This window comes from Phyllostomus discolor, chromosome 8, assembly GCF_004126475.2.
Source record: "Phyllostomus discolor isolate MPI-MPIP mPhyDis1 chromosome 8, mPhyDis1.pri.v3, whole genome shotgun sequence".
Taxonomy (NCBI): Eukaryota; Metazoa; Chordata; class Mammalia; order Chiroptera; family Phyllostomidae; genus Phyllostomus; species Phyllostomus discolor.
In genome coordinates, this window is record NC_040910.2 from 33,738,311 (window position 1) to 33,793,722 (window position 55,412).

Sequence of the window (55,412 nt, forward strand, 5' to 3'; positions counted from 1 at the left end):
ACAGGAAGACGAGGATGATGCAGTACCATGTGACTGGAACAGTGAAAATGTCGATCGGGAAGGGTCTTCGAAGGGGCCCACATTCATGTGAATCAACATCAAGCACCTACTGGGGAGGAAAAGGCACATTGCAAAGTCACACATGCAGGGTTATGCCATTAGGAAAAAACACAAACGGACAAAATGACATGTGTGTGTGTGCTTTATATACTCGTGTATAAAAGTGAAACCACGACTAAGGAAAATACATTCCAAACTCACAGCAGTGATTATTTCTGGGGAGGGGTGAGCGGCAGGGGCTGGTCAGAAGGGATTTAGCCTTACCTGTAATATCTAATCATTTTAAAAGAAGAATCAATTTACCTCGAGTTAATTATACTTTTTAAGACAATGTACAGTATGGGAAAACCTAGAAGCAAATATGCTAAATATTAATAAAAGTTAATTATGGGTGATGAATATGAACAATTGTTCTTTTCGTTTTGAACAGTTTGATTTTTTTCTTATTTTTCAAATGTACCATATCTTCAAAGAAATGGGACCAAAACCGAAGCAGAAGGCACCCAAACCTTTGTCCTGGGACAACGCCAGGGGCGGGGCTCTGTGATGAGCGCACAGGCCGGGGTCTGGCAGCACCAGGTCCAGAGTCAGCAGCGAGAAGACCCAGGCTGCCTTGGCCTTGTGGACCCCCGTTCTCCACTTCTCAGTCCTCCCAAGCGGCCCACCACTATGGCTTTGGCCTCCCAGCACCCTCTCTCTTAGCTCGTGTAATTTCCCACAGACGTGCCCTGCCCTGGCCCCCGCCCTGGCCCCTACTCTAGCCCAAATAGTTTCCCAAGCAGGACTCACGGGAGAGTGTCTGGCCTGTGAAGGGCCCACGGCCAGGGCAGGGGCTAAATTCTCACTGCCTTGCTCAAGCCATCAGGAGGGACCCACCGGCCACAGAAATGAATTCAAGGCTCAGAAATGTCCTGAGACCCACCCTCCACCTTGCTCGGCCCCCACTTGGTGCACAAGCATTCCAGACATCCAGGTGCAAACACCTCAGCTTCCTGGGCCTTGGGGGAAGGCGGGGCAAGTCGTGGAATTTCCCCAAGTGGCATCTAATGAATGGGAAGCATTTTAATGCGCAGCCTCACTCCCCAGCTCAGGGCCAGAGCGGGGAGAGAAGTCCGGACTGGCGGCCAGCTGCGGAGGCACTGGGGGAAGCAACCCTCTCTCACCTCAGCCCCTCCATCTGCAGAAAGGACATGAGGTTTGTCCTTTGCTGAAAAAGAAGATGAAGTGAGTAATCAACTACCCTTTTTGTCACCTTAGAAAAGAGGACCAATCCCACAGGCCTGTTAATAATGGAGAGAGATCCCTTCCTGTCTTTCCGTAAAGTCAGTGTGGGGTGACCAGTGGTGGCTAGATCACACCTGAGGTGAGCTAAGGGAGCCCCATCAAGCTCCTTCCTAGGATGGGAGAGGACCAATGACCCAGCCCTCAAACCTCTGCACCAGCTGCCTATCCAGAACATTCCTGGGATCCTAGGTTCAGCTTGCTCCCCTTCCATTCATTCTTTAGCAGAGGAAACTGAGCACAAGGGTTTGTAAGAAGGTGTGCTCATCCAGCCCTTCATTTGTTCCCTTGTGCATACATAGCTGGGTTAGGGACCCATGCGTCCCAGCCCTGGGTGGTACACTGGGTAGGGGGGCACTGGGAACATTTCCAGGAATGGAGTGAGTGAGATGCCATCCCTGACCTTACAGGCCTTGGAATCTATTAGGACAGACAAACAAGAGATTGGTGACCTCGCGGTGGAGTGGTAGGGTAGCGCTTTGCCCCTGGTGACAGGGAAGCATGGGTGAGGGCACCAACTTCAGTTAGAGGAGTAGATATTGCGGGGAGGGGAGAGGGAAATAGATTCATATACTTAGGGAAAGATTAGAGGATCTATGTGTTCCAGGACCTGCAAATAGGTACACCTGACCAGATGTATTAAACATTTCTCTACTGTCTTCTAACACGTCAGTCAGATCACACAAGAACAATGATCTAGCCCAGAGCCTAGTATTTTGCAGGTGCTGAGTGTATCGTGCAGGCATGCTGAATGTGAATGGGTTTCAAAAATTGATGATTCTCCTGATGGCAAAAAGCCTTTTGTAAAGACACAGTTCAGAAGGACCGTGATGTTTGGGCCTTAACTGTTCTCTGCCTCTGCCTGATTTCCTTTTGCCTCCATCTGATTTCCTTTAGACTCAGATCCCACTGGCCTGAGTTGTTTGCATGGCTGGACTTTAGGGTAAGAAAGGTCAGTTGGGGATGGGGTGAAGCTGAGAGGATTTTATACATTCTAAGGGCTGTTCTCTCCCAAATGCCAACAGGTCATTTTTCTCAACTGGAAAACTCCAAAGATATCCTAACCCTTTCAGTACCATAAACCCTAACTTGTAAGGATGAAGAAGTGCTCACGGCTCAGAAAACTGAGGTGAGGTCCAAGGAGGGGAGAGTGGTTCCTACAGAGAGAAGGTGCAAGGAGGCTGCCCTAAGGTGGGGGTTTGCCACAGGAGTGTTTGGGCTGCAGAGCTCTTAGCCCCGGGCTGACCTGGCTCTTCCTGCAACAGGTGGACTGCCCAGGGCTGCATGGACCAAGGCCTTCATGACCAGGCAGCAGGAAGAGTCAGGCTATTAGTTCTGGTCACTTCCTGTTCACATCAGAGGCTCTGGGCTCCAGGACACTAGGACACCAGAGAATGCCCTGGTCCCACTGGGGCTGCTCTAACCAAACGCTGCAGGCTGGGTGGCTTATACACAGCAGGATCTGATTTCCCACAGTGCTGAAGGCTGGAGATCAAGGCACCAGCAGACTCTGTGTCTGGCTAGAGCCCACTTCCCGGTTCATAGCTGGTGCCTCCTCTCTGCACCCTCACGTGGTGGAAGGAGAGAGGGGGCTGTTGGGGATCTCTTTGTAAGGACAGTAATCCCACTCCGTGAGGGCTTCAGTCTCAACACCTAATCACCTCTCAAAGGCCTCGCCTCCTAAGAGCACCCTGTGGGGGTGAGGATTTCAAGATATGAATTTTGGGGGGAAACATTCAGACCATAGCACCCATTCTGAACATTTTTCTTCCCTTCTCTTTTCTTTCTCTCCTCCTTCTACTCCTCCTCCTTCCCTTCACTTTCTTCCTCCCTCTCTCTTTCCTTCTCATAAGCCTACGGCATCACCCCCAACTACCGTTTTCAAAGAGGGGATGCTGCTTGCTAAACATGTTGACCTGATCAGGAACCATTAACCTGAACGTGATGCATCGGGGGTCCTGCCAACGCGATTTTGCTGTGCATTCATCAGTCTGTTGTCTGTGCCTTGGTTTCTCTCATCACAGAGTACATTCAATAGGTCCATCTGTGTGCCTGCATTTATTTCTCTCTCCCTGTCTGCTGCCAGTTCTGTCTGTAAACCAGAAACAGTCATAGTCATAAGATGTTCGTCAGTAGAATGGCAGCCGACCCTGCTGAGGTGGCTGGCTGCATCCCTGCCGGGACGTGCCCTGAGTCCGTGCCTGAAACCTGTGGCCGGGCCACGGGGCATGTTTGTCTGCTCTGCGCTCCATCCTGTTTTCCTGGTGTCAGATTCCCAGCAGAGCTACCTCGTGTTCAAAGAAGACAAATAAGGAAGCTGAGATATTTGGAAATCCTGCCAGCTTGATTGCTTAATATTTGCTCACGCCATGCATTAGACTAGAATGAGGTACAGGCACGCTCCGTTTCGGGCGGTGCACAATCGAAGACTCAGTTGGCTCACAGACATGATAAGAAACATTTATTGAGTGCCTACTCGGTGCCAAACATTATTTCAGGCGTTGTGTAGGCGTTAATTCTAATCCTCACGACAACTCAGAGTGGTAGGTGTGTGGGTGAGAAGACTGGCACTCAGAAGGGTTAGATATTTGCCCAAATAAGCCTGATAACAAGGGACAGAGCCAGGAACAGACCCAAGCTTCCAGAAGCCTGAACCGTGTAGCGTAAGAACACAGTCAACCTTTGAACAACATGAATTTGAACTTCATGGTGCATTATAGGTGGGTTTTTTCCAATAAATACTGTAAATGTATTTTATCCTCCTTATGATTTTCCTTTCTTTAAGCTTAGTTTATTGTAAGAATACAGTGTATAATACACAAACATACAAAATATGCATTAATCAACTGTTCATTTTCGGTAAGGCTTCCAGTCAACAGCAGGATATTAACATTAAGTTTTGGACACATCAAAAGTCACACTCGGATTTTTGACTGTGAGGAGAACTGATGCCCCTAACCCCCGTGTTGTTCAAGTCAACCGTATTTCCTCTCCGCCTTGATCGCCAATCAGGATGGGATAGGAGGGAAAGTGTGTATCCCATTTGTTTTAACATCGATGGAGAAGTCGGTTTGAGTTGATTTTAGGAAGGCAGCTACGTATAGGGAAGAGTCTGCTTCCAGTGAGGGAGTTGCGTACTTGCAGTAGAACTCCTAGAAAGGGGCTGAATACGAGGATCCGCAGACCAGCTTCCCCTAGAACCGCTTCCCAGTGCTCTGTGTGATGGATGCCAAGCGTTCATTATCTTCTGTGACCTAGTCCTGATCCTGCCCCTAACGCCCATGATTATGGCCTAGGTTTCCTTAGTGAGAGAATGATTAAGTTCAACTTCATTCCTGTTTGTGACAACTTCCCCTCCTGACACCCTAAAGTATCACCCCAGATTGGCTGGTGGAAATGAAAAGAATAAACTTGTTAGCAGCAGCTGTTGGCTCAGCCGCTAGGAGCGCTGTGGAGTTTGTGAAGCAATGGGCTTCTGTGTTAGCTTCCATCACGAGCAGAGTTCTGCTGGAGGCCCTAGACTTCCTCCTCCTGCTTTCAGGTCTAGGCCCACCTCACCTTCCACCCCCACCCACCCACCAAAGTTAAAACAGGGCAGAGAATAAGCAGACCCTCCCCAAGGATAGGGGCTACAGCCTTGTTCTTAGTGTCTCACTTGCAACCTCTCATCCCAGCCTCGGGACAAGCCCACCAGACCCTCTCTGTCCAGCTGGCCTTGACCTCTTGCTACCCCAGAGTTTCAGTATCTGTCAGACTCTCCCACTTTGCAGTTTCCGGTCCTGCCTTCTGCCACTGCCCAGAATGAAAGATTCTATTCAGTGGGTGGGGAGTATCATGGAATCATGAGTGAGAAGATGCCAGAGCTTGACTTCCTCGTGTCAGTGATGAGGAAACCATCCAACAGGGAAAGTGATTTGACAAAGGTCTAATTAGTAACAGAGCCTGGTCCAGAACCTGGATCTCCTGTTTCCTATCCAAGGCTCTTTCCATTGTTCAAAGGAACCTGGCTCCTTGGGTGAGATGGTGCTTAGAACAACCGAGAAGCCTCTCTCTCCCTCACCCACCAGAGCTGCTCCACCGCAGTCATTAGTGGCATCATTCCTGACTCCCTTCAAATACTGTACATGCCCAAGGAGACCTCCTTCCAGTGGCCACTGGGATGTGGTGGGCCTGGACCTGGACATACTTGTCTAGATGATGATTCCCACAGGGATCCACAAGATACAAGAGCAAATTGCAGCAGGTGCTGAGATGCCGCAGAGGAGAGTGACTCCAATGGCAACAGCTCATGTCTGTGTGCAGCACGGAGTGTCTTTGGCCTTTTACAAACCAGCAAGCCAGGCCCAGAATCAGACCCACCCCTAACACTGGACCGGTCCAAAGCAAATGAATACATGGAGGCCCACATGCCACGTGTCTAAATAGTTGAGTGTTGTAAACCAAGCTGACAAACTGTTAGACAATGTTGGTTCTTTCCTCTTGCCTTGACACATATACCTTTATACAACCTCAAAGGCAGGTTATAAATCCGCATCCTTGGACCCTGGATTGTACAGCATCGGGAGTATGAGGCCTCAGCCCTAATCGTGGCCCTCCCTCTTTCTTTCCCGACCTGAGGACCCTTGTGCTGAGGCGGGGGCACCCCAGACCAAGAGTCCAACCTTCACCCACACTCCACAGACCATGAAAGAGGCCAGCACGGGCCTGAACATGGGCTGATACACCACTAACTTCGCAACTAAAACCCATCTGGCAAAAAAATTTCTGAGTCCTGATTGTTGGAGCATGGAGTGGAAGAAAAGGATGTAACTGTGGGTGGGCAGGTCCCCTGACCTCCTGGCCACCCTCCCTTAAGGGAGCCCAGAGCTGGGCTTTCTAAAGCATAGGGTCCAAGGCAGGCCCCCTTACCCATGTACGAGGGGAGGACCCCCCAAAAAGGAATTCAGTTATAAAAAACTGTATTTACTCTTACATGTTTAAACTTCAGTCACCTTCTAAGTACTCTCCATTTGATGCAATACACCTATTGAGACTTCTTTTCCACTGCTCAAAACAGTTTTTGAACTCATCGATTTTGATGCCTTTTGGTGCTTCCGCCATTTTTTGTTTCACCTCTTCCACATCAGCAAAACATTTCCCTTTGAGGACTTTTTTCATCCTGGAAAACAAAAAGAAAGTCACTTAGGGTGAGATTGGGTGAATAGGGAGAGTGGGGCATGGGTATCATGCCATTTTTTGGTCAAAAACTGCTAAACACTCAGTGTGGTATAGCAGATGCATTCATATATCACCCATCATGAAATGGGCAAATGCATTGAAAGAGTCTTGAAAAAAACGTCACTGAAGCTGAACGCAGCCTCTCACAACAACGCCAGCTAGTACACTGATACAGATGGGTTCCTAGAACACTCACATAGTGGGGGAAGCCTGTGCTACAAGAGGCTCACCCTCCAGAAGATAATTCCATTTTTTGAGGGGTTCCCTCTGGTATATGAACAGTATTATTAAAATTATTTCTATTTTATAGATGAAGTCGCTGCAGCTCCCTGCAGCTGTGAGTGACTTCTCACAGGCACACACCAGTAACCAGAAGAGTCAAAACCAGTAACCAGAAGACTCAAACGCAGGTCTGTCTGCCTGTAGATCCCCTGCTGCTCCCCTTCTCAGTGCTGCTTTTCCCATTGACCACCACCAGCTGGGAAGGGCAGTGAGCCATATCTTGCTGTGGGTCCGGAATTCCCTTGCCTCCCACAGCTGGTAAAATGGATACATTCTCTTTATCTGTCTCCCTGCCTACTGTCTTGTCCCTTTATCCCCCCAGCTTCTCTGAGATATAAAAGCCCTGGCAGGCTCCCCTGTTAGCCCTTCGCCTTCAGGGTCATGTCCACAGACCTTACCTTGGCCCACCATACTCTCTCGAACTCTTCTCCTCAGCCACACTGAATCTCTCTCTGTCTTCAACACACCATTGCAAATGCTATTTCCTCTCCTTCCACACTGTACCTCAGGCCTCCCCACCACCTCTCCTAGCCAGCTCCCACTCATCTTCCGAATCTGGGCTCACATGGCAGCTGCCCCCTCCCCAACTCCAGTTCTAAGGTGGCTGCTTTTTGCATTATTTTCCTACTCTAGTAAGCTGCAAGCACAGTGTCCCCATGCCTGGCATCAAGTAGCACAGGGTAAGCCACCCACACTGCTCGTTGAACTAATGGGCTCCCTACATGATGGAAACCTCCTATGATTTAGCTTGATTCAGTGCTTCTCCCTGTCCCTTCCCCCGTGATAATAAGGGTAAAGAAAAGCCATTCCTGACACCAGCATGAATGCCAAATGACAAACATTTCATGGATCCCCTTGAAATGCTGGGTCCCCGGATAGAGAAATCCCTCCCAAAGGCAGAGGGGAGAAGCTAGCGGACTCCAGCCCAGTACTGCAAGCTGTAATTGCTCCCTGGAGCAGGGGAAGGTACCATCTTCATGTCCTCCATACAATGGAGCCAAACAGAAATTTCTTCCTTTCTTCTCTCATTCCATCACATTTGAATCACCATGAAGGATACCCAGGAGCCTTAGACAATGGGGTTTGCCCTTGAGCAACTTAAAGACTCCAGTGGGAATAGGTAAGACTAATTTAGAGAGTGTTTTGTGCTGTGGAAGTGCCAAGAAGGCAGAGACCCCACTCAGCTGTGGTGCCTTCTCTGTCTTCCTTTGGGGGAAAAACGAGTCCTTACAATGGTTTGCTGGGTGCATAGGATGTGCCCTGGCACCCCCACCCAGTCACCTCTCTGGCATCATCTCCCATAGTTCTCCTCGCTGCCCTGCTCACTGCACCCCAGCGTGAGGCCCCTCGCTCTACCCCAATTGCGGCAGGTGTGTTTTGCACTGGCTGCTCCCTCTGCCTGGAACACCCTTGCCCCAGATACCTCATGACCAACTCCCACATCTTCTTCAAATCTTTGCTCAAATGTCACCTTGTTAATCAGGCCATCCCTGGGCCACGGAGCTCCCTCCGTCCATCACTAAACTCCTACCCAGCCTCATATATAAAAGGCAGCTCCATACAAAGCAGGAGACATCAGGTACCCCAAACACGAGGCCATCTTTTCTTTGTAGTAGTGTTTCTTGAAGTTGCTAGTTACAAAAACTATTCATTGTAGAAAGCACAGGAAATTAATGCAAGTCTATGGAAGAACTGTAAAATGCCCTGTTATCCTGTACCACAGAGATAACCACAGCTAATATTCACATATACCCTCCCAGTCTTTTCTTCTGTGCATTTAAAGGAATTAGATATTAGAATTAAAGTTTTCATAATGTCTTATTTAATTAGATATTTGGTATTCCAGCCTTATTTACTTAGCATGAAAACATTAGCATTTTCCTATATCATCAAATATTTGTTTGAAAATATTATTTGTATGACTACATATCATCCTGTGCTAGAACTCTACTGAGAACTCATTCAACCACTGCGTCTGGTTAGACATTAGAGTTGAGACTGTTCCAACAGAGACCCGGCTCTTCCTCTTCCTTCCTTTGCTGACTCTCCTGGTCCTTGTCACCGATCACCCTCCTGTGCAGGCATATGCCAGACAGAATGGGAAGCATGAGGGTAAGACCCATCCCTGCCCCAGATGGGTTATCTGTCTGTGTGAAGAGGGAAGGCTATGTGTCCATGAGAAAGCAGCAGCAGGAGCCCCATGCCTAATGAGGGACTAGGAGGCTGAAGATGGGAGAAAGCACTTCCGATGGGGTGGGATGGCTCCACCAAGAAGATACTGGAGCACTTACCGCATGCTCGAGCCAGAACACACTGGCAAGCACTATTTAGCACATGGCAGTGTGGCAAATGACAGCCAGCTCAGAAGGATGCCCAGTCCCCAAGTCTGGACAGAGAACCTTTAACTTGCAAACATAGTTCCTGCCACCTGGAGCCCACAGCCCCTGGAAGGATATATACTAATCAAGTGACCACACAAATAAAACAACAGCTGGTTCATGAGGGAGAGGTAGGTGAGGCTGTAAGGACATGTAACCTGGGGTCCTCTCAGGAGGCAGAAGTGCAGCCAGCCCTGAGGAGGAGCAGGGCTAAAAGGACCCGGAAGAGTGTCTGTCTGGAAAGCAGAGAGCATCAGCACAAGGCGAGGCCTAAGAGATGGGCAGAGTTGGATCATTCAGTCCTGGTCAACCATACCCGGGATTTAATCCTGGGAAGAATGGGAACTGTTGGAGGGCTTTAGGCACAGACAAGCCAGGATCGGATTTCCATTTTGAAGAGTTTGCTCTGGCTGTGAAGGAGTCATCAGCTCAGGAGGAGACAGGTGGGGAGCCAAGAGTGGGTGCAGGGCATCAACAAAAGGCTGTTACTGGAGGTGGGGCAACCTGATGGTGACTTGGGTCTGGGCAGAGGCAGAGGGGACAGAAGAAGGGGAGGATGAGGTCAATATTTAGGAGCTGGAATCAAAAGGTTGAGTGAATGCTGTGACTCCCCAAAAGACTCCTGTTTAAGTACACTTGCTAGCTAAGAAGTATTAACCTGTTAGCATGAAGAGGTGCCCACATTAGCAGGCTGTCTCTTTACATCAAGTCCATTACCAGAGGTGCTAGTGAAGGGGGCAAGGAAGGAAGTGGGTAAAGGGCCCCACGGGCAGATGAAGTGAAGGACACAGGCACCAGGGGGCAGCACAAGAATCTTGGTGCCCAGTCCCTCAGAAAATAAGACCAGACACTTCCCATTGAATCTGGGGTCCAGTCAATTTGCAGCTTCTTGTTAAATGTGTGCATCTGTCCATGGAGACAAGGACACCTGTCCTGCACCCCCAGTGCTACTGTGAGCATGGCAGATTAGATAACTTCGAGGGACCTGCCAACCCAAAGCATCTAGGAAAGGAACTTGACCATGTCTCAGGCTGCCCTGAGAATGAAGCCAACTTCTAGTAATCTGCCCTGGGACCAGGGGTTCCAGAACCAGGTAGAGCCCAGGGATCTAGACTGGAGACCCCTGTCGGCAGTCAGGATTGATCCTAAAAGCCGAGATGGGGCAGCCCTGGTTACTGTCCTGTGTGTGTCTTAGGTGCCTGGAGCTCTAGGCTCTGGTGGAGCAGCAGCTGGATTTAGACTGGAACCATCTCTGGTGGTTGACAGCGCACATAGTATTATATGCCATGAGGCACCCTTGTGGTTTGTGGGAGAAACACATGCTTTGGGGCAGGTCCCTCCAACTACTCCCAGCTGGTCTGGGAGACAGAGCTGAAGAATGTGTTTTCTGCTTCACTTCTGGTTTCTCCTTAGCCACTCCGAGTCTCAGTTTCCTCATCTGTAACCTGGAGACGCCCCCCCCCGCCGCCAGCTGAGTCGCTCTGACAGTGTGGCACACGTTAGGCACTGGGTAATGGGAGTTGCTGCTGGTAGTTTGAAGTCAAGCCACTTGTGGGTGGAGTGTAAGCTCTGGGTTTGGCGACGCCTGAAGAGGGTTCTTCTGCCCCCTCCACGCAAGCAAATTGCTGACAGTGGCAAAGCCACGTTGCCATGTTTATGGGAAAACTGCTGCTTTGGTTTCGGGTTTAAAAGAAAAAAGATACTTGGGTTTGGTTTCATCTAGGGTTTGGCAAATGCGTGTGGCTGGGCGGCCGCTGGGATGCAGGTCCGGGAACGTGCAACTAGCCGGGCGTTAGGACCCGGAGCGCGTCTCCCGGACCCGGCGAGTCCAGGTCCGGGAGCCGCGGGAGGAGAGGCATGAATGAGAGGCTGGAGGGGTTCGCGGCTGAAAGGGCTGGCGGCGGAATAGCTCTGCCGTCGCCAGGCAACCGTCCTGACGCAACGCAAAAAAAAAAAAAAAAAAAAGTCCCTTAAAAAAAGAATAGTGCTGAGAATTCACGGGAGCACGAGAGAGGAGGCAGGAGCCGGCTTAGCCCCCCGAGGCCGGGGCCAGAGGCTGCTGAACGGGGAGCCCGCGTCTTGAGGAGGAGGCGGGGACCTTGGTGACACCCCGGACGGGGCCTCTAAGCACCCTGAAAGGTGGGTTTATGGCAGCGGTGGGAGGTTCCCTGGGCTGAGAATTGGACTGGTAGTGATGCGGCTGTTGCCGGCAATGCTGGCTGGGGAGGGGGCTCCAGCGTGCAGGTCTCCTAGGCAGCAGTGGCAGGGAGCAGCCTGCCTGGATCTGCGGGAGCTCCCATCTCAGAGCGCCCTGGAGTGGACACCCATTCCTGGGGCTCTTCCCTGGGGTGAGGAGGGGGTGTGGGACACGCGGCTGGACACCATCGCCCATCTCTCAGCTAGCCCCTTCCAGGCTAAGATCTGGGTGGAGAATTGGGGTACCAGGTCTCAGAGGGGGGAGCCCCACTCAGTCTTTCCAGGTCTATTCCCAGACGGGGGGTCATCTCCAATCCATCCTGTCCCTTCTGTCTACTTCAGACTCAGTGACAGGGAAGTTCCTGCCCCAAAGATGGTATTTGTAACTCAGGAGAAGTGACCGAGGGTGTTTGGGCCCAAGGGTGCTTGTAGGGCTGAGGCTCATGTGATCCAGGGAAGTGCACAACCTGAAGGGACCTCAGGAATGAGCAGATCAGCCATGAGGTTGGGTCACTAGGAGAGGGCAGGACGTTCTGTGGTCCCGGGAAGGTAGGCAGGTATGTCAGTCCACCAAATCAGGTTGGATGTTCTGCTTAAAAAAAAAAAAAACCCTATTGCTTGTTTCTGGTTTTCATCCCCCTTATTGTACGGTTTCTCCTGAGAAGGACTGGAAGGCAGGTTGAATTCCAGGAACTCCCAGCCATTCCTGGTGAGTCCCAGGTGGGATGAGCCCAGGTTATCCAAAGTGCCCAAGGGGGTGAGGCTCTAAAGCGGCTTCCCTCTGATAGACAGTCCTGCTGCCCCCCGCCCAACCTGGGCCCAGATCGAGAGTGGACAGTGCTAGGCAAAGTCCTGGGAGAGCAGAGGTGGCCGGGACACCCGCAGCCTGACTGCATCCACAGGATGGGAGCTACTGCCAGTACGCTGTTAAGGAGCTTGGCCAAGCAACCACGGGCTGCATTTGGAGTGCATAAGGATGACAGCTCTTCTGTCTTGAGTGCATTTACCAACCAGGCCCTGCTTGAGAAGTCTTCACATCTGTTGGTCATTTTATCTTCACAATTGCCCTTCCAGGGGACATAATATCCCCATTTTGCTGACCAGCTCCAAGAGATTTAGTAACTTGGTGCAGCTCACATGGCTGGTGAAAGAGTGGAGATTCGGCTTCACATGCCTGACTCCTAAGCCAGTGCTCTCAGAGGATGGCTGCTTTGGAAGATCCAAAGAGAGAGGCCCAGAGAGGGGAAGAAACCAGTCTCACCCAGAGCTGTGTGACTGGCTTGTCCTGTGACCTGGGAAGGTCCCTTGACATCTCAAGAGAACCTGTGGAGCCAGGAAAACCATTTCTTGCAGCAGAAGTTGGAAAGTCTCTGTAACGGGGCCTGGTTGGCTTTAGTCCGCTGGCCTGAAAGTGGAGAGCAGGGTCCTCTCTCTCCCTCTCTCCTCCGTTGCCCACCCAAAGACCCCCAACTTTCCATGCACTTGTTCTCATTTCATCTTGTTCTCCCAATTACATGCATGGATTTCCACTGAATTATCAGCCTGGCTTCCATACTCACCAGCTTGGCCTCCCTCCGAGAGAAACTCTGGTCGGGAAGTAAATTAAGGCAGTGCCTAAGTATTTCCTGAGATGGATCCACAGAGCCCCAGATCAATGAGGAAGAACCTGCTTGTTAGGCTGCTTACACACTCTGGTGGCTTTCTCTATTCAAATTTTGCTAGGGGGACCTCTCTTGGCTCTACACCAGCATCTGGAATTCCCGCCACCCCCTGCCAATGGCTCTTCACTTGGCTGGGATGTTGAGTTACTTGCAGAGATGTAAGATGAATGATAATCCAAGCAGCTCACTCCCTGGTTTACAGCCTAGGGGTGGGGACGTTCTCGTGAATTGGAAGTCCTTTAGGATTAAGTAGGATGGCTCTTAAAATGCACATGGAGCCTGGGGTTCAGATAGGGGAGAGGAGTAAGGAAGGCAAGGCAAGTTCTGAAGCAGGCCTTGAAGGGGTGAGGACGCGCTACCTGAGAGCAGTGGGCCTGGGAGCAGGGTGAGACAGGAGGTGGGAAAGGGGCTTAGAAGGGGGTGGCTTGTAGGCCTGGCTAACTTTGCAATCAGCCTGCAGAGCTTGAGCTGCCACAGAGGGTCAAGTTGCCAGTATGAGTTGGAAAGGTTACAGATATCAGCTTCTCCATGGTAGGACAGTGGCCCTGGTGCATGAACGCCCAGCACCTCCCCTCTCTGACCTCCATCCTGTCTCAGTGTGCACACAAATTCTCTCTGGAGAGGAAGGGAAAAGAGGGAGAAAGAAGGTGGGCAAGAGGAGAACTTAGAGGCTTACACTGCCCTGTGCCCAACTTCTTTCCTTCAGAATGCCACCCAACCCCCAACCCCCCCCCCCCCCTGCAACAGTGCTCTCACGGGTGAAAAACTCCTTAGGGAAGGGTGCGCAGTGAGCAGCGCCCATCTCCCAGTGGGCACCGCCCACCAAGGAAGGGCTCTTGTGTCGCCAGAGGTGGGGGGCAGTGAGCTCTCCAGCTTCAAGGTCCTCCTCACACCTGGGTCCCTGCCCAGCAGCTTTTGCAGAGCCCAAGGAAGGCATGGAAGTTCAGCTTCTCCCCAGGGTTCAGACTGAGCCCCCATTTTTTCAGGGCAACATTTCCAATAAGGCCAGAAATTCTCCTCGGATATTCTGACCCAAAGGTGGGAGCTGAGAATGAGTCCCCAAAGACTTCCTCTTAGGGCTTGCCCTGTAGGGCCTTAAAGGGCAGAGCTGATTTTCTAGGTATGCAATGGGCCCAAACAGCGATCTGCATCATAGCCACAGTTTCGGGGTTTCTTGAAGACTGAGCAGCATTTCCTCATTCCAGAAAACCAGCAGGGCCTGTGAGTGTGACCTGGCACTTCAGCCCCAGGAGAGCAGCTGGGGGACGCTCAGGGGGATGAGTTCCCAGGAGAGTTTCAGATCAGGATCCTGGACTGGAGACCACTGAGGGCCCTGGTGCCCCCGACCACCATGAAGTTCAAAGTGACACTAAAAGATATCACCATACTGCAAACTAACCTAAGTCCATCTGGTCATAAATCTCAGGTTTCGTTGTTTGCTGTTTGGCCCATTTGTTTGACAGCAGCCGCTGACCACTTTGAGGAAGTGAAGGCAGACCTCATTATCAGGTCGAATAAAAGCAGGCCTCCGACCACATTCTGCCACACTTGTAGGTAATTTTTGAGCAACTATTTATTTGCAAATGGGCCTGGCAGCAATCACACAGCCTGTTCTCTGGGCTGGTTGCAGCCATCTGTGTCTCTAGATGCCCTGACCGCACCTCTCTTGAGGTCTCACTACATTCTTTCACTGGCTCTTATAGGAGTCAAGTGCATCTCGAAATTCATTTGGCCAACCCTCATATCTTGAATACCTCTGCTCTCACTAAGGAGAATGCGTTTGCCATGTTTACTCTGCTAACTACCAAATGCCTGGTGTTGAGTAGACAGAAAGACAGCCAGAGTGCTTGCCATAGCCCCCTCCGGAGTGGGGATGCTGCCTGAGGCTGCCAGCCAGGCGTGGCGAGTCCGGATTTGAATGCACGCTTCTGAAATGCCACTTGTTGCAACTTGCCAAACAATACCCCAGAGGATGTCTCAGACCGTGTCTGTGAAGGGTTTAAGATCAATAACAGACACCCTCCCAAACAAACACAAGACAACAGCCCTGCCCTCAAGGAGCATGGAGTCTGGCTAGGGTGTCAAGTGAGAAAGACAATTGGTGACGCCCAGAGTGCTGGGCTGACAAGAGAACAATGTTTCATACATTCTGGAGCACACAGCTGAGCTTGAGCAAACTTGAACGATTGGCGGCCCGTCCCCTTTTTTGATAGGTCCAGGAGAGGTCCAACCGAGTGCTGCCGTGGCAAGAGGGTGAGTTTTATTAGAGGCCAGACTAAGAAGTTGCATACACTCTCTCCAAGTCTATCTCATTGGCTCCTTCCAAGGCTTTGAGGTAGGTTCCCTCATGATCCCCATTTTGTGGATGAGGAACCTGAGGACTACAGATTAAATGGACGAGCTGGGTTCATAGAATTAGCTGGCCTGTCACCCTGCCCAGTACCGCCCCATCCCTAACCTGCTCCATTTCTTTCTCTTGCTCCCCATTCCTTCCCTCTGTTAGGTGTGAGTGCAGGTAGCTCAGAAGCCCAGTTAAGTTCAGCTCCAGTTGACACAAGTGTGGACCGAGGTTACTCATCCTGTTTTCTGTTCTGCCTGTGTAGTGTCTGAGCCAAATGTCTCCTCCAAGCCCCAGGGTAGGGGGCGTTCTGCACCTTGGGTTAGTTGCAGGCAGCACCACGTGTTGCTAGCCAGGCTGAGGCCACTCTGGAACCATCTTCAACTCCCCACCCCAGAGTCATTAGGAAGGGCCCTGCCCACACAAAGGGAAACTCTAAGAGCCCTTCCACCTCCTGGGAGGTCAGCAGGTCCAGACAAAGTATGAAAGAGAAGGGACTCGCATCAGTACAGAGCACACCGTGAAACCTCTTAGGACATCCTTGTGACACCATTGGGTTTTGGAAATTGCAATGCAGAGGAAGATGGAAAGCCAGTCATCAGAACAAATCCCACTTGAGCTGGAGTTTGTTGATTCTGCTCATTTGAAGTTAGAGCCAAGGACCTCAGGGATTTGGATAGTTCTAAATCTGCCTCATTTGGAGGGCTGAGCCAGTGCTAGTTAGGGGTCACTTTGTGGGCCTGTACCTTGCAGGGGGAGCTTGTGCATCCTCAGCTGTGAATGGTACCCTGAGTTTCGGTCAGCTGTGACATGTTCCTTCTTCTCAAAGCTTCGCATAGCCAGACACCGGCTCAGACTGTGTTCTACTTTGATCTCTACAAACTGCCTTAAAGGCCACTCTTTCTCTACTTTCTGCCACCTACTCCCTGCAGCCATGGCCTTAGCCAGAAATTTCTGTGGTCACATGTAGCCGTTGACTGGAGTGGCCACAGGTGGCCTCTGCCCTCCCTGGGCATCTCTGCTTTTCAGGAGTTTTCATGGGGAAACCTCTGCTTCAGACTCTGCCTTTCCCATGGCCAATCCCCTCCGGACTCTCAGATTCCCAGGCACCTTTCTCCCAGACTGTCAGAGAGGGGCAGCCCTTTCCCAGGCCCTTGAGGCCTTGGAAGGGACACAGTGGCGTCTGCTCTGGGTGGCCCAGCAGCCCCTCCCAGCAGCAGCCCTGCACTTTTCCTCTCCTTTCAGTGAGGCAATAAATCAGACCTATGGCTCCCAGGAACCAGGGTCTGCCCCTACCAATAGGGAAGCGCAACTCTTTCTTGGTGATTTTCTCGGCAAATTCTTCCACTGGGCAAAATGATAGGAAAGGTCTCCATGGTCCCAGCCTATGGCAGAGGCCTGTGAGTCTGCTCTAAGCATCCAGGAGTGAACACATCAATTATTCAGCACAGACCGAGCACTCTGAATTTGCAAAGGTCTTAACAAGTATTTTTATAGATTCTTGCCTCACAGTATCTCAGCAAGACAAAGCAAGGTTCCCCTGTATTCTAGACAACAGAAGCTCAGCCTGGAATCAAGACCAATCCCAGCCAGCCCACCCCACTGACAGCACTGTGTGACCAGGGCAAGTCTGGCGACTTCTCAGGTTTGTGGTTGTTCCGTGGTATAAGTCTCAGGAAGGTCTCTCTGGCCCAGGCCATCGTGTGTGGGGGGAAAAAATTGTAAACTGCAGAGTGATTTCAGAATGTCTGTGATGGCTCTTGTTATTCCAGGCGTGGGAGTGGAAGCCTTGGGTAACTCGCTGAGGTGCGGCACAGGACGCGGCGGACTGCCCTGCTCTGGGACATACACTTGGGTAAGTCGGCTCCTCTGCCTCTGCTCCCTGTGGCGTCATCACCTGATGACAGCCCTGCAGGCTGCTGTGGCTTAAACTCTGTGCACGTTGGGGTACAAGGAAGCGTAAAGGCCATTGCACCAAGATGCATGTCTGAGAGAGAGAACAAGAGACTGAGAGGAGAGGTGAGTTGCGGTGGTCACTCAGAGTACGCCGGGGCCCCTGACTCCCGGGCCAGGGGCTCTTCCCTCTGTTGCCCTAGGCTGGGCCTCCAAAATGGTTGTCTCATTCTCATCTCCCAGCAGTGGTGCTAGGACCCTGGGAGAAAGGGCACCTAGGGCTGCAGGAAGCGGGAGAGTCAAGGGGAGCGAGGAACACAGGCCTCCGGGGCTCCCTGCACCCTTCTGGTCCTGGCCTGGGCCTCACACACACCTGCGCATCCCCCCACGCTGGCAGCCTCAGGTCCAGGCACCGTAGCCAACCCTCGGCCTGGCTTGGAGCCAACTTGCCTCCCCTCCCCTCCCCCTTCACCAACAGAAGCTCAGTGGACAAATAAAATGAGTTCTGCCTGGTAGCAGGCACTTTGCTCAAGTGCCCAGAAGGATTTCACATTCGGGAGTGGCAGACCGTCCCTTAGGTTTGGCACTCTCTTGGCCAGGCCCTGCTCCCCCAGGAGGGCTCCAGCCCCGGAGAGGGCAGACCCTTGGGCTGCAGTAGTTCCGCTCACCAGCACCAGCGGAGAGGCACTTCCGTCTGGGTGCTTGAGCCTCCTCCTCCTCACCTCCCCAGATGACTTTCACGGGAAAACAAAACAGTGCCATCAGAATATTTAAATGTTATTATCTGCTCCCAGGATTCCTAGAGACGCTGGGCTTTCAAACTTTGAAAGTCTATAAAGTGTGTGTGTTCCTGTTACTTCATTACGTGTGAAGCCACTTGGGGGCACGGTCACGACAGTGGAGTTGGGCTGAAATGGTGGCTCCTTTGCTTGCCTGCCTGTGGCCTGTAAAGAAGGGACAATACAGTCCTACCCAGGGGTCATTTCAAGCGTTCAGCTGGACATTCACAGCGCCTGGCATGTAGTGGCACTGGGTAAAGATTCTCTCCCCCTCTTCCTCTTGATGCTAAGAATTTTTATTTGTCACTGAGTTCAGATAGAGACACAATGACCATTTATGTATTTGTTTCGTTTACCTGTACGGAAGACATACTTTAAAGCTGAAGTGGTTATATCAAGCAAGCAGCTGTGAGTCGTGTGGGAAAGAATCAGAGACAGGCTGTCCGCTCTAGGGTCTCACAGAAGGGATGCTGAGCAAAGACACATCTGACCACCTAACTGGCACGTCAGAAATGTTACCAAGCCATACAATTCAAGAAGACGAGTGGTCAGTACCAGAGACTGGTGTAGAAAAGTGCTAAAAAATGCTGTGCGGGAGGGAATTTCTTCCACTCAGAAAGAGCAAGGACTGTAGACTGAGGTGGTGCACCAGGCTCAGAGACTTAGCCAAATTCAACCATGAGGTTGTGGGGAAAGAATAAAACATAGAGTTGAGACCAGCTTCCCAAACAACCCCCATCCTCTAATTCAGACTCACTAACAACATCTTGACTTTGAAAGTCTTACCCATGAACCTGCAGGAGGTCTACTGGGCAGGAAACTACTGGAGGTGTGAAATACTCACGCTAGAATTTGTTCCCTGATTCATAGCATTGCAACCTTCAGCATTTATTGCACATCTGTTTGCAGAGCCTGGTGCTCAGGACACCAAAGAGAGAGCAATGACCTTCCCATTGAGGAGCTAGATGTCTTGTTAAGGAGACAGGACACTCTCAGAGTTCAAGGTCATACAAGGCCAGTGTGCCATGAGCATGGTGGAAGCTAGTGCCAGAATTGAGACGAAGAATGGCCTAGAAGCAGGGGGTGTCCTTGAGGGCTGAGGGGAGGAGACAAGCCCTCAGCTGAGCCCTAAAGCAGACCTTTAGAATCCACGAGGAGCAGGGAGTTCCCAGATGGGCTAATGACAAAGGGACAAAAGAGACTGCCCAGAAAGTTCCCCTTCATTCATTCATCCATCTATTCATCCATTCATCCATTCAATCACTCATTCATTGAGTCAACAAGTTTACTGAGCACCTACTATGTGCCAGGCACTGTTCTGAGTACTAGGGTCACAGCAGTAAACAGGAGAAGGTCATGCTCTCAGGGAGCTTACATGCTGGTGAGTGAGACACCATAAACAAGCAAACAAGTCAACATCTGGCCTCTGTGTGGGAGGCGGTGACATCTGAGCGGACATGAGTGAAGTGGGCATGTGACATCAGGGAGAAGTCAGGTGACAGAGCCAAGGCTGAGGGCAGGGAACATAGCTTCAGACTCTTAGAAGAGATGGGTGGATTTTTACAATGGTTTGCTGCTGGGAAGACAGGCGGAACAATCCAGGAAGCAAACAGATAGAAGCAAACAGATAGCTTCCAGAAAGCGGCCCGTGGAGGGTTCTCCCGTGTGAGAAGCTCACAGCCCCTGCAGCAAGCTCTCCTCTAAGGCGTAAATCAAGGGTGCATTTGAGGAAGACCCTGCTGTCACATGTGCCCTTGAAACTACCCCACTTCCCTTACTAGCATTCCCCCTGTACATGGGAACATGCATGCAACAGTGTAACCCACCCCTGCGCCCCACTCCTCTACACAGGCACACACAGTGTCCCAACGCAGCTCCCTCCCACCACGCACACATAATAGGAGCCAAGGTTCTGGTCTCTGGAGGATGTCATTTCCCCATCTCAGACGCTCCCAGTACCAGCTCTGACCAAGACCTGGAATAAAGATGAGCCAGGATGGATGATCTGTGTAGAGCCAGACCAGCGGGAGTCTCCTTTTGCTTTGGTCACCATGGTAACCTCTGATGAGGAGAGAAAACACAATTTCTGGCAGCTCCTGGAAGCTCCCTGGCTCCTATGGGCAGCTCTGTGGGGTGCAGGCCTCTGTCCCCCAGATTCTCGGCCCCTGTCATTAGCACTCCCGCAAGTCTGCAGAGCACAGACAGGGATTTCCCAGACTCCCTCGGGCACCGCCAGAGATCAGTCTGGAGTCCTGGCCCCAAGCTCCCTCTTTTAGATGAGCATCAGGGTTCATGAGTAAACCCAGACCAAAAAGCCTGCCCAGTCACAGCTCCCGTGTCTGGGTCTCAGACCTATTGACCTCACCTCCACCTGTGTAGAGAAAGGGATTATCTGCTTTAGATAAGGAAAGAAAAAGGTTCAGGTGGGTGTGGCCTGAGCCCTGAATCTCTTTGTTTATAAACATACTATAGTCATTTGTCCCCCACCCGCCCCGCCCCAGCCCTTGCCCTTGTTTCATCCTCCCTGTAACTCTACAGGGTAGACGCTGAATCAACCTATTTTTGAAAGAGGAGCAGAGCCCTGACTGGTGTGGCTCAGTTGGTTGGGCATCATCTTACAAAGTGAAAGGTCACTGGTTTGATTCCCAGTCACAGTATGTGCTTGGGTTGTGGGTTCGGTCTAAGCCATGGCTCATACAAGAGGCAACCAATTAATGTTTCTCTCTCACATTGATGTTTCTCTCCCTCTCTTTCTCCTTCTTTCTCCCTCTCTCTAAAAATAAACAAATACTATACTTAAGTAAATAAGTAAGTAAACAAAGAAATCTTTAAAAAAAAAAAAAAGAGGGTCAGAGATCCATGCAGGTGAGGCCAAGTGACTCCCCGAGTCTCACAGCTTCCACTAGAGGTGACTCAGGCTCAGAATGCAGACCTACAGCCTGGGGACCTGGGGACCTGGGTCCTCCCCCTCCCCTGGTCTCAGCCCCATCAGCCTCTGGCCCACTCTCAGTTGCAACCTGCAGGCCCTGCTTTGGTCTCAGGTAGAAAGTGGAAATGGGCAGCTCTGCTGAGGGGTGGGAGGTGGGCCTGGCCTGACTGAGACCGGAAGCCAGAGTAGGTGTCTCAGCCCCCTTTCCTGCAGCCCCCTGCCCCCGCTGCTCCCACGCATTGGCTAAGGATGGGGAAGGTGCTGGCTGTCCTGAAGCCACTCCTGACCTCAGGGAGTGACTCTGTCTAGTGAGGGTTTTAGGCTTGGCAGCACGTGCAACACGCTCAACAGCGGTGCTGGCTTTTAGGAGTGAGCCCTCTGAACTGATTCAGGAGCATGGCAGCCCACAGAAGGAGAAGCTGAATGAGCAGGTGGCAGAAGGCTCAGCAGTAGATACCAGGCCAGAGGCACTGTCCCCCAGAAGTGGGCCGCCCTGCTATGGTCTGTCTCCTGTGGGGACATTTCTGCATGAAGCATTGGCTTCACTGTGGTAAAGTATCCTACAGGATCTGAATTTCCACAGCAAGGCAGGCCGGGGTGGGGAGTGATATTTTAAGCGTCCCTTCCAGCCCTCATGTCCCTACCATTTCCTGTTACCCACTGCTCTGTTGCGGGATACCAGGGCTGGTGGGCAGGGCCTCACAGTGTGCACACAGCAGTCTGTGGCTCCGCTGCTGAGCGTGCTGAATGTGTCACCAAGCCTGAAACCAGAGCATGCCAGTTTATGCACAAGGACCCATGGGTGGCGCTTCCGCTAGGAGGAGGAGTGTTAAGTGTAAATTCACACCTATGGAAATTGTTGTTACATCCCCACCAAGCGTTGCCTGTAGTGGAGTGTAAGTTTGGAAACCTGTCAATTATGAATGCAGATAGACTCTCAGTGAAAAGTTCCTTTAAGGGGACAATGGTCACCTACCCTGTGGTTCCCACTGGAGGTGGCATCAGCCCCTCTGTCGAAGGGGCACATGGAAATGTAGGGAGGGGAGTAACATCGTTTCATGCCACTGCTTAGCCCTCAGTTACACATTTTGCCTTCCCAAATGAACTGTACGTTCCCTCTCATGTCAGCCAGGGCTGTTGGTTGTAAACAACAAAAAATAATGTTACTGTAAGGCATTCACACAGCTGGCAGGAGGTGAGGACCCCAGGGAGAAAACAGGCAGAAGCAGTGCAGCTTGGAAAACAGGCGAGAGGCCCCGGAAATGGAATGGTCCGTCTGAGATCAGCTCGGAGGGTGCCGGGTTTTTACCCACACCGCACCCAGAACACTTCCGACACCACATGTGTGAATTTTCCACACCAAAGAATTCTCAGTTCTCCGCAGCCACCAACTGGGTATCCTGTGATTTAACTCAATTTGACACTGTCTACCTGAAGCTAGCATCAGGTTCTGCCAGTGAAGGGCTCAGTCCCACAAGACTGTCCCCTGCTTCACCACCAATTGCAAGTTTCATGTTGTCACCTGTGTTTCAGAATGACTGGCTATAAATCAGGAATTGCCCACAGCCTTCTCCTCAGATTCAGGTTAGTTTGTGAGAATGGCTCAGAAAACTCAGGGAAACACTACCTCATATTCAGCGGCCAGGTGAAGCGGTGCCCTAGGACAGGTGTGGGGAAGGAAGGGGGTCCAGGGCTACCATGCCCTCTCCAGGCATGCTGCCCTCCAAGCACCCCATGTTTTCACCAGCCTGGAAGCTCTCTGAACCCCTTTAGTTAGGGTTTTCTTGGAGACTTCATTATATAGGCACGGTTGATTAAATCATTGGCCATTGCTCTTTAACTCAACCTCTAGCTCCTGTCCCCTTCGGAAGCGGGTTTGAAAGTTCCAACTCCAATCACACGGTCAGTGCCCCTGGCCACCAGCCCCCACCTGGAGGGGCTCTCTGAAAGTGAGCTCATCCGTATAAACATGGGTGGGGTTGAAAGGGCCCTGCTATGAGTAACAAAGATGCTCCCTTCATTTGTATCACTCAAGCCATCTCAGGAGCTAGGGACAAAAAGCAGACATTACAACAAGAGGTATTCATATCCATCTCATCACCTAGAAGATTGAAATGGTTTTAGGGGCTCTGTTGCAGGTCTGATGGAGACCAAATACATATTGCTTATTATATCACAGCATCAAACACTCTGACAGTCCTTTACTGGGGGGACGGCTGAGCTAATTACACCTCCCCTGCATGTGGCATCTGCCTCCAAGGCTGGACATGGCCACAGTGAACCCTACTCATCCCTCCATTCTGGCCTCACATACCAGATCCAGAGGCCTGTACCTGGGCATCTGATTGGCCAAGCTCAAGTTGCATGTTTGTACCTGGTTGCCAAGCACCTGGCCGCCAAGGAGGAAGGAGGACATGATCCTCTGGTTTCAGAGGAGAGGTGCCCAGCCCATCTGCTGTCCCGCACAAAATGGGGAGCTCCCTAAAAACAGTAAATGGCAAACAAAAAACAAATATCCCCCATGTTATTCTATATTCTTTGTTCAACACATGTTTATATGGTTTACAAATGTCAAAACCCATTTTTTTCAAAGAAGCTTAAGCAACAGAGAATGTATAAGCTATACAATCAACGTCAGGTGGGATGGCTCCCAACAGGGCTTGCCTGAGGACCTCTAACTATCTCATTCACTTGCCTTTCTGGTCAGGCAGACCCTGGTGAGCCTGCCAGTGAGCCACAGCCGCAGGCCAGCACGGAACACCTGGCTTCTGCTGGTGCGGGCACAGAAACCCGGGAGGCTCTGATTGGCTCAGCTCGAGTCATGTGACTGCCCTGAAGTAAGAAAGAGACTGTCAGTCCCCAGGAAGCATGCAGAGGGGTTCTCCACAGGAAAAAAAAAATGCTCTTTCCAGAAGGAAGGAAGAGATGCTGAGTGGGAATTACTGCATGATGCTGGACCGGGAGGGGATCTCCAGCTGCACCTGTGACACTGAATTGCCCTCTCTGTGTGGCAGCTCCTAGTCCTGGCACTTGATGCAGAGTGAGGCCACTCCTGCCTTCCTGGGCCTGACAGCCTGTGAGGTCAAGTCAGGTCTTTAGAGAGCAGGTGGTGAAGGTGCCACCCCAGGAAGTCCAGGTCCGCGCTGCCTCTCTGAGCCTGTCCAGCCCAGCTCAGACTTGTGCCATTACAGGCCACAGCTGTGTGTGTGTGCGTGTGTGTGTGTGTGTGTCAGGGGGAATTTGTTCTATTTCCTCATTTAGTCCATGAACATTTACAGAGAACAGCATGGCACTAAGTGCTGGAGGTTCCAGGACACAAAGCCTGGTTCTCACCCTCATGGAGCTCGGTCTGCATAGAGGACACCATCAAGAAAGTCCCTGATAGAAGTGCTAGGGCTTGAAAGGGCTAGCTAGCCTAGTGCTAGGCTGGAGCCAGGCTTCAGGGGTTCAAATCCCAGCCTTACCACTTAGTCCTGTGACCTTGGGCAAGCTACTCAATTATCCTGTGCCTCGGTCTCCTCACCTGTGCAGTGGGGACAGTGATAATACTCACAGGGTTGTTGTGGGGGGTAAGTGTGCTAGGGCATGTGAGACTCTTCAAGGCACAGTGCTGGCATGGTACGCTCTGAGTAAGCACTAGCTATTGTTGCTGTGATGACATCACTGTTCCTCCGCTGTGCTCTCGCTGCACCCCAGGCACACACAGCTCGGGCAAGTCAAGGAAAACTTCCTGAAGGAGAAGATTCCTGAGAACCGAGGCGTAGAAGGGAGGGAAAGGCATTGCAGGCTGGGGGAACAGCTTGTACAAAGTCACAAGGCCTGAGAGAGCATGGAATTCAGTGGGACAGGAATGTTGGAAAGACTGTGTATTGGGGAGAAGAAATGAAATGGTCCTAGGGAAGAACCTAAGATTGGAAAGTGCAGGCATGAGGCCATAGATCCAAGCAGAGGGAGGGTGGATTTCTAGTTTCTCTGGAAGCCTTAGGGTGATAGGGACTGAATGAGTGCAGCCAGCGAATGAGCTCATGCTACCTTTACCAGAGGGGGTGGGGAATGGGTCAGCAGCCCCCTGCACCGTCCCCTGCCCTCGGAACCCATCTAGGAAGCAAGTTTGAAAGTTGTCCAGGTGGCCAGATTAGGTCATCATGAGATGGGGTGCTGGCTGAATGACTGAGCTGCACCCACATGGCCCCCCCAGCAGCCAGAGGAATGAGCTCATGGCTGGCACAGCCTCCTCCCCTCCTGGCCGCCACCGTGTTCCATGGTCCAGAGTGGGCCAGGCATTTGAACAGCAGTCCCTGTGTGCAAATTAAGTCCCCTGGAGCTGGCATGTCCCTGCTGCACAAAGGTTGACAAGCCCGGGAGGCTGGTCCCTTGCAGGAGGTGGGGTGGAGAACTGCCCATCGAGGTTCACCTCAGCCTGGTGGGGTTATGGTCTGGCCTTGTTTTTCCGGATGCCCAGTCCTAGGTCTGATTTCCTCCTCAAGCTCTCTGCCTTTGCAAAGCCCAGAGCAAGAGAAAATGTGCTCCCCAGAGTAGGAAGGAGTTAGGTTAGATGTAAAGAAAGCCACGTAGGTGCCCATCAGTGAATGAATGGATCAAAAAACTATGGTATATTTACACAATGGAATTCTATGCAGCAGAAAGAAAGAAGGAGTTCCTACCCTTTGCAACAGCATGGATGGAACTGGAAAGCATTATGCTAAACGAAATAAGCCAGGTGGTGAAAGACAAATACCATATGATCTCACCTTTAACAGGAGCCTAAACAAAACAAACAAACAGGCAAAATATAACCAAAGACACTGACATTGAGGACAGGCTGACAGTGACCAGGGGGAGATGGGAGGGAATTTCAGGGGAAAGGGGATGGATTTGCAGGAACAAATATAAAGGACACATGGACAAAAACTAGGGGGGGTGGAAATGAGAGGGATGTGGAGAGGGCTGGGGGGTTGGCTGGGATGGGGGTAAAAGGCAGAAAACTGTACTTGAACAACAACTAAAATTTTTAAAAAATTTTTTAAAAAGGAAAGCCACCTGCCCAGCCTTTCCAGGGCTCGCCCGCATCTTGGAAGTTCCCGGTTTGTTCCAACAAAGGGAAAACCCCACAGCTTTTCCGGCCCAGGCTTGTAGGTAACAGATCTGGAGCCAGAATCGAGGCATTCAGTCCCAGCCCTTGCTCTCACCACGTGGATACCACAGTCAAACCTGGGTCACCTGTGAGCAGGGAGGGACGGGAGTAGGGTCTAGTGTGGTGGTTTTGTAGGCTGGGCTCTTTTCTTCCTTCCCATGGCAGACCATCTAGTCTGGCAGGATGAAAATGCACCTGAGTCCTGAGAATCTGGGGGAAGGTGAGGTCAACCGGCTTCCTCCCTCAGTTGGCTCTCCAGGCAGGACGGAAGGGCGCAGAGGCTGGCGCGGGCCGCCCAGCAGGCCAGGGCCCGACAGGACGGCCGCTCAGTGCAGCAGAGGGCCGGCTGGTGCCGTGACTGATGCGAGGCACTGACGGATCTTATCATCTAAAAATAATATTTTAAAAATTAAATGTATTGGGGTGATGTTGGTTAATAAAGTTATTAGGTTAAGAATATTTTTACAGTGTGACTTTAAAGGTATACTTTTAAAAATGGAGCAGGCACGATGTTAAGGGCTCTCTATTTGTTACTTTAATCCTCCTCACAACGACCCATGAAATCCATAGTATTACCTCCAGGGGCCCATTCATGAGTGAGGGACCCAGGCGGTCCTGTAGGGCCCTGAACTGGGCTTAACACTCTGATGTTGCCATCTTGAAATCCATACTTCCTTTCTTTTAACTAGGAGCCCTGCATTCTCATTTTGCACCGAGCCTGGCAAATTACATAGCTGGTCCTGGTGACCCCCCACTTCTCAGAAGAGCATGCAGAAGCAGAGCGGTCATAATGCAACAAGCCCACAATCAGAGACCTGGGTGCCCCAGGGGCCTGACCCAAAGGCCCACACCCTCTGGAGTGGAAAGAGCTGACCAGAGTCTGAGGACTCTGTGCCTAAGTCCCACTCTGGGGACCTGCCTATGGCCATGGGTGGGTCCCTTTGACCCTCCCAGCCTTGATTTTCCCATCCATGAAATGGGGTGCCCCCTCCTGCTGCCCGGGGCTACTGGGAGGAGCAGCGATGTGAACAGGGATGCATTTACGCACTCCCAAAGCTCCACTGATTAAAGGATCACCAGGAGCTGACTCACAGCACACTGATGCTCTGTCCATGCCTCCACATCGCCCTGACACCGTCTTCGCAGACCTCCAAATTGATTTAGAAACCACTCATTAAAATAACCTCCCCCTTCCTGAGGAGGCAGCCACATAAAGTCATCCAGTCATAGCTGTTGCCCACCCCAAAGGGGAGACCTTTCTCTAACAGGTTCTTGCTCCAGCTGTAGGTGGCCCTGCCCTCTTGGGTGGGTGTGCTGCTGGTGGAGATGGAAGGGACATGGGAGTTCTCAGTTTCATCTGCTCACGGTTATCTGCCATTAGATCCTCTCCAAAAAGCTTTGCTGGAAGTAATCAGAGCTCCCGTGTCAGTGGGAAGGAGCCCTGTAGGGTAAAGGCGCCCCAAGACATGCTCAAAACAGATGCTGGCACCTCCACAAAGAGGTAGAGGCGCCTGGAAGCGGCCCCAGAAAAGTGTTAATCACTCTTTAGATTAGGAGAAATTCTAAAGATGCCCATGTGACTGTGAGACACACAGAAAGACACCCATGAGAACACCTCACCATTTGGGAGCATGCTAAGCCTATAGAGTGCTCGGACCAACCTTAGTTCTGCCGATGCCCCAAACCTAAGAGACTGGTATTATGGCCCCGTTTGACAGGCAAGCAAGCTGAGGCTAAACTAGCCTGACAACTCCTACAGCTAAGGCCGTCTGGCTCCATGTCTAGTGTTTCTATCCCAAGACCAGTGGTTCTCAGCCCTGATGGCTCACTCGGACCCCCTGGGGATCTTGAACGATATGCTGACCAACCCAGATGAACTGGATTATAGCCTCCAGGAGTGTGGCCCTGCAATCATCCACGTTTGTGGAAATTCCTTGGGGGATCTTCACCTGCATGGCTGGAGGTGAAATTGAGGTTTCTCTGCCATCACACAGGGTGGAATATTCCTCCTCATTCCTCAGGAATGCCCCAAAGCAGAAGGCGTTAGAGCATGGGAGAGGGCAGCCAATCTTCCTCTGGTCAGATTACACCACAGGTGGGAGTTGTGGAAATGTCTGGAATGGACAGAAAACTCAGCTCTTCCTAAGCATCTGCATGTCCTCATTGGAGAGAAACCTCGTTTGGAGAGAAGGCTCTCCCTGGGCAGCCCAGACTGTGTTTTGATTTTGCTCCCCACCCCCACCAATTCTGCCTCCTTCTATGCCTGCCCACGGCCACCCAATGCCCAGTTCCCATCACCCCAGATGAGCGCTCAAGACTTAGTTCCAGTTTTTCCTCTTTGCAGAGACCTTTTTAGGCACATACAAGTCAATAAAAATCTCTCTTCCTTCTTGTCCTTTTCACACCAAGGGTGGCATTCTCTCCAGGCTGCACATCTTGTTTTTTTCAAGTAAGCTTTATCTTCTTGGACGTTGCTCCACATCATTTCCTTCTTTCTCACAGCTTGCCCTCAGCCCAGATTTTTAAAACACCCTGAAAGCTAAGAACTTCTCTGCATAGGCCAAATCAAATGATCCTGCTCTGAGGTACCCTATGGACGCAAGGACATGGAGGTCAGGGGGCCGGGGTCAAATTCAAACTGTGAGTTACCTCTGTACCCCGGGTCCTGACTTTATGGGGCAAGCCCCTTGGCTCAGCCTTCTCCCAGAGGCTAGGAAGCGGAATCAGATGGGAGAGCCCTTGCCCAGGAGGCATGGCAGTGTGGGCATGAACGTGATAACCATCTTCCTAGAATGGTGAGTCACTCGGTTTACCAGCCAACCATGAGTGCAATCGGCTCTTCATTGGCTGCAGGTTTATTTGCTTCCTCCTCTGAAGAGGTGAGGTAAGGTGTTGTTCTTGGAGGAAGAAGCTGGGAGTGTGCTGTAAGACTGGCCCTGAAGGGCCTGGCCGGAGGACAGGTGCTGTGGTGGGAGGGGTGGGGCGGGGCCGGTGGCTGCTGGACCCAGCGGCACACCTGTGTTCTGCTTAGGGACCCGCAGGCAGCTGCCTCTCAGAGAGGCCTGAGCCCTCAGAACCAAATGACCTGGCGTTGTCCTTGCTAATTGCTGAGAGCTCTTGGGTGAGTCAGAGACTCAGGTGTCTCACATGTGAAATGGGGACAAAAGCAAATAATTACACTTGTGAGGATTATGAGATAATAGGGATGGAGTCATTTATTTCATAAATGGTGAAACGCTGTACAAAGTATTGATTTATTAGTCACTTCTTTGCCTCACTTCTAGTCCTGAAGTAGCAATTGGCAGCCTTGTCAGTGAGCCTCTCTGAGCCTCAGTGTCCCCTCCTGGGGAGCCCAGGAGCACGCAGGCCTTGTTCACACCCTCCGCTGACATCGTCTGCACCCTTCTTGCAGGGGCCTCACCAGCCAGCAGCTTCCCGCTTCTCGCCACCCGCCCTTCCCCACGAGGAGGAGGTGCTTCCCCGCCCATCTCTGATCCGCCTGCATCTCCAGAACTGATAGATCTTGGCAAAGCTGCCCCCAAAGATTCCTGCTAATGCTTGTCTGTTCCTGCCTTTTGCGAAGCATGGCGCCCACAGGACTCCAGAAAGATTCTTAAACCCGAAGCTCTGCAGCTGCTCCGGAAGGCACTCTGTGCAGCTCATCCCCGGCCCCTCTTGGCTCTGGGAGCTGCCCACATCCCAGCAATGCCCTCAGGAGCCTTGGCCCCAGCTGGGTGACATCATTCCAGAGCAGGCACCAACCTTGCCTCACCTACCAGGGCTCCCTCAGCACCTCCACCACCTCCCATGTCTGATGGTCCCTGCAGACTCTAGAATGTCTGTGCCCCAGATCCAAGTGGAAGAAGAAGAGGGGCTGGCAGGAGCTGCCCCACCTCCTGACGACCACCTCCGGAGCCTGAAGGCCCTCACTGAGAAACTGAGGCTGGAGACCCGCAGGCCCTCCTACCTGGAGTGGCAGGCCAGGCTGGAGGAACAGGCATGGCCCTTCCCGAGGCCGGCTGCTGAGCCGGGGGCATGCGGGGAGGAAGAGCCCTCCCCACCGAGAGAGCCCGGGCAGCACCCCCCGCCTGGTGACAGTGCCAGCCAGGATGATGGGACCCGGCCCAGAGGCAAGCTGGAGGGCTTTGAGAACATCGACGAAGCTATAGCCTGGCTCAGGAAGGAACTGGTGAGTGGCTGCCCCTCCAAGGATCCCCAGAGAAAATGCTGTTCTCTGTGTGTGTCTCTGTGCCTGTCTCTCTCTGTCTCTGTCTCTCTCTGTGCCCCTATCTCTACGTCTCCCAATTGCAAAATCTGTCATCTTTCTATGAAATTAGGGGTAGACTTCATCGCTACATGGTTTCATGACATCCATGCGTCAATAAGCCCCTAATCGCCCATACTTATGAAGCCAAGTATTGCCCATGAGAACCTGAACCCAGGAAAGGTGTCCCCAGCCTTTCCCAGTGCCACCCCCAACAGCACAGTCTTCTACTCTGGTCCCTGGCAGGGGGCCCCTGGAGGAGGACTGCCCCTCCCTCTCTCTGAACCCCTGTCACTTTGCCATCCATGGAAGCTGCCGCCTGGCTCCTGTGACCATTCACTCAGCAAGCGGAGCTGTCCCTGTCCCTGCAGCGCTGTGCTGGACAGTGGGGTGAGCTCAGGGCAGAGTCATCGGGGCACAGAACTGTGGCGGCGCCGCTGTAAGTAGCACAGGCTCAGCCCAGCAGTGCTCTGCTGACACTGAGCGGCGCACACGGAGCCGCACAGAGGCCAGCGCGGCTGGGCAGGCCTGCAGTGAAGGCTTCGGGCTGAGCCTCAGAGGCTAGATGGGAATCTGCCTGGAAGTCAGGGCTAGGCAACATCCAGGTGAACTGAGTGTAAGTGACAGGCATGGCTTTGGGAGCTGGAGCCAGCAGTTCAACCTTTTTTCTGCCCACAGGCCCAGCAGGCTCCCAAAGGTGGTGGGCATGCGGAGCTGTGTGCCCTTCGCCCAGGGGGAATCTCTGGTCCCAGGCCTGACGGCCTCTCAGCAGAGGCGTGATGCTAACCCAACCCATCTGCCCCATCACCTGCGGCCCAGGTCGCACCTGCCCAGTCAGGCCACTCTCACCACAGGTGAGCAAGTCATCAAGGGCCAGCTGCCTCCCAGAACCCCAGGGAACTTCTGAGTCAACTGCGTAGGCAGAGGCCTGTTTGGTTTGTTCTGTGTAATCCTAAAAAATACATCCCCATCAGGGCCTGGAGTTCCCCGTGAGTTGAAATAAGTAACTGGGACTGGGACAGGGGGTGTTCAGAGACTCAGGCATCTGATTAATTGGAAATCTTTTTTTTTTTGTTTTGTTTTAATCTTTGTTGTTGAGACTGCTTCTTAAAAAAACATCATTCTACTGTGTCTGTCTTTGGTAACTGGATTGTAACTTGGTTTGCACCAAAGACGGGGCACCTGTGGATTCTCGATGTGCCACCAGACATGGCACCGCCACTGGGTGCTCATGAGGCCGTAAGAGGGCAGGGGAGGTGGACTCGCGGTGGCCAGGACAGACCCTGGATGCTGCCCTTTAGATTCCTGAGAATGAACTGCTTTCATTTGTTTTCATAAAGAGGAACAAAAAATATTTCCATTAATCAAGGATTCACTTTGTTTGTTTAGGGTTCATGTGAGGTTCTGTTGCCTTTGGGAGCAGAGGCTTTTACTCCCTAAGCGAGCATCCCCACCTGCTCCCCTCTGGGGCCAAGACCAGAGGTGGAACCCCCTGTGTGTGAGCCGGTGGGGAGTTCTCTGGAGCTTGTCCTCCTCATTCCGTAGGTGAGAGGGGTGCCTCTCAACCCAGGCCACATATTGGAATCACCCCGGAATTCCTGAAACACCCCAGACCACGCCCCAGGCCAATCAAATGACCATCTGAGGTGCGGGGGGTGGGGGTGAGTCCTTGGCATCAGTAGTTTTTAAAGCTCCCCGGCACTTCAAAAATACAGCCTGGGGGGTGAACCTGCAGGCCACACTCATTTTTCTCGCCAGGCAGAACAAGGTGCCTGGCCGGAGTACGCTGGCTGAGACGAGGAAGGTGAGATAGGTCAAGGACAACCACAGGTAATGGATAGAGTAATACCCACAGGTGGAGAGAGGGGCATTAATTGGGAGGACTAACTCAGCTGCCAAAGGTTGTCTTAAACAAGTACAGGGAGTATCAGCATTATTACTAATGCTTTATATTTGCAGGGTATTTTCCACCCTCCCTCTACTTCTCCATGCTGCCAGGGGTGGGTAACTGGAGTAATAATACTAAGAGATTTGTCACTGACTGAGTGCTCACTGTGTGCTAGGTACATCAATGCATTACTTACCTCTTCTGATTGTCACGTCACCTTCCTGTTACCCCCACTTTACTAAAGAAGAACCTGAGGCCCGGGGAGGAACGTAGCAATAAGTGAGAGAGCAGAAATCCGAACGGTGGCCCCTCTGGTTGGATTGCCTATGCTCTTCTTAGCCACCGTACCACATAGTATCTTTCAAGGACATTTGATTGATTGCTAGGGCTTTGCTGTGTGATTCCTAAAAACGTAAATTCACAGAGCTGTCAGCAGTCAACAGAATGGTGAGGGTGCAGACAAAGGGAGAAACAAGATCGAATGAGGAATCCACCCTCACTCGGTTATCTCTTCGGTTCTTACAACAGACCAGTGCCACTGCAGTTATTGTCTCCATCTTACAGATGAGCAAATCGAGGCTCACAGCAGTCTGATGACCTGCCTAGAATTATATGACTAGTAAGTGGCAGAGCCAGAGCTTGAACTCAGCCTTCACCTCTGGGAGTAGGGAGCTTTGGGGAGGGAGGCAGGAGATGAGGTTGCAGAGGTGGCCCCTGCAGAGGGGATATGCCACTCTGGTTACGTGGCACAGGATCTCTCAGAGCAGTGATTCTCAAACTCTAATGTGCACACAGATGACCAGCGTCTCTTATTAAAACGAAGATTCTGATCCTAGAATCTCCCAGAATAATGTAAGAAAAATGAGGCCTGTGATCCCCAGAAGCTCCCGACTCAGCATGACAGTTGATGATGTGGGGACTATGGACCAATGAGAGGGAGTGGACTAAGAATCAGGAGGTCTTACCTCTTTTCCTTTTTTTGGCTGTCTCGCAGTGCAAAGGAGAGGGCAGAGGGAAGGAGAGGAGACCCAGAGGCTGTATTCAGCTGAAATAACAACGCAAGGCAGTCCCGGGCTGTAAGATTCAGGCAGGAGCCCTTTGGTCCCATTCCCTGTCTAGTCAGGACAACCCACGCTCCCCGAGTGCTGGCATTTAGGCACCGGCATGGATAGAGGCCAGGCAAACAAGACAGGGTTCCTGTCTTTACGGGGTTTCCCCCTTTGTGGAGGAAACAGACGAGTAAACACAGTGACACGTGTGACAAGAGCTATGCTGGAGGTACAATAAATATAGTTCCAAAATGCTCAGGGGAGCTGAGGCCCACGGTGAGTGGCCGCCATGTGCCAGGCACAGTGGACGATGAAACTAACCAAAAGGAAATACACAAACCCCCAACTTCCTCAGCAACCAAATCCACAGCTTTAAGTATAACTGACATTAAGCTTCTCCTTATTTCTCCTATAATAATTAAAGCCCAGCTCTGGCTGGGTGGTTCAGTTGGTTGCAGCGTCATCCCGTACACCAAAAGGTTGTGGGTTCGATTCCTGGTTAGGGTGCATATGGGAGGCAATCGATTAATGTCTGTCTCTCACATAGATGTTTCCTTCTCTCTCTCCCCCCATTCTCTCTTGTCCCCCCCTTCCTCTTTCTCTCTGAAATCAGTAAACATATCCTCTGGTGTGATTAAAAAAAAATTAAAACCAAGTTCCTCTGACGGCTACCCTTCTGGTCTAATAATTACACAACACGCTAGTGTCTAATGCGTAGTGCGGATGAGGCACCAGGACGTCTGTTAGAATGCAGCCCCTCCCCTGCTCTCCATGGAAATGCAGGTTCCATGCTGTGAGTGGTGTCAGGAGTGTAACAGGTGCCTGCAGGGGGTTCTCAGGCCACTGGCCCATCACCCGGTCACAGGCAGAGTGGGAAGAGTGTAGGCTTTGTACCTCGATTAGACGTCCAGTCAGGCTCTAGCACATCCTAGCTGTGTGACTCCAGGGAAACCAGTTAGCCTAGCACTGGGTTTTGCCACTGTAAAACGGGGGTAATGAATACCTGCCTGGCAGGATGTTGTGGAGGGACAGGGAGGCAGGCTGGGGAGGGGCACCGAGTACCTGCTGACTTCCTGGAACAGCCAAGTACTAGGTTATGCTCATTTATACCCATCACATCACTTAATAGGCACTGTCACTATCCCCATTGCACAGAAGAAAAACTGAGGCAAAGTAACTTGCCCATGACCAACCAGCAGAGCAGGGATTTGAACCCAGATCTGCCGGACCTCAGAACCCCTGTTCTGAATGGCTGCTACACAGCCAATCACTCCTGTGATCACATGGGTGAGAATACACTTTGCATTTCATGAAATTTGATGCTCATTCAACACCTCCTCTCGAGTCCTGGAACTTTGGGCTGTTACTCTCCAAAGTTTACTCGATGTTGCCCTCTTTCCAAGAACTCCCCTCTCTCTCTGAGAAGGGTGCTCATTATTATAATACAACGACCAGGTGTGGTGTCCAAGTCTGAGGTGTTCCCTGTGGCTGGGCATTCTGAGGGATATATTATTTTACAAGCTTGTGGACGTCACCCCCCACCCCGCCCCTGCAGGCGGCTGCCAGGGTCTGAAAAACTGGGCACTGCCCAGTGGGTGTTGGTCATGTCCCTGGGTGCGAGCCTGAGCCAGACATAGCCAAGGAGCAGACACAAGCCAGAGGAAGGTCCCAGAGAGGCCCACGCAAGGTGGCTAAGCCCTTGATGGCATGGAGACAATTTCCAAGTGCGTACCGAGAGCCTGGCATTCAGGAGCCTTGAGTCATAGCTGGAAGACCACTCAAGAACCAGGGAAGAAGGCAGGTCCTGGGCGAGTCAAGAGTCTCTCCTTTCTCTCATCCAGCTCCCACCCAGGGCAGGCAGCCCACCAGCACCCGTGATAGACACAGGACAAAGCCTCCTCTTTCTGATAGCGCTAATTCTAATAGTGCTGGTTAGAATTATGAGCCAAGCCATCAAATCCTTGAGCAGGAAGCAACCAAAGGGATGATTGACCCTTGGTTTTCAGTGAGGGAAGGAGATGTGCAGAGAGATCCCGTGAGGGCCCGTCGGACCACTGGTCATGGGCTCCAGCCCGGCCCCTCCATCCCACGGCCCTCCTCGTCTCACACTCATGTCAGCTGCCCCACCGTCAGTGCTGGCCTCATCTCACAGCACTCGGCAGTTCCAGAGACCTTCCTGAGCACCCCGGGTGTGTGGTGTTGGGTGGGGGTTGGGGGGGCAGCATAGAGCTTTGACGTATCCCCTAATTCAGGCACTTGAGGGAAACGGGTCGCAGATGCCCCACGCCTGAAGTGGGTTCTGAGTTCGCCCCAGTCCGGTAGGCTGCTGTGAGGCCCCCCAGCAGGTGAAGCCCAGACCATCTGTTCTTCACCCAGCATCAGACGTGAAACTCCCACTCCACTAGTTTCCAAGCTGGGAAGCCCAGAACTCAAGAAAAGTCTAGAAGTCCCAACATTGGTGCTTCAGAGCTCTCCTGAGGGCTCTCTCAGGATGCCAGGGCACCTCGCCACCTGCATTCCCGTTTGACAACTGCCCTGGCCCAAGCTGAGCTCCAGCCAGTCGCTCAATGAATGTAATCCTGCCTGTGCCAGGCGGCGCATCCTGCAGGCCAGAGCTCAGGAGGCACTGCCAGGAGCTCCCGAGAAGAGCAGGGAGGCAGTTCCCACCTGGGGTGTCTTCTCTCTGTCCATCCTCTCGAAGGGCATATTGGTTTGGAGAGGCGAGGGAGCCAGCCTTTCCTGCGGTCTGGCTGAGGGCCCAGTAGGGGTAGCCATGCTGTGGGCTCCTCTCCAGGAGCCTGGCCTGAGCAGCACAGTCCTGGGACTGGCTGTCGGTCCCAGATGGCCCCCACTTGCTGTCCTGGGTAGTGCTCAGCAAGTTGGGGAAGGTCTACACAGGTGAGGCTGGACCTTCTCATGTCCCAGCAAAGGATATCCATACCTGGGAGGGTCCCCTGCCCCCATTTTAAATCCTGAAGTGCTTTGGCATCACAAGCTCTGTGACACAGGATGAGGTACTTGAAGATAGAGATGCTAATACTGTCGCACCTACTCCACAGGCCAACATGTGTAGGTGCTGTGGTAGGAGTTACCTGTGGTGGGGTGTGCCACCCAGGCTGCAGAGATGGGGAGGTGAAGGTGAAGGCTGAGCAGGACCTGAAGGATGATGGGGCAGAAGAGAATGGTTCCAGTGGCAGGGACGAAGACCCAGTGTGGCTGCCGTGGGGGGCTGAGGGACCCCGAATGGGGGAGTTGAGGCTGGAGAGAGCAGGGCACTGGCAGAGCTGGTTGTACCTTGGAACGGTTTGAAGAAGGGGAGAGACCTGCCCACTGTAGGAAGCAGGGAGGAGAGTGTGATGAGGAGGCTCCGGTGCAGGAGAGAGGTGGCAGTGGGCATGCCAACCTGAGCCTGTCTCTCCCACTCTCGCTTTTGGGCACACAGTTTCTTCCTTGGGTGTATAGTGTCCAGACCCCCCTCATTCCAGAAAGCAGTGTTATGAGGTCAGGGGAGGGGATCAGCATCCTCTTTCCACAAAGGGGTCACATCACCTGCCCAGAGCCACTCAACTCGTTAGGGCCAACCTAGGACTGTGTCTAGTCCCTTTCGACGGCTCATGCTCCAGCCTGGAAGCTGAAAGTGCAGGGTCAGGGCACCAGCGGGAGCAGGAGAGGGCCCTCTTGTGGGTCACAGGCTTCTTACTGTGCCCTCACGTGGTGGAAGGGCTGAGGGAACTTTCTAGGGTCTCTTTTACAGGAACGCAGAACCAGTCTGGCACCTGCCTTGGCTGCGAGGCCAGCAGCCGCAGCGCTCATGGCAGCTGCGAGCACGGCCCCTGCGGGCCGGGAGCGGTGGTGTGCTCCTCTGGAGTACAGACCTTTGAGCACAGGTGCCCACCTTCCCCGGAGCCGACAGCTTCCCCTGGAAATAAATTCACATGCTCAGTCTGGTTTCTAGGTGCGTGTGGGGGAAATTGTTACATTTTCCCCAGAATCTAAATCGCCATCTAGCAGCCCACTTCAAAGACCCCCAGTCACCTTCTTTCTTAACAACATTATTCTGGCTCTTTCTCAGAGGTCAAGCCCAAGGTCAGATAATGCATAATATTTTATCCAGGCTTCAAAACGCATTCCCACACAGTACTGATTGAAAGAATAAGCTGGACGTTTCCGGACAGGTTACACAAAGTGTTTTCAAGCTTCAAGAATTAAATCTCGTAAGAGAACAGAGCGTGTTCTGTTCCCTCGCACAGGGCTGAGAAAATGGCCTGGAGTTTATTCCCAGTCTGTCTTCAATGTCAATCAGGGGCTAATTGCAGCTGTTGGGCTGGGACAGCTTAGATAGGAACCTTAGAAATAGGGATTAAACAAAATGCCCTTGATCACCTTGCAATTGGTTTCTGTCTGCCCAGATCTGTGCTAATTATGATGCTCCCCAACCCAGCCTACTGGTTCACCTCGGGTTGGCCCCAGGCACTGGGCTTTCTCTCCAGCAAGCATTAGAGATGCATCGGAAATTTCTGCCCCCCCCCCCCCCATGTGCTTTCAGATCTGCACAGGACCATGTGTCAAGCTATTGTCACTCTCCTCTTGTTTTTCCAAACTAAGAGAACAGAAGCTTTCAAAAACGAAAGTGCATAATTCTCCAGAAGACAAAGGACTAGCGAATAGAAACAAAGCAGATCATGAATAGGGTTCCATGAAAGCCTTTTGTTGGAAAGAGGAGGATCTGAGCGATGATGATCCACACATTTGTGCGGTTTCGGGAAGCAGAAGCTGCACTGCGTTGAAGAATTGCTTCTGCTGCTGGCAGTCTGATAGTTATGTCCTTTGTTGTTGCTTTTTTAACCTCCTAAAATCTTTAGGACACTTTAGACCTATGGATATCAGACCCAAGGAAGCATTCCAATAGATCCCACTGGCAACTAGGAATAAAGGTATTTGCTTCCCTGGGATGCCAAGAGGTGAGGTCATGTTTCAGACAGAGTGAGTAGGCAGGAAGTGGGCAAAGGGATACTGGGAAAGGAAGCGAATTCTCCCGATTTCCACAAAAATGCTGCTTCTCCCAAATGCTGCAGGGGCCGTTCACAAAGAACAAGATGCTCTCCCTCTCTCTGTGGCCGCCACGCCTCTAAGGCGCCGGGAGAAGCTATCAGCCTCTCGGCCTCTTGGCCCCTCGGCCTGGGGGCATCTGGTCAGTGCCCACTGCTGTCTAAGTGAAAGACTGCGTCGCACAGACGGCATCTTGGCCAGGACGGCCCTGGCTGCCAGCACCTGCAGCCACACTTGCTGCAGGCAGGGTGACCAGCCATTCCTGCTTGCCCAGGGCCCCAGAGGTTTCCAGGCTATGGGACTTTGGGGGTGAAAACCAGGGAGGTCCTGGGCAAACCAGGTCAAGCGGTCACCCCAAATTTATGGCTTTTCTTGTTTTTTAGTTGCAGTAATATATATATGACATAAAATTTACCATGTCAACCATTTTAGGTGCACAGTTCATTACATACATTCTCAGTGTTGTGCAGCGGTGGCCACCGTCCACCTCCAGAATCCTTTCTTCCCCCCAGACTGAAACTCTGTATCCATCCCCCTCTCCCCGGCCCCTGGCAACCTCCGTCTTCCTCTGTCTCTATGAATTTGACTGCTACTATAGGTACTTCATGTAAGTGGAAGCGTGTAGCATTTGTCCTTTTGTGTCTGGGTTTTTTCATTTATATATTGTCCTCAAGGTTCATCCATGTTGTAGCATGTGTCAGAATTTTCTTCCTTTTTATGGCAAATAATATTTATTTATATGGACATACCACATTTTGTGTATCCATTCATCCATCAGTGATCACTTGGGCTGCTCCCACCTTTTAGCAGGAACTGTGAGTAGTGCTGCTGTGAACACGGGTGTGCAAGTACCTGCCCGAGTCCCTGCTTTCGGTTCTTCTGGGTGCACACCCAGAAGTGAAGTTGCTGGATCCTATGGGAAGTCTATGTTTAATTTACTGAGGAACCACCATGTGTTATCCACATCGTTTTACTGCAGGCTCTGTCTGTATTTCGCCCAGCTCAGGGGCAGAAGAGCCCCTCTCCTAATGCCCCAGGAAGTCACTGGTGACCCAGGAGACTGGACTAAGAGACCTCACAGCAAACCACCTGCACACTCAGATTGGATCAGCCTGTCCCCTGAATTTCCTCGCTGGCCCCCTCCTGGTGTCTCCTCTCTCCCCGGCCTCTCACCACCACCCGCCTCAGCCACCAAGCCAAGCTAAGGACGCCTCCTCTTGCAGAACAGTGTTAATTACCGCCTTTAACTACTTAATCCTGCCCTTGGGGATTCACCTTGTATCTTAAGAAACAACTTAAGAAGCATTCCTGTCTGACGGGAGGACACAAACCTGAGTTAGCTACAGCCCAGCAGAGACCACGAACACAGTTATTGCAAGAGGCCACTGGTCCTCTGCGCTGCCCCCCCCCACCCCGGCCCCTTCATGTGCTTTCTCCCCTGAGGGGAACCAGCCCCATGTGCTGACAGTGATGCAGTGACATTCCTTCCCCTCTCACCAAGCTCCATACCCTAATTACAGGACTGCCGGCACTACGGGCTGCGCCTCTGAGAATGGGGATTAGAAGTCCGCACGTCCCACAGTTGAGCCTTTGCCAGGGAACGCACTGAATCCACGCTGAGAGTTGAGTCACTGGGGCCGGCTTCTCAGGTTTTTTAAAATAAAGTCTTAAAACTGGGAGGCCCTGGCTAGTTGCCATATCCTGCACCTTGGTCTGGGAAAAAAAAGACTTAAGCCGTGAACCACTTACCTTTATCTGACTGGCATTGTTCAGCTTACTTGGCATGTTACTTACCACCTAATTTTGCTTCTCTCAGTTCTTAGAATAAGCATTATGCCTTTTCTGTAGATGTAGAGACAGAAATTCAAGGAACATTAGCGACTTGCCCAAAGCCACACGGCTGCTGAGGAGTAAGGTGCAGTCTGAACCCAGGTTCTAACCCCAGAGCAGTGGATGTCCCACGTCTGCTGCCTCGGGGACCCAGCCCGCTCCAGGTGGATGGAAGTCGTGGAGAGGCCCCCAGCTCTGGGCTCTGACGGCCCCGCTGTGACCCGAGTGCCATTGTGTACAGCTCCTTAACTTCTCTGGGTTGGCCTCCCCAAACACAAAACAGATCAAATCACCTCTCCTCCAGAGCTGTGGGAAGACGCAGTAAATAATGTATGGAAACTGCCTGTGACGTGATGTGGCAGAAGGTGGAGCTGTGTTGTCATCACTGCCCAAGTGTCTCCTTGGCAGAAAGGAGAGGAAGAGGCAGGAGTGGTCCACCCCCAGACCCAGCTCTCCGTGACCACCTTCAGGAACCACTGCCCCGCCCCCCCAGGGTTGGCAAAGACACGCATTCACTAAAGCTTCCTGAAAGCACTTAATTTGTAAAAAGCCTCTCAGTTGCATGAGCTGTGAGGTCATGGTGCTAAGTGGAATTAACTGGTCACAGAAGGATAAATACTGTAGATTTTACTCATATGAGATGCCCAAAGCAGTCGAATTCATACAGACAGGATAGAATGGGGGTGGCCAGGGGCTGGAAGGAGGGGGAGTGGGAGGTGGTTGGTTAATGGGGCCGGGGTATCAGTTTTACAAGATGAAAAGCATTCAGGAGCTGGATGATGGCGACGGTCACACGACAACATAAGTGAGATCAATGTCCCTGAACTGTACACTTTAAAATGATTAAGATGGTAAGTTGTATGTTATGTGTATTTAACCACAGTTGAAAAAAGTTCTGGGGAAAATAAAAAAGCCTCCTAGCCTTGTGCCTTTTGCTTAGGTTTCTTTGGAAGCCGTGGGAACTTTTCTCTACATGCTTATAGTCAGGTTACCTCTTAAGCAGGGATTCAAATTAGTGCTGAAGGTGTAAAGTCACCCTCGGAAAACCCCTGTGTGGCCCACTGAGTGGGCGAGGTTACAGCTAACACTGCCATTTTTTCTTGCAGTGTTAGAACAAACACTGTTTCTTTGAGCATCAAATGAAATAGTTGGTTTATGTTCAGGGTCATAACAGAATATACATTCTAAGAGACTCCTGGGCTGGGACACTTATGTGGAGGAGCCCCCAGAATCAGGCCCCCTCTCGAGCTGGAGCACAGGCGAGCAGAATGGCCCTTCTGCAGCCCGGCTATGAGTGTGGTTTTCTTTATCTCCTTTCGCTCGTGGAGGGTGCATCCGAGCTGCGTGAGTATGGGAGGTGGCTCCGCCCAGGTGGCCTCTGTCCAATCAAAGGAAACTGGGCATGTGCCTTCTTATCACATCTCTGCTCAGCTGACTCTGATGGGTTTTAAACCCTAAATTGTCCTCTGACCTTTGACCAGATCTATTGGCCGTAGAAGAATGGCCCCTTCTCCCCAACAGGCACCCACGGGCAGGCTGCATCTCACAGATATTCCCAGATATCAACCTGCTCAACCTGAAAGCTCCAACTTTAAAGGACTTTTTCAGACCAAAGATCCAATTCCTGAGGCCAAAATTCAAATATAAATCATAGAGTTCCTAGCTTTTCAAAGAGATCTATCTTCAAATTATAAAACACTGCCAAAGAGGAGTGACCTGAGTAAAACCCCCAGAGGACCTTATCACACAAAACAGTGCGTGTGAGCTGGCCCCGTCCTGCACACAAAGTTGCCCGCTGTCCCCCTCAGAGGGTTCAGGCGGCACCCAGTACAGCTCCAGGCGGGGCTGGGCCCCCGGACAAAGGGATGAATGGCCGGCAGCCCCGCGGCGAGCCTGCCATCGTTAGTCTGGCGCTCATCTAGAGCACAGGTTCTTGCTGGCGGTAAATTTAGGCTGTCATGCCTCGGGATTGAAGTGGAGGCTATAGACTTTCATCCCAACTCTTCCATTAAACACTGTGCTATCACCAGATAAAACTTTCCATCTTGATTTTTCTCATCTATCATTGGAGGAGATCTATAAATGTACATGAAAATGAAAGGAAAAAAATGAAATGCTTACCAGTGAAGTCGCTTATTTTTCTATCTTGCCATGCACTTGATTTCAAATCTCAAAAGTGTGGGGAAAGTGAGACCATTTGGATTTATTTATATAACCACGGGGAGGGCCCCTCTGGGCCTCACGGTTGATTTTTCTACATCGGTTTGACTCCAAGCAGCAGGTGAGTGACACGGCTGAGACACACAAAAGGCACAGAAACACCAAACAATAACCACTTGCAAACATAGGCAGAGCGAAGGGTAGGAAGGAGTCAGGTCCCGTGTCAAGCAGGAGCAGCTGTGACCTTAGTGACAGAGTGTCTGTAATGGGGAGCACTCTGCACTAGGAGCCTGGAGGGCCCGTGAGCTCCAGCGCCACCTCTGCCACTGCACAGCATAGCGCAGCACAGCACGGAACTGAGCAGCTCAGTGGAACTCCCCGGGACCTGCAAAACACTGCAACTGTCCTGCCGGTGCCTCAGGACTGGCTGCGAGCTTCCAACAAGGCTAGTGTGTAGACACGTTACAGAAACGGCACCTGCTAGGCCAGGTGAGGAGTTATCATCACATCCCTCCCTAACAGAAAACACCGACGTACTAGAAATACCATGAACCTCCAACTAGGTCCCTAAGCACAGAACTCACTCCATACCCTCCACTCCAACTCTGCCCAGAGAGGCAGAAGAACTTCATTGCCAGCAGTTTGGGTTCCTGAATCCAATAGTCTGAGTGTCTGACCCCAGCGTTGCCATGTATGAACTTTGTGGCTTGACAGAGCAACTCACTTTGCCGAGCCTCTGCCTGTTGGTTCATATACAAACTGTGGAAATAATGGTAAAATTACTTGACAGAATTGTAGAAGGTTGGCTGTTGCATATTAATAACCCTGTTATGGACTGAACATCTGTGTCCCCCCAAATTTACATGTTGGGACCCTAACCCCCAATGTGATAGTATTTGGGGGAGCCTTTGGGAGGTGACTAGACTTGGAGGTCATGAGTGTACAATAGAGCAGGATAATAGAATTCTAGTGTCCCATAATGGACACTAGCCCCCATAATAGAATGTGTGTCTTTATAAAAAGATAGAGAGAAATCTTTCTCTCTTCATCATGTGAGGACACAGTGAGAAAGGGGCCATCTGCAAACCAGGAGTGGGGTCCTCACTAGGAACCGAATCAGCCCACAACTTGATCTTGGACTTCCTGACCTCTGGAACTGTGAGAAATAAATGTCTGTTGTTTAAGACACCCAGTCTGCGGTATTTTGTATGGCAACCTGAACTAATACATAAACCCGAGAGCTTAGAACAGTGTCTGATTTATAGTAAAAATTCAATTAAAATTAGTGTATATTTATGTTTTGCTCCTTGGAAACTTTATTAAGAAATATTGCAGACATTCTAAAATGTCTCAAGAATAATATGACCGCATACCCACCACCCAGCGTAAGGTGGGACATGTTACCGACACACATCGAAGCCCTGGTCTGCCTTCTCTAATCACACTCTCTCCTTCCTGCCCAGAGGCAACCCTGCTCCTGAAGTTAGCATTTACCATTCCCAGGCATTCCTTTATACTCCAGCGGCATCCGTACGTATCTGTAGACAATGAGACTGGGCTGAAAACACCACTAAGCCAGCACTGACGTGCACTTCTTCCAGAAGGATTCAGATGTAGCATCTAACTTAGCACTAAGTGTTGTTTGGCAAGCATGTCCTCACTTGCCGCCCCACTACATGTGCCCTCGCACTTCCCTGAGCTGGCAACGTGCTCATATTTCCAAGTGGACCCATTGATGATGCATATCGTGAGTTAGCTCTCCAATTAGCGGCCAGTGCCCCGGCTCATTGCTGATGTCCCCTCTTCCCTTCCAGATGGAGATGAGGCTGCAGGACCAGCAGCTAGCCAGACAGCTCATGCGCCTGCGCAGTGACATCAACAAGCTGAAGATCGAGCAGACCTGCGACCTCCACAGACGGATGCTCAATGACGCCACCTATGAGCTGGAGGAGCGCGATGAGCTGTCAGACCTCTTCTGCGACTCCCCGCTGGCCTCGTCCTTCAGTCTCTCCACACCACTCAAGCTCATCGGAGTCACCAAGATGAACATCAACTCCCGGAGGTTCTCCCTCTGCTGAGAAGCCCTGGAACCAGGCAGAGGAGCCAGAACTGGGGGGTTGGGAGGCAGGGAGGAGGCATGAGGAGGGGGTTGAGACCGAGTTACCCCAGAGGCAGGACTTCCCTGAGACCAGTGAACCCTGGACCCCCAGGACCTGTCAGCAGGTGATCTCCCCAGGGCTCCAGTTTCAGAGCTCGACATCCCCATGACCGGTTCTCACCTAATACCCAAAGAGTCCTGCAGAAGGGCCACTTGACCCAGACGTCCAATGAGACCTGGGTTGCCAGCACGACACGTCTCAGTCCCCCCTCAGTGACCCATATTCTTGTTCCCTGGAATCACTGGTGCTACGAGAACTGGGATCCCAAACAGGGGGCCCCAAAGCCGTGATTCTTGCCAAAGGCTTCCCCACAGGCCCTGAGCCACCAGAGAGCGGTGACTAGATGTGTCAGATGTGCCCACCTTGCTGTGGCTGTCCTCTAAGTACTGGCTCAAATTCACCCTAAATAGGTGACTCAACAACCTTGACAGGGACCCACCAGAAAAGGAAAACCAAAAGGATACAATGTAAGTTGTATCCATCTTGTGCCAGAGTAGTTTGGGTGCAGCAAGCACAGACACCCTCTGTTGCCTGCCTGGCCACAAGCACCAGTCCCAACCTCCAAAGAGTCCCTTTGCCATCACCCCACCACCCTGGGGGCGTGCCTAGGAGACCACTGGTGACTGACCAGGCAGCTCTGTCAGTGAGTTTCCCGTAACTGAATTCTCCCCGGGGCCAGCCAAGGCCTCCTGGTGGATTCTGACAATGTCACCTACGTCACCTCCTTGCCCTTCCCAGAAAAACTCGAGGGAGCCCAGACACTTGCCCTGAGCTCTTCCGAGATTCTGTGCCTAATTTAAATGACTAATTTTAATTGAATCAGACTGTTACTAATCTGTTACTAACCTGTTAATAACTGTTTGATTTGTCCAAATGGCGAAGCCAGATGGGTAGGTGAAGTACAGAGGTTCAGGATTTTATTTTAAAAGGTTCTCCCTAATGCCAAGCATGAGGATCAAGAAGGTGAGAGCTGAGGCCTGAACAGGTGAGGGAAGTTAGCCTGGGAGAGTGCCTCGCGTCAACGTTCCCCGCCAGCTGGCAGTCTCTGACCTTTGATGTCATCCGGCCGAGGCCTCTCCTTCACAAAGGAGTACAGTGAGGCCACGGAAGGAGAGAATGACTTCCCTCCGGCCACACAGCTCATTAGTGGCCATAGAATATTGATGTGTTAAATCATTATTGATAATGCCTGGACAGATCCTATAGCAACGAACTTGAACTCCAAAGATGGTCCTAAATGCTTTGCCAAACCCTACAAACTGCCAACCTCTACTCTCTGCCTCATTCAGCCCCCACTAGCACCTCCCATTCTGCAGTTCAGAATATTTGGGTCTCACTCAGAGCAATGTCTGGACAGCAGGCCCACAGAACACACGTCACCAGTCACCCGTAGTCAAGGTAAGCTGTCCTGCTGCTCTGACATTCCCCGTTTCGTCTTCCCATATAATCACACTGGGGCACGCGCGCACGTGCACACACACACACACACACACACACACCACCCCAGGACCCACACTGGGAAAACGTTGTTTTTCTTCTATGGCCTGGGAGTGGAAAGATGCAAATGAGTGGTCTCTAGTTCGACAGAAAAGAAGTTGGTCTGTTCCTCATGATTTCAAAGAGCTGGGGGGTGTATGCTTTCTTCAAAGAAGTTTTAACCATGTGGCCAAGTTTGCTTTGGCCCAACGCTGAGCAGTGACAGAGGTCTGAGGCCCAGTGCACTCATTTATGGAGACCTCGGAGGAAGGCCAGCCCCCTCGGGCAGGAAACGAGGGAGATTTTCTCTACTCAGTGGTTTCTCTGCTTAGGAATCCGCACAAGCACTGCCAGGGCCCACAGAGGCATTGCTGCCAGCCTTCTGCCAGATGCGCCCCGAGGTCAAGGTCATGCAGTATCAGGAGGGCCTGTGCATGCTCACCATACCCCCTACACGTGTATGTGTAGACACACATACATGGGAAAGCTCATTCCATAATCAGGGGGGAAAAAGGCCAACCTGATTTTGTTTCTTTCTAGAAATTAGTCATTGCAGTAACCAAAAAAGTTGGAATCAACTACAGTTGAATGATTTAGTTGAATTTCATCAACCCGATTGAATTGGAGTCAGCTGGGCAATTTAGTTGCTCAGTTGTCCTAATACTTACTTCTCCCCCCACCCTTCTTTTTTTTGTTTTGTGAGAGTAAACTGAGTTCAAGGCACACTTTTTTTTTTGCATAGGTGCGATATCTCAGCTGTTTTGCTTGGTTCATCCTCAGAGAACTTTATTTTGAGATAAGGAAGAAGGAGAAGGAGGAGGGGGTCAGAGAAGAGAGCTGGAGGGGAACAGACAGGTGTCTTTTCCTACTCGCTGTTCGGTGTCTGTTATTTCTGTTGTTTCCACAGTCAACACAAGTAATTACCCAAGTCAGTTCAGCTTGTGAAGTCCCCGCTCTGTGTGGGGCAAGAGATGCCAGCTCCCCAGGACAACCTTATGGCTTACCACGTGTATACGATACTGTCCTCAGTTTTACCCACTGTCAACCGTCTCCCTGCCCTCCCCGAGGGCCCCTAGGTGTAAATCTCAAAGTCTCCATTGACACTCCCGTGTGCAGCGACATCCGATGCCTTCACGGGCCCCGCCGAGGTCACAGAGGCCCGGAGGGCCGGCCCCAGGCCTCCCCCTCGTAGCAATACCAAGTGCTATTACACAATTGATGGACAATTGCTAATTTTATTTTTTACGATTATTTGTTTCTATACTGATGTTAGAAAAAGTGAAATAAAAGTATTTCAAAAGAAGATACCTGTCTCAAGAGGAGAAATTTACTTCATTTTAAACTGTTTCTATTACAGCACAGGGCCGAGCACTTACCTAAAAAAAAATAAATAAATAAAAGAATGAGAGAGAGAAAGCAAGGAAAGATTTTTTTTAAAAGATTATTTATTTATTTATTTTTAGAGAGGAAAGGGAGAGAGAAAGAAACATCAGTGTGCAGTTGCTGGGGGTCATGGCCTGCAACCCAGGCATGTGCCCTGACTGGGAGTCGAACCTGCGATGCCTGGTTCGCAGCCTGCGCTCAATCCACTGAGCTATGCCAGCCAGGGCGGAAGGAAAGATTTGAGCAGTCAGCCAGTGAATGGAGAAAAAGGTTCACCCTAGTCACTCTTTTCCCTCCTTGGTGCCTTCCCCCAAGGGGCTGCCCGTGGGCTTCCCAGTGTGAGCCGAGTGAGCTCATGGCGTGGGACTAGGAGGTGCAGTCATCATCCTGAGCTTCACCGAGGCCGGCGCCGTGCTCTCCCACAGTGGTCCCTCCCGGAGGTGGCTGGTGGAGTCCAGAGCATTTGGGTCGAGCTCATGGTAATGCCTGGACAGTGGAACCACAGGGCATCCGTTTCCAGTCACAATCCCATCATCGAAGCATGGTGCTCAGCATAGCCATGCTCTGGGAACCTGTGCTTTGGACTTTCTCAGCCTCTTGGAAGCAGCAGTCCTCTAAATGAACGTGTATGAGGATCACCTGGGGCGCCTGTTGCCAAGGCGTATTCCCAGGAAAACCCCTGGGCTCCACCCCAGCGGGCAGCTGTTTGCCTCTGGCATGGGGCCTAGGAACCTGTTTTTAACAAATGCCCCCAGAGACTGATGCAGGCGGCCCACAGACCTTCCAGAAACCTTCCGGAGGACAGAGTGGGCAAGAGGGGGCGCTGCTGGAATCACTCCAACCTCAGGGGTCTCAGGAGAGGCCTATGTCAGAGGTCCAAACAGGTGATATAATCCTATTTCGTAGCAAGAACAACTGAAAAGAAGTTCTCTGTAGACCCTTACAATTATGTCACCTGCCTATAACAAAACCATGAGTGACTAGATCTGTCCCCTGAAAAGTGCGTCCAGTACAAGTTAGGAGGGCAGGGGCGGAGCGGGCCCCACTGGCCGCGTGGTTCAGAGGGCACTCAGGAAGCCACTGGGACTTTCCACACTCCAGGTGGGACCACACGCACACTTTTCTCACCCCAAAGGGAAAGTCCTCTAATTTGGCCTCCAGGTAAATTAATTTTTTAAGTGCCACAGAGAAGATAAAATGGGGTGACAGCGTCAGGGTCATTACCGCATGGTCAGGGCTGGCTTCTCTGAGAAGGTGCTACTTGGACTGCAAAGGCCAGCATGCAAAGATGGGGAAAGAGAAGGTTCTGGGTGGAAAAACAAGGAGCAGATTCTGAGGCGGGGGGGTGGGGGCCAAGTGGTCTGCCAGGGGCTGGAGTGCTGAGCCATGCGGGAGATGAGCTGCCAATCTCGCCAGCCTCATGTTGTCGTCAGTGAGGAGTCTGTGTTTTATTTGGGTTGCACAAGAAGTGTTTCAAGGTTTTTGAGCAGAGAAGTGCTATATGACTTGATTTAAATGTTAGCAAGATCTTTGTAAAAGTAAGGGGGCGTGGGGCAGAAGCGGAGTGCAGAAGAAGAATTAGGAGGCGGTTACCGTAGATGTGACAGTGACAGGAACTCAGATAGCATCTGTGGACGGGGCGACAAATGCTCTCATTTGAGGTTCACTTTGGGACATGTTTTGGAGGGGAAGCCAATAGGAGCCCCTGAGCGTCTGATATAGAATCCAAAGGAAACAGCAGCTGGATGAAGAGGGGCTGCCGTTTACTGAGATGGAGAAAGTGTGAGGGGACCATGACTGGGGTAGGTGGGCGGCATCAGTGGTTCTGTTCCGGCCATGTTATATTTAAATGTTGATTAGACATCCAAGTTGGGGGTGAGTGGCTGGTTGGATGTAGGATCTGGGCTTCAGGGAAAGGCCAATGGTGGAGACATAAATTTGGGAATCCGGCTTTGGATGTTTGGATACTTTTAAAAGCCCCATACCTGGATAAACTCTATAAAGAGAATGTAGACATAAGGAAAGGGGGCTAAGGAAAGCATCCTGCAGCCTTTCTCGAGGCCTGATAGAGAAGGGGTCACAGTCAGGAGACTTAGAAAGAAGAGCCGGCCAAGTGGAAGAAAATCCAGATGAAGGGGGCACCCGGGAGCCTTAAAGACAATGTTTCATGGAGAGTCATCAACACCAAATGATGCTGAAAAATTGAGGAAGAAGTAGACAGGGATAAACAGGGGTCTCGGCATATTGGAGCTAGTCAGTCATTTATTACGGGGTGAGCACAGATGTCCAGTTGTGTGGACGGAGGAGAAAACGGGAGGGGAAGGAATGGAGGCAGAAATGAGAGGCCAGTGCTTCAAGTCAGTTTGCTATAAAAGGATCCTTCTTATTTCTGCCATAAACTAGGAGAGTGACTTGCAGCAGGTGGAATGTCAGAGGTTCGAAGAGAAAGCAGTTTGAAATAATTATCTCAGAAAATGAATATGCTAATTTCTTAGGAAAGGGTAATTGAGTCCCCCTCCTCTGGTGTTGGCTGCCCACTTGAGGCTTGTGGTCCCACCTGTGAAGCCAACCCGGTGAATGTGAGGGAGCGATTTTCCTCTCGGCCCTGGCTCGCTGTCCCAGTGCAGACACAGGCCAGGCAGGCAGCAGAGAGGGGAGGTTCCAGGCAGGTACGCTGAAGGAGGGGAAGGCATAGGCTGAAGTGTTTGCAAAGAAGCAATCACAGTGTTGGACCGAGGAACCCAAACCAAGTAAAGGGGGAAGAGGGGACATAGAGACATGGGGCTGGGGTGACAGCCGGGCTGGAGTGGCAGGGTCCCTGGATGGAGGTCCCAGGGGCAGCGGGGAATTGCTGGTGGAGAAAAAGGCGCTGAGAAGAAGGTAGTGATCAGACTGTGGGGAGAATGAACGAGACAGATCCAGGAGGGCGCGGCTGCTTCTTTCATAGACGCTACATTAGCTGCCCCTTGGCCCCAGCTAAGTGCACGCATGCCTCATGGACTGGTGACGTCAGTCAAAACTGCAGCTTCCGGAGCCTAAGCAGATCTTATCTATCTTATCTAACCAGGGGGTTTGGCCCCAGCCGGGTGGCTCAGTTGGATGGAATGTTGTCCAGGTACTCCAGGGTTGTGGGTTCGATCTCTGGTCAGGGCTCGTACAAAAAGCAACCAACGAATGCAAAAATAAGTAGAACAACAAAAATTGATGTTTCTCTCTCCTTCCCTCTCCATCTCTTTCTAAAATCAATAAGTAAAAAAATAAAATAAAATGGGGGTTTCAAACTCTGTTGACAACATCCTCTTGGGCTTCTCAGCAGGGGCAGAAGCATCACCCCTTCCTGACTCTCTGTGTTGGATGGAGCCCAAGCCTGTGGTCTTGCCGCCTGGGGAAGAAGGGTGTGGTGGGTGGGCTGGAGGAGAAGGCGGTAGTGAGGCAGAGGGGGCCTGCCAGCACAAACAGGCCTAGCCCGACCGAAGACCCTATCTGATGGGAACCACTCATGCACACGGAAGCTTTCAGACTTGGCTATTTTTAAATACCCTCTCACCGGCTCAAAGCAAACAGCAATGGAGACAGCTAGGCGGCCTCCAAAGGAAATTGATTCAGGAAGAGAAACCTCAAACGTTTGAGGGCTCTGGAAAGCAGTCATCCACCGCTCCCTGCAAAGAGATAGGTTCTCTGTGGACACTCCCGGGACCAGCAGGGACAGGCAGTGGGAGGGTGTGGAAATTCCCCGGGGACTGATCCCCAGGGTGTGGTCCCGATTTGCCTGACTGTAGTGGATTTCCTACACCGTTTCGAGCCAACCCCGTAAGCACTTTTCTTCCCACCTGCTTCTCACACAGGGACAACTGAAGCACTAGGAAAGGACAACTTTTCAGAGAGCATCCAGAGTTCCAAAGTTGAAAAGACGAGCCAGCTTCCCCACTTTGGCTGGCCAGTCACCGAAGGGAGGGACCCCACCCACTGTACTCAGAGCCTCTGCCTAGAAGGGGCGCCACATCTGGGGCAACACAGGACAAACACTCTCAACTCTGCCCCATCTGCATCAGGTCGGCATTAGGTCCAGAAATCGAAAGTAGCTTTCAGCATTCTAAGAGGGGAAGAAGCTGTCACAGGAAATTAGAGGTCTACAGGACAATCTGAAGAGTCAAGGAAGTGGATTCGGGAAGGGGTGACTCACAGAACTCATGCTGAAACCACCTGGATTCCAGCAAACTCAGTGGGCGCCTCTTGGAGCGTCCTGCAGCACCTAGGCGGGCGAGTCTCAGGACATCAAGATGTTGTCTGTCTGCTCCTCTGTCTGCTCTTCTGCCTGCCACCGCCGCTGGGAAATAACAGCTTCACTTGCTGTCATGGACAGCATTGTGTCCCTTCAAAATTTGTATCTTGAAGCTCTAGCCCCCCATACTTCAGAATGTGACTTCAGAGATCGGTCCTTGAAGGAGATAAGTAAGGTAAAATAAAGCCATAATCTAGTATGAACGATGTCCTTCTAAGAAGAGGAAATTAGGACACAGACACACACAGAGGGGAGAACAAGTGAAGACACAGGGAGAAGCCAAGGAGGGAGACCTCAGGAGAAACCAGCCCAGTTGACACCTTGATCTTGGACATCCACTCTCCAGAAGCGTGAGAAAATGCATCTGCTATTGGAGCCCCCAGTCTGTGGAACTGCGTGGCAGCCTGAACAGACTAAGACACGTGGTTTTCCTCTTTAATCCTCCTCTCCCTCTACCCCTAAATCTTAAAGCATCCACCTGGAAGTGACTTTAAGATTCCACTTCTGCTCACATTTCTTTGGCCAAAACAAGTCACATGGTCAACTGAACCTCTGAAGCTAAGGAAGTGCACGCTGACCATGTGCCCAGGAGCAGAGGAGAATGGGAGTGTTCATCAACAGGACCCTAATGACCACTGCCGTTTTCCCCCGCTCCTCACCCAGAGCAGCCTGCAGCACTCCGTCGGCCTGTGGCCCTAGGGGACGCCTTGGCCCACAGACTTGGCCCACAGACCTGGGAGTGTCCAAAATGACGCAGTGCATGAGAGAAGGAAAGAGAACTTACATTAATATTTTTAATTTCTTCCTTTCTACTTTTCATATGCTTTAAATGTGCAAATCTTTTTGGGGACACATGCAAACCTCCTTACTGAAGGAGAGCAACATAAATCACGTGGGCGAGCGGCCTTCACCCGCAGAGACACGGGCCAGATCCGGCTGCTGCTAGACCCAAGGCTGGGCCACGCAGGGGGCTGGACGCTTCTGCTGAGATGCAACACTTCCTAAGCCAAATGTCCTGCTGCCCTCTGTGGCCACCAGAGGTCTGTCGCAGCACCTTAGTCTTTTAATAACAGGCACAGCATCCCTGCCAGATGCTCTGGCTCTGCTCCCCTCAGCCGTGGAGCAGAAAACAGAAGGTGGGAGAGGAAGGAGACAGGAACAGAGGAGGAAGCCAAGAAGACAGAAGGTGCAAGAAGGAGCAAAAGGGGGAGGGTTTTTTTTTTTAAGTGTAGAGTTGACACCAAATCAGAGAACATATCCCCCACCTTTTTAATAATGTCCTGGTCAGCTCTTAGAACAGGACCCAGAAGTCACAGATTCTGTGTCTGAGACTCAGGGGGCAGGAGAAGATCCAAAGCCTGGCAGCCACAGGACTGCCAGTCACCCCACAGCCTGTGTGAATCCAAAGCCAGCTGGAGCAAAACCGCTGGGTCTCACGGCCCACTCCTTCCTCCTGCCCTGCCCTTGGCAGGCCACTGCCTGCACTTTTGTTAAAAGTGTCCAGCCACTTTTGTGTCAAGCAGAGGAGACAGTGCGTCTCCCTGGGAGAACCCGCTGGAGTGATCACTTACAGGAAAGTAGATGAAAGGCAAGTCAATCACTGTTCCTCCTGGCCTTGGCAAAGACCACCCTCCCCACCCCCGCCGTGATTGCTAGGCAGAGTGAACTAATTGGGCCTGTGCCAAGCAACCTTCAGAAGGAGGAGATCTCAACTCCTTTACCAGTTAAGAGCTAGTAAAGCATCTCAGAAGCACTTCTCATGCTGGAACGCCTGACTCCTGCACAGGGAGGAGGAATGCCTTCATAAACATAAGGGACAGTGACACTGGGGGTGGGGGTGGGGGGGCGGCTGCAGGCGGGATGACAGCCTCCACATCAAGGGGCAAAGCAGAGTGCACCGTGCAGCCAGGGGTAGTGATGAGTCTCAGGGAAGGAGGAGAGGAGGTGATAGACAGACCTGCCACTGTAAAAATGGGGCTCATATTTAAATCCTATAAACTATGAAAGAAGCCATGGCCTCATATTGACCGCAAGCTGCTGAGGTGGCACACAGCATATGCTGTCAGAGTCAGAGGGCTTTAGCAATCAGAGTATGATTTTTTCCTACTACAAAGAAGCAGGTCCAAGAACTGAAGTGTCCGACCGAGGTCACTCTCTAGTTGGTGCAGGGCTGTCAGAGTCCAGGGCCTTCTTGCTCCTCATTCCAGCTCTTCCTGGTGCCCTCTTTCTGCAACCTCATTCTCCTCTCCAGCACCAGGAAGTACAGGAGGCCTGAGAAAACAAATCTTTGAAGCTCTTCCCCCTGTAAACAAATGTTATTTTCAGACTTCTGGTAGACCCATTGTGTTTAGGCAATCCTAAAGTGCCCCCTGCTGGAAAAATAGAGAAATCATGTCACATGTAGGTTTTTGTTGAATAGTTTAGCAACATCAATAATTTATACCATGATATTCTTTTTTCCAAAATTTTTTAAAAAATTTATTTCCTTCTAGAGAGAGGGTAAGGGTGGGTGAAAGAGAAGAAGAGAAACATCGATGTGAGAGAGAAAATATCTATCAGTTGCCTCTTGTACGTGCCCTGACTGGGAACTGAACCCACAACCCAGGCATGTACCCTGACTGAGAATCAAACCAACAATCTTTCACTTTGCAGGACAATGCCCGACCAACTGAGCCACACCAGTCAGGGCCACCCCTTGATATTCTTGACATTTACATTTTCTTAGCATTTCCAATTGTCATTTTGCATGTTTGTTAGAAAATCAAAAAATCATATGCTATTTTCACCACTCAAAAACCAAAATCTCTGGTTGTTTCCCCACTCAAAAAAACAAAATCATAGAATACTATGACATTACTCTGTCATAACTTAATTTTACATAGTGAAATTCTGTGTGGACTTGTCAGTCTCCAAGCTACTTGAGAATCGATAATGCTATCTTTGAGTTTTGGGTTGTTTGGACATATCTGCTAAATCTGACAGGGCAAGCAAGGACGGTCCCAGAACAAGGCAGGTCTCCCTTTGCCTTTCCTTAGGAATTGTAAAGGACCTCCCTCACACGTTAGCACATACACCTAAAATCACAAAGGGCTCTCTGCTAGAGAGGGTGGTGTCGGGAGGGGCACTTTGGGATGAGCACCACTCCCTTTCTTTAGTGGGAGGGCTGGGGCAGGGAAGCAGGGGCCGCGATTCCTGCTTTCCAAGATGACAGACTCAGGGACCAAGAGGCAGACACATGAAGAACTGAAGGGACACCCCTGTGTGTCTCAATCCTTTTTAAAGTTTTGATGTACTCAGATGTCATTATTGCACACACTTAAACTTTTTCCATTTCCTAACATGTACAATTAATAATTCCATTGTATTTGGTTTGTATGCAACACAAGTGGAGCAGAAAGGGTGACACAAACCTGATTCTTCACTTTCTCAGACACACGTGGCTCCCTACAGAGGAACTGCTGTCGGCCATGTCACAATCAAGTTCAGCAAACACCAACCTGTAAAATGCTTTTTGCAATTGTGTCAACCAACCTGACCCTGGGGTGCCCTCTAGTGGCAGAGATTTGCATAATTTTCAGACACCAAAATTGTTTCGTTTTTTAAAAATTACCCTGTACCTGATTATGTCTTCCCCCATGGTATAAGGTCCATGAAATGTGGAATCTTAATACTCTAGCTCTCTGTAGTATCCCTAGCAGTTAAGACAGTGCCTAGCACACAGTAG

The 55,412-nt window shown here is 51.4% G+C and overlaps 1 protein-coding gene across 2 annotated transcripts; it reads left to right on the top strand.

Moving 5' to 3' along the window:
- Positions 1–10,318: 10,318 nt before the first annotated feature.
- FAM167A (family with sequence similarity 167 member A) lies at positions 10,319–47,318 on the top strand. Of its 2 annotated transcripts, XM_028520645.2 has the most exons (4): positions 10,319–11,357; positions 17,186–17,268; positions 29,561–30,337; positions 44,203–47,318. In XM_028520645.2, the coding sequence occupies exons 3-4, from the start codon at positions 29,963–29,965 to the stop codon at positions 44,464–44,466; spliced, it is 639 nt and encodes a 212-aa protein (XP_028376446.1). In that variant the 5' UTR covers positions 10,319–11,357; positions 17,186–17,268; positions 29,561–29,962; the 3' UTR covers positions 44,467–47,318. The 2 variants fall into 2 exon arrangements, with proteins under 2 accessions (XP_028376446.1, XP_035887911.1); XM_036032018.1 differs by lacking the exon at positions 17,186–17,268 and having other exon boundaries at positions 10,324–11,357.
- Positions 47,319–55,412: the final 8,094 nt, after the last annotated feature.

Coding starts and splice junctions, on each gene's coding strand:
- FAM167A (XM_028520645.2), top strand. CDS start 29,963: ATGGTCCCTGCAGACTCTAGAATGTCTGTGCCCCAGATCCAAGTGGAA. Junction 30,338..44,202: donor CCTGGCTCAGGAAGGAACTG/GTGAGTGGCTGC, acceptor CTTCCCTTCCAG/ATGGAGATGAGGCTGCAGGA.